A 72089-nucleotide genomic window follows, 5' to 3' on the forward strand; every position below is an offset into this window, starting at 1 on the left:
CAGTATTAAAAAAAGAATACATATAGCCATACCCGGCTATATGTGCACAGCCAAACTATGCAGACTTGGGTGCGAAATGGATTGGAAACCTCATCCGTGAGCAACTCGTCTGCTGTAACACGGGCCAGCTGCAGCCAGACACTTCTCCCAGACTTTGGGTGATGTGCTTGGTATGCATAGTTTAAGGTGAAGCTTAATGAAGCCACATGAATAGTGTGGTGTGTGTGACAACCCGATCATTTACTGTATGACCAGAAATGGAATCATTGGCACCACGGTTGTGAGCCACCCTGATGAAGGCATTGTTGCACATACAGTAGGCCTACTACGTATATGTGTGTATTTTTTATTCGTGCTACGCTAGTATTAAAAGCTGTTTTACGTTTCCAGAAGAATTCTGTGGTTTCATCTTTTTTTAGCATAAGACGTTCATGTTGACACTGTTTGAGCTAAGCTATGTGTAAATAACACAATGTGGATTTTTTTTTTAAACACAATTATGTTTATTGATTTTCTTACTTTTTTTGTACAAAGAAGTATTTTCAAAACAATTTACATATATTCCCCCCCCCCCCACATCCCCATGGCAGCACAAATACAAACAAAATATTATCACAAAATGATTTGACAATAAATACAGAACAAAAATAATAATGACAAAACTAAAAATAAAACGAAAATAAAACACATTACATACAGTTAAACAAAACACATTACATACAGTTAAACAAACAAATGCACAGTACCCTACCCCCACCCCACAACACAATGTGGATTTGAATGTGGAACTGTGTCATTCTGCGTGCTAGTGCTATGAAGATGATGATTAAAATGATCCCTCATAAAACGATGTGTGTGGTCCATGCAAAAATAAAATGTTTAAGAACCGCTAGTAGGCCTACAGTACTAGTGGACTCAAAATGCGCCACAGTGGCATAGTAAAAGTGTCATACTTATTGTGAAGAGAGACTCCACATTCTGTAATTGTGTCTTTATAATCGTGTGTAAAAAGGTAAAATCTATATTTGTCGTAACTGTGACAACAGATGCCACAGCCGCACTCCAAATCTCCGGTGTTCACACAAACGTTAATAAACAGCTTACATTTTTTGGGGGGAATGTGAAATACAGGCTTCGTGGCATGTCTGCATATTGCTGTAATGGTCAATGCATGTGTGTAAGTTCAGATCGAATTGCTCAACCCACTGAGGAGAACCATGCAGAACAGACTTTGACTGACTGATTGACTGACCTTTGTGCATAACCTTTATGCACTTTTATGCACATAAGTGTTATGATCTGACCGCCCATGGCTGTGTACTTGTACGTGAATACACAATGTACTTGATATGTATTGTGTACTGACTGAACTGTAAGCATACTTTATAGTTAACTACTGGAGACATTTCAGACAGCAAGGTCAGCTTGCTGCAGCTAGTGATTGTTATGTCTCAGTGTTGTTAGTCACGTCATTAGGATCCAGCAGCTATATATTTCCTGTGTGTGTAATAAACTCTGTGAACCCTTGGCGTGATACTGTCTCGTGTCCCGTTATTTGTTCTCCCGGACCCGTTGACCGCCTCCGTACCAAAGGAATAATTCAACCGGATTGTCACACACCACCCAGCCTGCACACACACTACCGGTCTGCCAGAACCAGACGAGGGTCCAATTAGATTCTACAACAACAACAAAAGTATATTTCGATGACAATACTGTTGTATTGTCATGAGTTCTTCTTCCACAACGGTGTATTTGCCATCTTACATAGTCTCTGCTCTCCACTCCACTCTGGGCGAGTTGGGCATGAGTTGGGCTGAAGCTCCTTTAGCATGTTATTGACTTCTTAGCCTTCTGTGTTATGTGGCATAATTATTGTAATAACTATTACATGACTTGTTGATGGATGTTCTTCTGTGGTGCCAGACCTGTACCTTGAGGAATGCCAGAACTACTCTCTGCACATAAATCATATCAGACTTCAAAGATTTACCACAGTACATAATATTCAGTACAGGCACCAACTGCTCACTTCCTTCGAAAACTATAATTACGAGGTGTACAAAACAGAAATATACACTAGCATTGGATGTAATCAATTCGGCAAATATAGACCTTGACGGATCCATTTGGGATATTTGGACACTCAGTTCAGAGCTCACCATACCAATCACAGCAATTTAAATCATTTATGAAGTAATTAAGGAAGTATGTAAGATTTCTGTAGATAACAAAAATGCACACGCTGCTGTATTTGCTGCTAGTAAAAAGTTAAAGACGTTATGCAAGGCAGCCCTTGTCCACACCAGCCACACTAAATGGCCTTGGCTTTATCTTTCGAAGGAAACTCATTCTAATGTGACGGAGCAGTCATTCAGCAGACACACATTAGAGTAGGCACAGTGTAAACACTGCAATCAGGCTGTATATCATATGGGCTGGTGGGTGTTTATAACCACGGGAACACGCCCAAATCACACATGCAGACCCAAGCAAGCTGGTACACGAAGATATTGTACATTGTACTTTCTACTGTAGGCATTGTGTATGTCTCCATAGGAAAGTGTGGCGGAGTTATAGTATTTGGAATATTCATTAGTTCATCCAGGTATTATGAGGAAATAGATTTTTAGAGGCTGAAAAGTGTAGGATGAAAATGCATGACATATTACTGTATGATGGTGGAAAAATTAAACAAACATCACAATGTTTTGTTTTTATTTAGTTTTCACTTTTCAGGGCTTTTAAACTTTAGTTTCTATAAAATAATTCCCTTTAAGTTTTAGTCAAAAACACTGTGTATAACAGTATAGATAGAAGAAGAGAAGAGAAGAGAAGCTCAACCACACATCAAACCACCCACAAATCCCACACCTGACACCAGACACACCCAGTTGTTGGTAAACTGCATGTGAGCAGCCCTGCAGTACTCAGATCAAACCATGATAAGTACCGAGCAGCGCCTAGCTTGACACAGGCTCTTAAACTCTCAAACAATACCAATCTTTTCTCTGTGGCTGGAGGCCACTAACATACCTGTATCATATCACCATCTTGCACACAGTGGTGATATACTGATACCTGCCTTTCTAACATAAGCAATGATTCTAAAGCTTTTATTTTTTTATGATTTTATATGAATCTTTGATATGCATATGCCAATGGACTCCTGTTTGATAAGATTTATATCTCTGGGCTGTCAATCTAAACTGTACAATCCACTGTTAACCACCTTAAACCTTGTATCCCTATTGGCATGTCGTAATAGTTGACCATTAGCCAAAACTAGCTGTAAAAGTATATACTTTACAAAGTAAGTGTACAAATGACATCCATAGGCTTATATGAGTGAAATGGAATCGTAAAGGTCTTTGCAGACTGGATGCGCTTTTCAGAAAAACTGCGGACAAATTCCACGCAACACAGCAGTGTGCAGGGACCTGTGCATTTGGATCCATTTGTAGCCTACTATCTCTGAGTTACAGACCCCCAAAGGTCCATTTGGTTATACACTCTCAGAGTTACAGACCCATTAACTAATCATCTGAGGACACCCTGGAACACGTAGAGAACCAGTGTATTACACTGATCCATCCCTTACTACCTTTATATCATGAGCACAAGATCAGCATGTTGGTTTCCTTCGTGAACGGACAGGATCGAGCCACCAGTGGTGGAAAAAGTGCTCACATGTTTTACATAAATAAAAGTATCAATACTGCAATGCAGTGGCGCCGTCGCGATGTAAAAACTGGGGGGACAATTTTATTATTATTACTTTGGGGGGGGGGGGGGGGGGGGGTCATTGCAGCGAGAGGCAAGCATGCAATGGCAGTCAATAAACAGCGACAACAACATGGGAACGGTGCTAGAGAGACCACCAGCCCGGTCAGGAAAAATACATAAATAAATAGACCAGTCCTTCATTCCCCATTCAGACCCAAAGTTCTGACCCCCCCTCTGGCACCTACTGTATGCTGCAATGTAGAAATACTCTGTTACAAGTAAAAGTCCGGAATTCAAAATGTACTTAAGTAAAAGTACAAAAGTATTGGCATCAAAATGTACTTAACGTACCAAAAGTACAAAGTACTCATTATGCAGAATGTCCCATTTCAAGTTTTCAAATGTATAAATCTCTTTTGCAGATCTACAAGGTCACAATGCGTCACATCACAACGCATTGTGTGCTTGTAGATCTGATGTGGCTGATGTGGTTAATGTGTTTTTTTAATAATAATCTAAATCTACAAATGAACTAGTAACTAGTAAGTTTTAAAATAATAGTGTAGTTAAAGTACAATATTTGGATCCGAGATGTAGTGGTGTAGAAGTAAAAGTGTTACTGTATTTGTAAATACTACTGTAAAGTAGTACTGTAAAGTACAAATACTATAAAACTGTACTTAAGTACATGTACTTAAGTAAATATACTTTCCACCACTGGGAGCCACCATGAAACAAAATACCTAAGTGGGATAGCAGAGGAACTCGTGGTTTAAATGAGCATATAAACAAACATAATTACTATTGTAATGTAATAACATAACATGTTCTTGTTCTTGTTTTTGTTTTTTTCTTGTTTCTTTTTTCCCTTTTATTATTTGAATCATTAATAAGGTGGGCATAATAAGCTTCGGCTTCAGCCCAAACCTTTTCAGTCAAACTGTAATTGTAACATTCATTCTGAATGTTCAACTGTATTGTAAGTGACTGAGATAAATAATCTAACTAACTAACATGCACATCTCAATTATTCCAAAAGATTATTTTTAGGAGAACTTCTACATGATCCACAAGTTACAATTTTTTCCTCCTGTGGAAAACTTGACATAATATAGCAGTAAACTATGGACCCCATTACAATTGCTATTTTTAAAGCATGTGTTTTGAACAAACACATGCTTTAGAGTAGAGGAGTGGACCTTTAATCTCATAGAGCAGTGTGACTCAAAGTCATGTCATGGTCATTACGCTTTAAATCCAATATTCAGTGTTAATTTGTCCCTTTGTGACTCTGAGAGTTTGCAAATGAAACAAATCGACCACAACATGCAATTTGGTTTCATTTTTACACTCTCAGAGTTCAGATTTTATGATTATTTTACTGTGCAGCAACTACAGCTGGTTTTGCCCCATTGTCTCTCAAATTCGGCAATGAGGACTGAACCCGGGTCACTGCCGTGGTACGTCTAAAGTCTACGCCACACTGGTGTCCAATAGAAATCATTCTAACAGTCGGTGACTCAACACTGAGTGTGCACGTTTGTGTGCATGTGTGTGTGTGTGTGAGTGTGTGTGTGTGCATGACCACATGTCAGTAGCATTGTGAAATCTTTAAGAACCTATAATCAGAGCCAACATATTTACACATGTGTACGCTTGTAGGGTGTGTTAAATTCCAGTTTATAAATTAGTATGTGAGCATGTGTCGGTCGCATGTGACACCAGTGTACACGCATTCCCTTAGCTATTGCGTTCAATGGCAATGGCACTCAGCCAAGTGTGCATTGAGTGTGTGTGGCGTGAATTCCGTTTGTGTCCGAGCATAGGCATGGCTGAGGCATGGTAACGCCCCGCCTGCCTGTGATTGGTCTACTGACACTGCCCGTCTTGACTGTCCTCCGAGACACGAGGTTACTCCGTGGTGAGATTGAGAAATAAATAATAGGCTACAAGAGAATGACAGCTTGGCACGTGCGACAGAATGCAGCCTTGTAACTAACTTGTACGATTTATTTTTGTAGAAGAGGCAAACTAATATTGTTTATGCCGTTTGCTTTGATTGAATAACACGTATGTTGTACTATGATTTTATTTGGGTGTGTTCTAAATAAAGTGTTAGTGTTGATTATCATGTATTAATCTAATTATAGTAAACTAATACTATTACACTAAAATGGATAAAGATGAAGGGAAAATAGATCTTTTTATAGTACAATAATGTTTCAAGTTTACACAAATTACATAATAATCAACACAAACACACCCAAATCAAATCATATTATGGCGTGCATGTTCAATCAATTATTCCATCAAAGCAAACAACATAAACAATATTAGTTTGCCTCTTCTACAAAAATAAAACGTACAAGTTAGCGTTCTCTTGTATCACACCATACTAATTGTATCATTTCCCACTTGTACCACGGAGTAACCTCGCATCAGACTATCCAGCATATCCACCTCGAAGAACAGTCAAGACAGGCAGTGTCGGTAGGCCAATCACAGGCAGGCGGGGCGTTACCATGCCTATGCTCGGACACAAACTGAATTCACGCGTGTGTGTGTGTGTGGGGGGGGGGGGGGGGGGAGACACACCTTAGCACGCCCAGACAATCTCCCACCTGCGACTGACTGACAAGTCACGATATCTTCCAATAAGAGCCATGAGTCACCTTAACTGCTGGTGTCCTGGTCTAGCTAGACAATAGACATCACAGCTATAAACAGATCAGATCATAGTGTGAACTGTGAACAGTCTCTCATTGCCAGAGTGTCAGAGATCTCCGCCTACTGATACTGTCTGGTGACAACTAAATTCTATGTACGGGATAAATCTGGGTGGAAACAATTCCACCCAAACTATATGCACATTCATTTCATATGCACCTATTCATATTCGCGTGAACAATGAATATACAGTTTGCTCCTACCTTATATTGTTTTCTCTGAAGGTTCTCTAAATCATCGACTGTGACCTTTACCTACATGCACACACACGCACGCACAAGCACGTGCACCAGTCACAAACATTCCCGTATTGGCACCCCCCATCTCCACCCATGTTGTAATTTTTCTGTGACATTAGGATCTGTGTAAGTACTGCGATTTTATCAGTTACACAAGCACTCATTGAGGTAAACATCTTAGAATCATGTACTGTGAGTTCGAACTGCAAACCTTTCCGAGGTGCAATCCAATGTTTTCCTGTTACTTTTTTTGTCCCACCAGTCATCACAGATCCTATAGTGAACGCACATTTGAAACACACTGTGGGTATTGTTCTGGTGAAGTCCTTGGGGGAGGGGGCGGGGTCGTGTTTCCATTTACTATGCTTGGAAGAGTTTGCGCTTATTCTGCCCAAGAACCATATGGTGACGATATAGGATTTACATCACATACTGTAAGCAGTGGGGGTGGGGCAGCAGAACAGAGAGAGAGAGAGAGAGAGAGAGAGGGAGGGAGGGAGAAGGAGAAAGGGAAAAGGAGCGAGAGTCGAGAGAGCAAGAGAGGTCAAAATAAACTATAATTAGAAGTGTATAATACTAACACACATTAACATTACATCCAAATATTTCTTTATATTCTACTTTAATATGAGACTCAAAACCGCCTCCATTCAGGCAGCTACAGAAGTTGCAGAAAGTGATTGAACATTGTGTGTTAGTCAGCCTGTAGTGTGGTGGTTGCATAATGTTGAACTTCCGTTACATGAGCTCCAAGACTCCCCAGAAGCTTTATGTTTTAACATTAAGCTCGCAAGGAAAACTTCCTCAAATAGTTTTCTTGCAGACGTGCAGCATGTCGAGACAGCTCCACACAGCATAATGGTTTACTGCATCCTATCCCCTTGACAGGCCTTGGCCTCAGAACATGTTCAGAACAGCTCTAGAACATGGTTGAATTGAATTGACCTAGAGCATATTTACAGAAACCTCTCTTTGATGCCATTTTTAACCACTCCATATACTTCGTCATACGACAAATAGTCAAAATGAATATAGTAGATCTCACGACACATTGTGAGTTTGTTCTATTTTGCGTTTTCACATTTTTGGACATTTATTTTGTCATTTTTCGCCCACAATATCACAAAATAGGGACGGCAAGTTGAAAGCAGTTTAACGTCAATGTATATGAATTATGAACTCAGCCTTGAAGCCTATATGACTTTGACGCATTCTTGAATATGTTGTTAATGTTATCAACTCACCCATGTCACAAAACATCATTATTGCACCCGAACGATTGAAACGACAATGAAACAATGGAGTTTATTGTAGCCTGGTGGTGTTTAACTTTTGATTGGAAACAGAAAAAAAGCTCACTTTTTGACACAGGGCATTTTCTCCACTTTAGACAAAAACAAAAAAGGTACTGTGTAAGTTGGCTCTACAGAATGGGAAAATAAATATATTCACGTACTTCCTTTTCCTTTCAAAGTCGCTGCCAAGGTTTATTAGCTTTAGCATTGTTCAAAATGCTGTTTGGACTATATCAGGGAGAACTTCCTGTGTCGGAAAAGTGTCAAGAGAACACTGGGTGTTGGTGCGTTCTGTCTCAGTAGACATTATTATGTACCAACTTCCCAAATCTACCTACGCCACTGGTTGTCAACGTTGGGTGCGGGACCACCAGGGGTCCAAAGGGAGCCCTTACACAGGTCTGGAACTCTCAGTTTACACATTGGTTCCGTTTGTACGCTCTCAGAGTTGCATTAACAAAGACGATTTTACAGATTAGATACAAAATAATTGTATTTGTTTGTTAAACTGGGGTGTATACAACTGTGGGTCCTTGAAATGGAAAGGTTTGATAATCACTGATCTACAGTGATGACTATATACTGTATGTTACTATGTTTATAACTTTGCCCTGTTATTATTCCACTAGACGGTTTTAAATGACATTCCACTGCACCGCTGCGAGGATTCCACATATCGTTGCTGTTGGGCAGAAACCTTGTATCTCCAGATTTTAACCTTTTTAATGTTTTTGTTTTGTTTTTTATTGTAATGTAATGGCCCTACTTCATCATACAAGAATGTTGTGCAAAAGTAGCAAAAATTGCTCACAGAAAAAAGCACAAAATAGCTTATAGATCTGCTACTGTATACTTTATACTTTTAACTACTTTCAAAGTGAAAGTCAAAGTGCTTAAGTCTTTCTGTGGGTTTTTATAAATATTCTAGCAATTAAAGGTATATAAACAAGAGCTTGGGACTAAATAACAGTCTTTTTTCCATTTCCTGAAAGGTAACGGTTTTGGTCATACAAGGTTTCCCGCCCGACAGCGTCAATATGTGAGTACTTACACGTTGTGTGGATCAACTTCTCCTTGTATCCATGGCAACCAGCAGCAGCCATAACTGTTCCCATGGCAGCCGTTTCCATACAGTATCTGGCAGAGTCATCACTGCTGCTGTGTGGCAACGCTGTTGCCGTGGCGATGGTGGGTGTGGGGCGTGGGCGTGGCAAGTGACAGGAGGGCGGTGAGCAGCTTTCAAGATCACACCAGGACACACACATGGAAGAAAAGAACATGTGTTCTGTCTGTCTGTCTGTCTGTCTGTCTGTCTGTCTGTCTGTCTGTCTGTCTGTCTGTCTGTCTGTCTGTCTGTCTGTCTGTCTGTCTGTCTGTCTGTCTGTCTGTCTGTCTGTCTGTCTGCGTGCATGCGAGCAAGCGTGTGTGTGTGTGTGTGTGTGTGTGTGTGTGTGTGTGTGTGTGTGTGTGTGCGTGCGTGCGTGCGTGCGTGTGTGTGTGTGTGTGTGTGTGTGTGTGTGTGTGTGTGTGTGTGCGCGTGTGTGTGTGTGTGTGTGTGTGTGTGTGTGAGTCTAAGTGTGTGTGTGTGTGTGTGTGTGTGTGTGTGTGTGTGTGTGTGTGTGTGTGTGTGTGAGAGTCTAAGTGTGTGTAGGTAAAGGTCAGAGTCGATGAGTTCGAGATCTGGCAGAGCAAACAATAAAAGCTATGAGCGTACTGTATGTTTACACGTACACACAGCTTTACATGCAATAAAGAGCCTCTGTTTTATGAAGCAGGAAGGGGAAAGTCTTCAATAGGAGAGAAGAGAGAGAGAGAGAAAAACAGAGACAGAAAGAGAGCCAGCAAGAGAGAAAGAGAGAGAGACACAGAGACAATTAAATAAGAGAGAAAGCAAGTTGAAATAAAGAAGGCAACTATTTTGTGGGTAATGTGGGCGAAGGGCCACTGTGCTGAGTGGGAGCAGATTTTTCCATGGAACAAGTTAGTCCACGCCACCCCCACCCCGAACCAACACCACCCCCTAGCCCCTGCCACCGCCTCCAACTCCTCGCCTTTTCCTTCTGTTTCTCCTTCTGTTTCTTCTTCTTCAACTACACTCTTTACCATGTTGGTTCACAGAGTACAGTTAAGTTGCAAGCGACATTAAGAGATCAGAAATACATGCAGAACGATGTAATGCATTGCTTATTTTTGTGTGTGGCATTCGGCAGAGATGGAAGCCGATTTGTTTAAGTATCTACAGAACAAACTGCTAGACCCTCCAAGTGGTCTGATGCAACTTAATTGGCAAGGTACTTTCTTGCCAAGCTGGGCAGCATAATTGAATAACCAGAAGAACAGGAAGTAGAGTGCTAGAGGAAGTTCTGGTTAGCTCGGAAACATGTAAATGGTAAATGGTGCATTTATATAGCGCCTTTATCCAAGGCGCTTTACAGAGATTGTGCATTACATTCACCCATTCACACACACATTCATACACCGATGGCAGCGGAAACCATGCAAGGCACCAACTAGCACATCGGGAGCAATTAGGGGTTCAGTGTCTTGCTCAAGGACACTTCGACAGTAACTCTGGGGGAGCCCGGGTTCGAACTGGCAACCTTACGGTTGCCATCCAGGCACTCTACCCCTGAGCCACCGTCGCCCCATGTAGCCTTGTGTTTGTGTATAGTTTATTTTCTTTCTTTCATTGGATTGGTAATTGTGGTCAAATGTGCAACTTAATCTGACAGTGCCCTAACAGGTATAGTTGTAGAAAAGGAATTAGAAATGTCAGATATTCGTTGAACAAGGTCTAAATGGGTCACTTCCTGAAGCGCAGGCTTTGCATGTGCTGAGGTAAGATTGAACAAACTCCTAGTTTAACATGTTGGCTAACAGGTAGGCTATAAACCTTTTAACCACATTAACGCTGGTGCCTAGGTCTAGGTTATATGCTTAAACTTTAAAGTATACACTTCGTACACCAGTATTGCACAGTGTAAGAAGATGATCTCCGAGCTCACAATGCATTGACAGGGGACATGTAGATCAGCAAGATCAGCAATTTTCGTGGTCAGTATAGTCAAAGCCTCTCTCAAGCAATTGCACAACAATAGCACAGCAAGGAATAGAGAACTACAGTCTCAACTCTGGTCATCTGAGAATGCAAAGGCTCACTATTTGATCCCTGGCTCCTACTGGCATCGCGACAATGTGTTCTTGAGCAAGACACTGACGCCCCGAAGGCTCCCAACGGTTGGCACTGCCATGTATGGCACCTCTGTCTCTGGTGTGGTGTGTGGGTGAAAGGGAGGCATACAGTATAAGGTGCTTTGAGTGGAGTCATTTACCATCAATATTCACCAATACATACAGTATAATGTTCCCTGAGGTGCCTTGAGTCCCTGCTGATTGTGCTGAACGAGAAGAAAGTGCAGCAAAACAGGTCTTTGCAATGTGAGCTGAAGGGCTGTTTCTCACTGGTTAAGGTTACTGTATGATATTGGCACAAGTGCAACACAATGGGCCTTAATGCACTTTAGGCGACCTCTGTCTTTTGTTGCGTTATTGTTTTCCCCAGGAGGGCTAGGGAAGAGGAACGCTTGTTTTTGTTGTTTCCACGTGAGTGCAGACAGTATAAGGCCTTGATGCTTGTGAGCCGCCATGGGAGCAGTCGACGGCATCGCGTGTTGATGAGCAATATCGCCGTCAGGCTGTTGTAAGCCCAGGCACACTGCATTTTAAAGCTATAGTATAATACATACGTTTTATGATACGAGATTCAAACCCAGGTCTCGCAGACCAAACATCTTAGCTAGAAGACATTTTGTACACTTTTGAGCTTCAGGCTACTTACTTGTCAAGCTGAAGGTATCCTACAATCCTAACGTTACTATAGTAATGGTTGTCACCTTAAGTCCAGAAGTACTGATGTTTTTCACTCCCTTATTGGACTACTAATGTAGACCTGCTGTATACAGAGCAGCAACGCCTATAAGACCACGTGCCACTGCCTAATATCTCCCTTGGCCAAGCCGGGATTTCCCTTTGGATGAGAGGAAGATGTTTGTTTTCCCCCATGGGAAATGCAGATGACTACACTGGCTTCTTGTTCTCCCACAAGGGGTTCAAATCCCGGGTAGAACATAAAAGTTACGGATTACAGATTTAAGCAGCTGGTAGAATTGAACACTAGCAGTAATTTGGGTCCCCAGGGCTAGAGAACCGTAATTCAGACTAGATTGAAACTGGGAAATGAAAGCTGAGTAGAGCTCATCAGATGGCCTCATTTTAGAGAAATGTAAGAGAATCCGCCCCAAATACCAATGAGGCACACTTTATATTGCCACTTTTACAGCTCACAAGACTGACATAAACTCTAAAAGATTTTTTTTGTTTTTCTCTAGATCTTTGAAAGTAGATGTATGATGATTAACATGGAGATATAGCCTCCTCCGTGCATTGTCTTTTATGGCTCACAAGGGGTGAGGGGAATAACATTGACGCACCCTCGCAGTCAAGTGTTTCAGACTCACGCATGCACGCACGCACGCACTCACTCACACACACACACACACACACACACACACACACACACACACACACACACACACACACACACACACACACACACACACACACACACACACACACACACACACACCATTGAACCCATGCTGACTTGTGATACACACAAGCATTCATTCTGCCTATCAACTCTGCCCAGGATCAAAGGGTGATGATGACGCTTGTGTCAAACAGCGGAAACGACTATCAGGGACAATTTATCTCAACACACCTCTGGCTTTGACATTTAACATGACACTGTAAAAAAAAAAAAGTCCTGACTATTAACTGAACTCTGAGTTTACCCTACTATAAATGCGCCACGTCTAATGTAAAGCATGTAACTCGAGAACCGTTCACCCCACCGACTTCAAATTCGACACACGCGTTCCACACCCCTGCAGGGAGTGCAGTGCCCGTTTGTGACTATAGAGTACCCGGAAAGGTGACGCTCGTGCCAGTAATGTCACACTGACGATTGGGGAATGGGCGTCACCGCTGTGTTACCTCTTGAGGGTCAGAAATGTGACTTTTATCACGCCAGTGTTGTCATATGGACGTTACGGTAAATTTGGTAAGACAAAACTAACATAGCCGCAAGCTAGAGGAATGTCATGTGAACTCAGCAGTCTGCAGCTACGTGGAGTTTAGGAAGCTGCACACACACACACACACACACACACACACACACACACACACACACACACACACACACACACACACACACACACACACACACACTGCACACAGTGTACATTGTTTGATGCTGTTGGTGCCTGTAGTGTAGGTAAGAAAATCCCCAACCACTCATTTCAATGAAACTCGCTCACCCAGTGCATACTCCCCCGTAAGTATTTATCTCCTTCGAGTTCAGTTTGAGGTCATAGGTCATGTGCATGTTACATCACCATGCTTGTACACATTCCAATAGTAAAGCTTGCACTTAAAGCGTCGAGTTGGCCACTTGTTAACTTTTGCTTTCAATCATCCCTCCTAGTCCTGGTGGCTTGTGTGTGACGGGTCCCTGTCGGTACTGTTGCATGAGGGGTAGATGTTGGCACTGTTCATGCTGGGTAGATGTTGGTACTTGGTACCAAGACCCCCCAGACTGTAGTGGTCAAAGCTGGTACTTCATGCGGGTGAAATACATGCATCATGAGCAAGAGAGCGCGCCGCTGCATGGGTCTTTGCTTTGTGAACGCGTGAGGTGACATGATGTAGAGGCATATATACTGTAACTCTATGCTTGGTACTGATGGGTGCTGACATCAGGGAGGAACGGTTCCAGGTCTGAACCTCCAGTTGGACACGCCCACAAAATACACACACACACACACACACACACACACACACACACACACACACACACACACACACACATACGCAAGACAATGCACACAATACATACATATGACACAGAGAAGACAATACAGACACACAGTCTGGATGTCACATTAACACATAATTACTGCAGTGTGTTGTTCAGGTGTAGAGTGAAGCTAGCTTGAACCGCTGCAATAACAACAAACTGCTTTGTCCTCGTAAGGCGTTGCACATTCCAGCGCGGTGCGTAATGAGTCTGCTCCAGTCTGTCTGTTGGCAACAACACGGATGATTAACAATCACTCTTGATATCACTCTAATGGACTTATCTCTTCTCTTATCATATACCTTTTAAGAACACTTAGGAGCCCATAATTGCTTCTGAGGTGTTAGGTGGTGTTAGTGTGTGGAAAGCACAAAATGTCAACAGTGACACGCTAACAGTCAAGGATATAGCTGTTGGTTCATGTGCTACAAATGGATGCATCAATAATTTAGCTGGGGACCCCCTGGAACCACCTCAAGGATCTCTGGGGGTCCCCTGACCCCACGTTGAGAACCGGTGGTCTATAGATCCAGTTAAAAATGGGATGTCAGGTTTGGTCTCTAGAACTGTCCCTCAAGCACAAAATATCAGTGAAATATCAGTACTATTGTCCCAATCGGATCGGGTGATCTGAAATCGGGGCCGATCACGTCATTTTCAAATGATTGGAGTCGGATTGGGAGCCAAAAAACGTGATCGTGACATCCATATCATGATATTAGACTGGATATTGTCTGTGATTTGGGATGTTATACTATTGTGATGTGGCATAAATGTGTTCTATAAAATATAAATATCGGATTGGGAAAAATCTGTATCGGCAGATGCTCAAAATCAAATGATCGGAATCGGATCGGGAGCAAAAAAATGTGATCGGGACATCCCTAATCAGTACCATTATAGGTTTCATACTGCAAAGTATTTGTGTGCAAGATCTATCATCAGAATCGTTGAGAAAGAACCATTCTTGCTCACACATCCAGACTGTGTAAACTTCATTCTGTTTCCCCACGAGACCAACAACACCATGGCTTTTAATAAGGAATCAACATGCAATACCCACAATGTTCCAGTTTTACAGTGTTCCGTCCAAGAAAACCCATCTGTATGTTTCATTATCAAAAGGAATTCACCTTTATTTTTAGCACAGTGCGTTGCCACATTCTGTGTCAAACGTAGCGTATCAACATCAGCAGTGAGTCAGTGAGTCAGTGAGTCAGCTTCTGTGCACGGCTCTGCGTCCAACCAGGCCGACGGTGACCATGAGAGGGAGAGAGAGTTGATACTTATTTCCCTACGTTGCCATGACGATAACGACGAGGCTGCTGGCTGGACTGGCGGGAAAAGGCTGTGCGGTGGAGATGGGAAGGGAAGAGACTGGAGGATCGTGGCGGGCGAATTGGTAGTGCCAAGGCCCATGACTCATGCACCCTGGACTTGGACCGGGATGGGACGGGATGGTGGGAGGCGAGCAGAGTGCGTGGGAGGACAGCGAGCAAGGCGAGGTGATTGGAGGAGAAGGAGCTGAGGGTTGTACCTCCATCGCCGTCAGGTAGCAGCATGGTGAGAAACATTATGCCATAGACGGGGATCACAAGAAGTGAGAGTGCTCTTCACGACTGTGATGGGTTTATGTTTGCACTGTAGTAATGTTTACTCAGTGACTTGTTCACCTGGGAAGGCGTACTGTATGCACTGTACAATGACAATCCTAAGTGTTCGTTTAAAGCTGCAATCCGCAACTGATTTTAATGAGCAAAACCACTCTGTATTCTAATAATAAACTTTATTTATATAGCACGTTTCATGTCATAGAATGCAGCGCAAATTTACAGGACGAAAAAGAGAGAAGAGCACAAACGTAAAATAGCATTAAAACGAGCAAATAACACAGTAACATTAAGACTAATACAATAGCAAAGACCATAGAAACGGCAGCAAAACAGGCAGAACATGGTGAGCATTAATAAGAACACACATGAATAAGAACACGCAGGTTTAGAAACTCAACTAAAAGCCAGAGTGAATGGTAATACAATATAGCAGGGGTTTTCAACTGATTATGAACCAGGGACCACCATTCACGCTGACTAATAATCAACCTGGGGACCACCACCCTGACTAAGAATCAACCACTGTTGAGTTGGGTGAGGGGATATTAAAATTAATATAAAATTAAATCAAGCCCTTAACAGTCAGTAATTTAACTGGCATATGTTAGTCGTCCGGAGCTATTCCTTTGCCATGGTTGCCCTTACTCTGTTCTCTTAACCTTCCTATTAAACTCATAGATAGCAGACACATCCGATTGCATGATTATATGGGCACATTTGACATTTCCTAATAGACTCAGTCAATCCGGTTCACTTTCCCTTGAAATTCAAACTCCCTTTCTGTGGAAGTTCTTGACATCCGACTTCCCAGTAACTGACATTGATGTCATCATACATCTGCAGGTCACTTAATGAACTAGTTCGTTTCCCAACTAGTGGTCGATAAAAAACATACTAAATGCATGCCCAGGGACCACATGCAATACCTTCACGGACGGTCCACGGACCACCTGTTGAAAACCCATGCAATATAATACATGTGATCTACAGTGTTTGGAGGTGGTCTTCGTCTCCCTCATCCATTGAGACATGTCCAGTGGTATTGCCTGAAGCTCATAGTAGATGTTTGGTCTCTCAGGCGGAAGGCCCGGGTTAAACTCGCCGGTAGGACACGGGCCTGTTTGGTTCCATTTGCACACTCTAAGGATTAGAAATGGTTACATTAAACATGAAGAATTTTGCAGTGTGTGTGACTCTTTGAGTGCCGGAAAGGTGACACTTGTGCTCGTAATGTCGCGCCGTCAGTTCAGGAATGGGCCTCATCACTGTGTGACTCCTGAGGGTCACAAATGTGACATTTATCACATCGGTGTCATTGGGACCGTCATGGTCATTTACTCTTTTTAAGACAAAGCGTAGTTTCAAGCTAGATTTAAAGGCCTTTTCAAATGGGGAGCGTGTGACGCAGACGTTGTCGCCTGGATCAACGACAGGTCTGCTCCAGGTCAGCTCATGAAGGGTGCGACTCCCGTTGCGTTAAAAAAAAAAGCTCAACACAATCCAGGTCTATAGTCAGTCGCGGGAGTGTGCACGAAACGAGCATGCTCAACTTCTCTGCGTGTACACAAAAAAACTAATTCGCAGGCGAATTACGAATTACCAGGCGTGTCAGTCGGAAGCAGTCGGAACACACACACGCACACACACACGTGCTCACACACACACACGCACACAAACACATCAACACACGCACGCATGCACGCACGCACAAACATACTGCAAGCATCTGTAGACACACATGCAAAAGCATGTGTGTCTACAGATGCTTGCATCAGATGCTTGCATACAGCTGACACTGTATATTAAATGTCAAGTAAATTATCACCAACAATCAGGCTGGTTTGCGCAGTTCATTTCTTTGCATATACACTAGCCCCATATGTGCCCTCTCCCTACGCTCATTCTGTAGCTCCGAGATGAGGTCACACACTGGGCCCCTCCCACCGCGTTTCAGAAACGGCGCAAGTTTCCGCTATGTAAGTTTCTTACCCTGACGCCACGATTAATCCAAACGTGAAGGGGACATGAAGGGTTTACACTAATTCAACCATAACAACGCCCAAGAAAATCCAACTAGAGATTTGAACCGAGCCTTTACGACCCGTATTTTGTCAGTCGCTTCCATGTTTATCAAGGTAGTGTGCGTGTGCGCGTGCATGTCGAGTGAACTGAAGTCAGTTGGAAATTTCGACCAGGGGAGGCGCCGGGGAGGCGCTAAAGCTTTTCAACTTCCTTGATAATCATGGAAGCGACTGACAAAATACGGGACGTAAAGGCTCGGTTCAAATCTCTAGTTGGATTTTCTTGGGCGTTGTTATGGTTGAATTAGTGTAAACCCTTCACGTCCCCTTCACGTTTGGATTAATCGTGGCGTCAGGGTAAGAAACTTACATAGCGGAAACTTGCGCCGTTTCTGAAACGCGGTGGGAGGGGCCCAGTGTGTGACCTCATCTCGGAGCTACAGAATGAGCGTAGGGAGAGGGAACATAGGGGCTACATATACACATAACCTGTATGTGACACGGTGAATAGAAACACATAAGTTAAATTAACAGGTTTATCTCCATGTCACAAGGGGATAAAGCCTGGAATAAACTACTGCCTAAAGTGCCTAACCGGAAGTGCAAGAAGTAGGCCTGTAGGCTACTTTCTGCACTTCTGGTTGTGGTTCATTAATTGTGAGCTTGGAGATTCTATTTAAAAATTATGTGACATTTTGGAAAGTTTTATAGATTTCTATAGACATATAGAAATCTATAGAAATATTTTAGAAATTCTTTCAAATGTTTTTGAACATTTTGGAAACTGTTCACATGTGCTGACTTGCTCAAAATATCTCTCACTCACATTGTGTACTCACACTACAAGTATCAATACCACAATGTAGAAATTAATTATGTAAATGCCCTGTATTCACTTGAACTTGAGTAAACGTACAAAAGTACTGGCATCAACATTTACTTAAAGTACCAAATGCAAAAGTGCTCATTATGCAGAATGTCCCTTTTCACAAGTTTTCAAAATGTATTAAAAGTCTAGGCAGATCTACAAGCTCACAACACGTCGCACCTCAACGCGTTGAGCTTGTAGATAGCCAAACTATATACAGTATAGGGATGAAGTGGTTATGTATGGTTTGTATGTTTTGTAATAATAATAAACATAAACAAAGTAACTTGTAACTAGTTTAGTTTTCAAATAATTGTTGTGGAGTACAACATTTGCCTCTGAGATGTAGTGGATTAGACGTAAAAGTATTGCAAATTGGAAATACTCCAGTAAAGTAAGTAACTCCAAATTGTACTTAAGTTAAGTACAGTACTTGAGTACAAGTACTTATAGTTACTTTCCACCACTGGCATGATGCTTATCTCTTGTCTCTGACAAGAAGACCACCCAATGTATTGCCTGAAGATGCAATGTGTGTAATGTTGTGAAATGAGTGAAACTCACTCTGGAGTCCATTTGAATAATGTAAATTGCATTAGGGGTGGGGTGGGTCAGCTTGTGCAGCAAGCTAATGCAGTTTAGGAAGATTTATTAATTAGAAGGGGAATGAAGCTACGTGAAAGCCCTGATTTAACTTCACATATTCTAACTTTCAAAGACAACCTTAAATAACTGTGTGTCAGCTAATTTGCGAGCGTACCTACAGTATGTTCCCCAGGTTCTATGTTCCCCACCATGCAAAAAAGGTTCTTTGTTCCCCACTTAGAATAAACCTAAACCTAAACCAGAAACCTAACCTAGTAATTTTAGTAATTCTAGTAAGACTAAAAGTATTTTATTAACTTAGTCTTATTACTACTTTTAGTAGCAAATTCTGATTTAAGCTCAGTCTTTGAACAATCCATTGAACTTTAGGCCTGCCTAGGCTACTTAAACTATATAGCCAACTATATAGCCAACTAGAAATGAACACTGGCATAAAATAAAATAAAACTGCTCAGACTCTTCAACAAAGATGGCAAAAACAAACATTATTTTTTCTGTACTATACATACAATTGTATAGTACAAAACACTAAAGTCCTTAAACCAGAAACCTAACGCTTACCCTAAACCCTAAGGTAAGTGGGGATGGTAGAATCTGGGGAACATAGAACCTGGGGAACATAGGGATGACCCCGCTAATTTTAGCAAGGTAAAAAAGATGTCAACCTCACATTATGAAAAAGGCCTGGAGAAATGCATACTACTGTAACAACAGGTCACTGCTCTCTGACACATTCAACTAGCTGAGACATCAAGACACTTGTCTAATTGACAGCCATGATGGGAGCATGGGACGCACGCACGCACGCATGCACGCACACACACACACACACACACACACACACACACACACACACACACACACACACACACACACACATGCGCACGCACACACACGCTGTGCAAGAGCAGCTGCATACCATTTAGAAGAGTAATCCCTAAAGAAAGAGAGGAATTTAGGGAGAAAGAAAGAATGAAAGACAGATAGAAAATTAGAAAGACACTATAACTACGTAACTAACTAACTAAGTAACTAACTAAGTAACTAACTAACTAACTAACTAAAACTAACTAACTAACTTATCTCATTAACACACTCAAACACTCACTAACTTTCTACAAACCTAATTAACTAAGAATCTAACAAACAATGGGAATGATACACGCCCTCCCTGACAATCCAGAAAAAGAACAAGTTTTCCCCGACAGAAAGTCCTCTAGAAAGGCCAGGTAATGGTTTGGAATGACTGGACGATGCGTCATAGAAACCCAGAAGTGTTTAGTTACAGCACCGCCTCTCTCTCCCCCTCCCAGCTGTAGCTGCTGGCCAATCGCAGCTGACTGCAATCCCCTCCCATGACGGCAGGCAGTTAAAAACACTTCACTAACTTGTGCTCTGTCTATCCACTCTGGTCTCTCCCCAGCCATCCAGCCGTCCAGCCTGCCCGCCAGCCTAATCCTTCCTCAGTACAGTCTGAAGCCACTCCAGAACTCACCATGTCAGTGAAGAGGAACGTCACCTACAGTGTCAAGTCGTCCTCCTCGGGGACGGCCCCCAGGAGCTTCAGCAGCATGTCTTACAGCGGACCCAGTGTGGCCTCCCGTCAGAGCTACAGCGTCCGCAGCTCAGGACCCAGCAGGGGCTATGGAGGAGGATCCGGTGGCTCCTACATATCCAGCTCCAGTGCCTACGGAGGCGGCATGGGCCTGGGCATGGGCATGGGTGGCGGTATGGGTATGGGTGGAGGTATGGGTATGGGTGGAGGTATGGGCATGGGTGGAGGTATGGGTATGGGCGGCCATGTCCCTATCCAGGCCGTCACGGTGAACAAGAGCCTGCTGGCCCCACTCAACCTGGAGATCGACCCCAAGATTCAGTCCGTCCGCACCCAGGAAAAGGAACAGATCAAGAGCCTCAACAACCGCTTTGCCTCGTTCATCGACAAGGTCAGTGCTTGTGCTGTACAATAAGAGCATGCAGTGAAACCCTGTGTGTCAATGTAACTCTGAGAGGTCAAAACTGACCCTTACAGGTCCGCCTTGACCTCTCTGAGTTACACTGACCCTCTGGACACTGATGATTTCACTTTGTAGGTGTCTGTGTGTGAACCTTCTCTGTGTCGAGGTTGCCTTGTGCTTGTACAACTTAATTATACACGGGGAGCCCATTTATCCTCCTTCTCTCAGCCATGATGGTTATGCAAGCTGTGTTTGATCAAAGGTTTGATCCATGTGTCTGCAATACTATGCTAATACCTTGGGTTCGACGGCGTGGAGAAAAAGTTGATTTAATCTCCCTTATGGTTTCATCACCTCCCACGGAACGCAGTCAAGACAGAGGAGATAAGAATGTTTGTCTCTAGGGGTTTGGCTTCAGGGCTCATATCTAATGCTTTTCTGGCAGTCCTTTTATAGTGATGGAAAACAGACACGCGGACGAGCGAGGATTCGAGAGCGAGGGGCGAGGAAAGGGAGCGAAGGGTGTGTCCATATGAAGCCCATAGCTAGTGATACGAGTTACCTTGGGAACGGGCCTTCCCTTTGCTGGGGTGTGGCTCTTAATATGTGGCCCTTACGGACACACACACAGACACAAACACACACACACACACATACACATACACCAGTGACACAGAAACCAAGCATATCTACCTAATTGACAATAACAGAAATGTTCACTACAGTGACATGCTAATGACATGACAAAGTAGTGTCCAATGTTATAGCTTTTCATCCATAACGTATTTCCTGACATTGAGCCCATTCTTCTGCTGCTAGGCGTATAGTTAGTCTCTACTCTTACCCAGGCCACAGCAGGTTAATATTTTAGAAGGCCAGTTGGTCTCATGTTCTGGTCAACACTGGCAGATTGGTTACATAACCACTCTTCTCTCGGAGGCCTGCGGACCATCAAACCGAGAGATTATAGGGAAACTGGCTTATCGCTTGATAATTGGTGATAACGGTCTGTTCGGATACGTGCCTCCTCATTTTTAGGACGTCTGTTGCAGCTCAAGAGGCTCTGTCCTCCAGACTTCAGAGCTGCTCTGTGAATAGAATGCAGCAACGAGGTGGGGAGGGGCAAGGTTCAGTCGCTGGCCATCACATACCTGTTGTCACACCCTGTTATTAATGTCCACAAATGTCTCTCTCGCCTCCCCACCCCCACGGTGTTCTCCAGCCCCTCCCACCCCCAATGGAGTGACTCCCCCCCTCTCTCTCAATCTCTCTCTCCCCTCATCGCACCTAGCTCACAGTTAAATATTTACCTTGCTTGTGTGTGTATGTAAACGAAAAAGGTTGCCTAGCTTCATAACCATGCCCTCCCCCCTCCCTCCTCCTCTCATCTGGTCTGGCACCCGTGACAACGGATATCAGTCTCCCTTGCTCTGTGAAAACAGGAAGACACAAAGGGAGGGATGGGGTTAAATACCTCTTTCCTCGTCATCCATTTTTCCAAACGCAAAATGCACACCTCCCTCCACAGTACATGACCTCCTGTCAGGATGCTTGTACAGCGGGCCTTCCTATGGAAAGAGAGACACACGCTGGAATGACCAATGAGCAGCTGGCCCCCGCAGATTAGAACAATAAACACAGTTGATTGTGAATAGCGGCTGAATCCTGCCATTTTGGTTGATGTCCAGGATGTTATCCAAGCTTTTATGTGGCTCTCATGTCAGCGAGCAGCGTTTACATCACCATTACAGGCAATTACAACCTGGCGTCCCTATTATATTGTCCAATAAGAATAGTTACATTTTCATTATTACATTATGATAATGTATCCTTTTTCTAATTTCGAAAATTCATGGGAAATGTTTGCCTATAATGACATGGCTTCATCTTTCTCCATACCAGGTGCGCTTCCTGGAGCAGCAGAACAAGATGCTGGAGACCAAGTGGAACCTGTTGCAGGGGCAGACCACCACACGCTCCAACATCGACAGCATGTTCGAGGCCTACATCACCAACCTGCGCCGGCAGCTGGACGGCCTGGGCAACGACAAGATGAGGCTGGAGGCCGACCTGCACAACATGCAGGGCCTGGTAGAGGACTTCAAGAACAAGTGAGTGTCTGTGAGGCACGAGGACCTGATAGCCAACCCTTAGGTGGTGGGGAAGGGAAGGGAGGAAGAATACAGGAGGAAAGGGTGGGAGGGATAGATCTGGAATTTATTAATTTATTTAAGTCTTTGCATTGGTTCCACAATGCAGTTCCTTTCCCCTAAACTGTTTCCACTCAGTTTTAGAAACAACATTGAATTTAGATGTCACCAGACATAATTTTCAGAGATCCCGGATTATGTGGCTACACATGACTAGAAGATCAGGAGCAAGGGTGTGAAAATAAGCTTAACCCTAAACCACAGAAGGATGGATTATTCCAATGAAGTTGAAGGGAACATGTAGGTGAAAGGATTATTTATGGTCTGTGGACTCATATTTTTTATGGACATGCATGTCTCATCTGTTCTAAATTAAAAAATACACTGACTCGGAACAGTCAAGGCTCAGGGTTCAAACAAGTTCTGAAATTATTAAGTTTCAAGTAATTTGACACCGCTGGAGTTGATCGCTATGTGACCTACTCCCCACATCTGTCTGACCGCAGATCTGCAGGGAATGACAGCACACAATAGGCATGTCCTGAATTATAAAACCCAACACAATACAAAATAATGACTCGAGACATGAACCTTTCACATGAACATGAATGACATAAACAAACACACCCATGCACAGCAGTGCATAGACGATGCAGTGCTGCATAAATCTATTGGCTTCTTATAGACACCTGGAGCATGTTAACTGAAGTCAGAGGGGGCCTGAAGGGAGAAATATGAACACCTGAAACTACTCACAAGTTGCTCTAAATCAACATTTTGCACCGGTGCAGCACCAGGGACAGAGTACTCACGCCTCCTAGTGTTGAAGTAGCATATTATCTTGTATGTCCATGAAAATGGAACATGTGTTTCCATTCCAATGTAATTATTATTCAATCGGTTAAATATTTTATTCATAGAACGTACAGAGAGTCTTAATCACCTTTAAACTGGTATTCTCATTTTGGGAATGCAGGTTTTCAGAATGTTCAACAATCTTTTTTCAAACAAATTAGTAGTAAAGATACAGCACAAGCCCACAACACATCCCATTGTGATGATTTATGCAACTTTTTGAAGTATGGAGACAATGTTTCTGCCCAACAGCGATGATTATGAACATGACTTGATAGAATCGTGTCAAAGCTCTGTCTGTGTGATTTTGTTTTTAATTTTATACTAATGACAATCTCAATAATGTTTGCACTCAGGTACGAGGATGAAATCAACAGGCGTACAGAGTGCGAGAACGACTTTGTGCTCATCAAGAAGGTCAGTATCGAGATTCAATATTTGAAACTGAACATATTTGTTCTCTGTGCTCTGTTGTCCCTGACGGTTTGACAATTCCGTATGTTTCAGGACGTCGATGAAGCCTACATGAATAAGGTCGAGCTGGAGGCCAAACTGGAGAGCCTGACAGATGAGATCAACTTCCTCAGACAGATCTATGAGGAGGTAAGCAATGATTCACTGCCTGACGTCACTCACCCACTGCATCCTGATTGGCTCAGACAAACCCTAGGGCCTCACAAGCACCAGCTGTTTTGGGCCTTGGTTGCACTCACTACTCACAGACTCACTAGAATAAAATCAAAAGAAGTAAAGAGAAGAAATTATAAAATAGAAAACCATCCTTGATTGAATCATAAAGGTTACAGAGTAGAAATGGTAGCAATTCCGTGTACCAAGCATGGCTTATTTTGATTGCAAACAGATGAATTCTGGGTTGCTTTCATCAACATTATTCCGGGTTTAATTAGCGAGCTGTCTTTGTTGAGTTATGGCATGGAACCTATGATATGATGCCATTTTGGTGTGGGTTTTACTTTACTGCATTCATGGGTTTTTACACATCTGTTTAGCATCTTGACGAGATGTTTGCCCTACCTCTGGAACTGAAGGAGATGGTTGAATTAACTTGGGTTGAATTGAGAGGATTGAGGATTTTAATTTATACAATGTTGAAGGACCATGTTGATCCTTGTAAATGACTTTTCTAAATATATAAAAAGCTTCAATCCATAACTTGTAGTGAATACAATACTTAATTTAAATAAATCTGTATCATGTATGGTAGAGTATGTTGTTAATACACTATAAATAAGAACAACATAACTGCAGTGGTTAGAGGTGGTCTCCCTGCTCTTCTATTGAGACATGTAGATGCTGTGTACAGGTAGGACCACTAGTGGTTAACTAGAGGTATTACATTACAGTAAAACGTTCTGCACTCGTCTTGCACGAGCGACCTGGGTTCATATCGCGGGGAGGACACGGAAGTTGTGGACTGCAGCTTTAAACAGCCTCAGAATTTGTTTCTGCCTGGTGTTTTAATCCCATGTCTGTCATGGTTCTTCCTCCAGGAACTGCGTGAACTACAGGCACAGATCAAGGACACCTCAGTCATCGTGGAGATGGACAACAGCCGCACCTTGGACATGGACGCCATTGTGGCCGAAGTGCGCGCTCAGTACGAGGCCGTAGCCAACCGCAGTCGCCAAGAGGCCGAGACGTGGTATAAGTCCAAGGTGAGGTCCAATTCCGATGCACTCACACGCTGACACGTGTAGCTCTCATCATGTAGAATAAAGCCAAAGGCAAAACGTAGTTGTGCACCTGTGTGCATACGCTTGAAAATAGCTGATCTGCATGTTCACAACGTGTCACAGTGCGGCCTGCTGTGAGCTTGTAGATCCGCCAAAAAAGTATAACAACGCTATAACGCAAATTTAATCTCTTACATTGGCACCTAACAATGACATTTGAAATCACAATGTTAACATTTCTCTGCACATTATCAATACTGATTGGTTGTTTTTCTGATGTCTGTTTAGTACGAGGAGATGCAGACATCTGCCAGCAGATACGGAGATGACCTGAGGAACACTAAGACAGAGATCTCAGACCTGAACCGCATGATCCAGAGACTGACAGCAGAGATCGATGGCGTCAAGGGACAGGTAAAACATTATGTAGCTCAGAGTAGACTTCTGTAGTTGCCATCATTGTTTTCTTATTTTGGACCAATGCAACGTAATTTAGTCATTTTAATTGCCATACGACATTAGTCTTTGAGAATCATAAAGATATTGTTCCAGCATTTTTGTTCTTACTGTCATGTGACCAGGAATGGCGCAGTAGATGTGCAAAAACACTTTAACTGAAATCAAAACCATTTGTTTTTAACATTTTAGCTTCGCCAGTTTTAACTGAGAATAACACAATTTATTTTCTGAACTTTTTGACATTGACACATTTGTAGTATAGTATTGTGGCGAAAGCTTCCACAGAAAACAACAGATCGGCAAGCTGACAACACACCAGCACAGAGCCCTGAGGGACTTCACTCAACCATACAAGTGGTTAATGTCTTCTGTTCTCTGTCTTCCATCAGCGGGCCAACCTGGAGGCCCAGATTGCTGAGGCTGAGGAGCGGGGAGAGATGGCCGTGAGGGACGCTAAGGAACGCATCAAGGACCTGGAGGACGCTCTGCAGAGAGCCAAGCAGGACATGGCCCGCCAGATCAGAGAGTACCAGGACCTGATGAACGTCAAGCTGGCCCTGGACATCGAGATCGCCACCTACAGGAAATTGCTGGAGGGAGAGGAGGACAGGCTGTCCACTGGCATCCAGTCAATCAACATTTCCCAACAGAGCTGTGAGTTTCGAGTTTGCCGTTATTTCCTTGTAATAACTGCAGCTAGGTTATTATTGTTTCCCATGATTATACCCTGGTGTTGTATTCGTTTTCCTATAGGCTTTAAAAGCAATCCCTTCATTCGCAAACAAACAGAAAGATGCCATCTCTGGCTAACATTTGCATGACTCTCCTCGTACAATATTAAAGGATGTAGCCTACAATATGAAGATAAAACATAAGGCTACACATTTCAAAAGTATGTACAAATGAAAACTGTGTAAAACAAAAAGTGTAAAACATCTCTAGATGGTCAATGATTTGATAGATTTCCCAATTGCCCATTTTCATTCTTGTCCTCGTCCCCTCTCAACAGCGAGCTACGGCGGCGGTTATGGTGGTGGCATGGACAGTCAGCTGAAGAGCAGCTACTCTAGCGGCAACTACAGCAGTTACGGCGGCGGTTACAGCAGTGGCGGCTACGGCAGCAGTGGCGGCTACGGAAGCAGCAGTGGCGGCTACGGAAGCAGCAGTGCCGGCTACGGAAGCAGTAGCGGCGGCTACGGGTTCAGCTCCGGCAGCAGCGGCGGCTACGGCGGCAGCGGGAGCGGGAGCAGCGTTGTCCAGAACAAGAAGAGTGTCGTCATCAAGATGATCGAGACCAAGGACGGCAAAGTGGTGTCGGAGTCCTCCGAGGTGGTGGAGGATTGAGCAGTTCAGCTGAGAGCGTCCGTCGCGGCCTGCTAGGATCTTCTCCTGTTAGTCTTAGTAGTTTTATACTCACAGCTCACTTCCCCCAAACCGTTAGTCTCTCAAGCCATGACTCTCTCTTCCACAATCTTTGAATGCTACAGAGTGTGCAATTCCGCCTGGTAAAAGTTGAGAACAGGAAGCTGTCATCTGCTCTTCAGACTGGAAGGGTATTATTCGACCTATCACAATGCAGTGTTCACGAAAATGAAGTACAGACTGTCAGGCGGCATTTGAGAATTGTGGGAGCCTAACACGTCTGTCTCGAGAGACTAAACCGCTGTCTAACAACCCAGTCTGAAGCAATTCCTCGCCATTCCTTCTACAGTACCATAGGCCTTCCATGTGTCCGCTAAAAGAAGCAATAGTCCTGACCCGAAAAGAAAAAAAGATCTGAAAGGGACCAAAGAATCTATTTTTGTCAGTCACATTTTGTATGTCTTGAAGATGAATGTTTGTTTTTACTAAACCAGTTGTTTGAAGTTTTTGTCTCACAAGCAACAAAAAAAGAGAAAAAGGATCGATGGGCAAATTGCAACTATGTAATAGTTGAAAAACAAAAACAAAACAAAAAGCAACATACAACACATTCCCTCCAATCTATGCAACTTTACTATTCCACACTACAAGGGCTATTCCCTTAAAGAATAAATAAATACAGGTTGCATGAAATGTGTAAAGTAGTATTGTGAATGTACTTAAACAGTGCGGAGGTGTTTTTGGTCAACTAATGTCTTAAAAATGTCTGCTACAGTAGGTAGTGCATGTCACCCCTATGTGTGTGTCCTGTAACGGTCGACCCCTTAGGAGACTGCCCACACAATACTGTTGTCCTGAGGTGCTGTTTTTGCTACCAAACCAAATAAAACAGTGTTTACTGAAATCTCCACGTTGTGATGAATTTATCCTTCATTCAAATGAAAGTATGAATAAATGAATTAGCAAATTATGGTTTAAAGTTTTGAATGAATGAATGAATGAATGAATGAAGCAGTTGAGACGAATAAGCAGTCTAAGTCCCTAATTTATTCTGACTCCTCCCCGAAAAGGCCTAGCTGTGTTGACCCCATATCCATCATTTATACATTATGGATAATTATTGTGGACTTAGACTGTTATTTGTCTCAACTGCTCAATTAATGAATGAATGAACAAATGAGAGAAACCGGAATAAAATACATCTAATCCTTATTATTTATTTATACTATGTGCTATTAATGAACGCAGCATGCAATTAAAATGACTGCTAGCATTTACAGTTGTTTATCAAGAACGAGAAATTGCTTTAGAAGAAGCTTTATAACAAGCGCCCCTGTTCCTAGACTGCAAAAGACAAGCCATTTCACATTTGTGTAGTGGGTTGAGCTTTTCCAATCATGTGACACCCTAATTGTCTCCACCAGGCCGAAGGCATGGGGAGAGAGTATGTTTTGCACTCCGTCCGTCCGTCCGTGTGTCCGTGTGTCCGTGAACAGCTAATCTCGGCCACCGTTAACCCGGTCGATGCCATATTTTGCACACACACTCCCTGGATGCCAACCATGAACCTCTGCCCCAAACTTTCCAGAACGGCCTGTTATAGCGCCACCAGGAGGCCGCTTTGTGCAAAACAAGTTTTTCAATGCCATATTTTGCACACACACTCCCTGGATGCCAACCATGAACCTCTGCCCCAAACTTTCCAGAACGGCCTGTTATAGCGCCACCAGGAGGCCGCTTTGTGCAAAACACGTTTTTGCACAGTACACCTACAGATTTTGTCCAAACATCACGCAAATTGCTACACAGTCTCTCTAGAGCCATTCAACGAAACGGGTCTTTCAGATTTATCAGACTCCATCCTGATTGGTTAAGATTGGCTTCCAAAGTTCACAGGAGTGCTCAGTTTCAAACAAAATGCTGCAAATCATGAACACATCGCGTGATTTCCGTGAAATTGTGCACCCACATTCCCACTAGGCCGAGGACGAAATGCCACATGAACAATTTCAACTCAGCCTCAAGGTGGCGCTATAACTGGCCAAAAAGTGTTTTTACCTCTAACTGCACGGATCTGTGGATAACCTGGTGGAGACCTGTGCCCGGAAGGGCACTTTTTCTAGTTACCCATATTCAGGACAGCTGATAGACCTGGCTGCTCACTGAATAAGAGGGAGCCACACCCAGCGATCAGAGAGAGTAGCTTGCTGGCCTTGTTGTTTGCCTGGTGGTGTGTTGGGGTCGCATGTGCAAGAGAATGTCATTGACGGTATGTAAGGTCTCCCTGTGTTTGTGTAATTGTAAAGTTATGAGCAAAATCTAAGTGTCTTATTCTACAGGCATCTGACAGTGGGAATCCCACCCTGGGATAGGCTGCTGTGGGTTGGTAGCCTACAGTTGGTACTGTTCAACCAAGGCTTAGAGCTGTCCCCCCCTGTCATCTCATCTGCCCTCGTTTGCCTCGCAAGCGGAGGCATTGTCCTGTGCTGTGGGCACGTCTGCCCAATATGTGTTTGAACCGTTTAACCGAGGTAAGGCAGTTCTGCTATACTAGACTATAGTTTGAAATCAGTTAATCATGTCCAGGTATTAATGGTATCTTTTTGTTTGTATTAGGAGAACCCAATCCAGTCTGCCTTGCCTCTGCTGTTTTTGTCCTCTTTAATTTGTTTATGATTTCGTTTTTTGTTTTACTTTGTTTGGTGCAAACCGATAGACTTGATGCTCCCCTTGATGCTTGAACATAACGGGTACTAATGTAATATTGGGCTCTGCCTATCAATCTATATAGTAGTGCCAGTAGATGAGGGTGCTGTAGCTGTAGTCCTGACAGGTGGTGGGTCACGTGGTCCTGTAGGCTGTCTTGGTTTAGTTATAGTGCATGCTATTTGTTTAATGTGAGATCAGTGCTGTGTGTGTAATTCTATTCTCTTTTTCTTGCAGTGTTTTGATGTGAAGTGTGCGCTATTTTGGTGGCGGTGACCTTTCCCCTCCTTCCCCTCACTCCCTGCCTTCCTGTCAGTAAGGACACCTTGGTACCCCCTGGCTACTAGTATATAGTTTTAAGCTTTGTAGGCTATTGCCAGTTTTTAGATCATTTTAGATATCGACCCTTTTGATTAAAATCATGTTTTAAATAACATTTTGTAGTAAACATAATAAAACATATTTCCACTGGAATTACACGTCTCTGCTCCCCTTCTTATCATTGCCCAGTGGGCTATTGTACATATATTCTCTGGGTGAAATTCCCATTGTGGCGTAGTCTGGTTCTGTTTCCGGGCCTTAGTGCCCAGGTTACATTTGTATAGCTTAATTAGCAGTTAGCACAGGCCTGTTAGCCCAGGGCTTATACTGTACATCTACTCTACTTGTTGTTAGTGCTGGGTTTGCCTTAGTTTCACACATCACTTTCATTCACTTTGGAATGTGGGATATCCCATAAACCCTGCAATGAAGCAATTTACTGTAGGCATGTTGCAAGGTTTTCCCTGACTTTTCATGTCCTCCCCCAAAACACTGAGGTTAAGATCACTGAGGTTAAGATCACTAATGTAATTGTAATGTGTTGAACTTGTGAGGAACAAAAGCAACAGAGCTTTATTTGTTCAACCAAATATCTTGCTTGATCATGTTACTAGCTTAGTAGCTTGTTAGTGTTGGAACAGTTTTTAAACCCCAGACTCTGATTTTGAAGTGTGAATTTACTATAGGATTTACTATAGGCTAGGCTAGGTGTAGGCTAATGTGAGTTGAGGTTAACTTGGGCTTTCATTCATATAATTAGGTGCCACATGTGGAGTGCACACCTCAAGCCTTACCCCCTCAAACCACCCCAACCTCATGAGATTCTCAACCATAATTATGGACTCAATAAAAATGTTAGGATTGAAAACAAAGGCTATGGTATAGGCCAATAACTTGAAATGGTTAGCAGGCTGTATGAAATATAAAGTTAATGGACACCATATAAGGCTTGTGTTGGCGCTCCTCCGTGTGTAATATGTCAGCATTACATGCAGTTAATTTCCACATGATACTTTGATTTTGACAATCAGTTTTAATTTGTCACATCACAGTCTTACAGGTGTAAAGCAGTCAGTGAAATTATTTTTATTTTGTGCACGCACCATCGTTTTGTAGTATTCCTATAGTCTATAGGCCTATATCTTTATTTGTTCTATTTAACCCTCTAAATATAAGGTAGGCCTATCTGCTTTCACATTACACTATCTTTATTCTTTATTCGGATCCACATTAGCTTCCACTGCTGCGGTCGCTATAGTCTTCCTGGGGTCCACACAAAACATCACAACATAAAAACAACATACAATACCATATACATACAAACAACAAATGACACTTGTCTGTCTAAATCTAAGTTCAATTACATTAGAATGCCAAAGATATAGGCCTATAGATAATGTAGGTTGTACAAAAGCACATCAGTCCAATTGTGTGACGTCTCCCAATGTATTTACTTTTGATTTGTTTTATGTTAACAGATAATGAGTTCCACTGTTGGGTGGCTCTATAAATAACAGATTTTTAAGTGTTTCTGTCTTTGGTATTGGAAGTTCCAAATACCCTGAGCTTACCTGTCTAGTTTGATATTTATGCTTTAGACCTGAACTAAATAATTGATCTCTGTAGAAATCTGGCTTTCCCTCAATGATTGCATTTCTGGTAAATTTGATAAGACTAGCAGTTAATTTAGCCTCTACAGTTAACCATACTAAACTGTGGTGCATCCTAGCAACATTGGTTTTAAAAGAGCAGTTCAGCACTAATCTTGAAGCTCTATTTTGTGCTAGCTGGAGTTTTGTATATCTCCTTTCTAATTAATGGTGTAACAGAGCATCTGCGTGTAACCGCAATACCCTTCCAACAACAATATCCTTCTACCCTAATAGACAGGGGGTACACGAGCACGGCCGTTTATCCGTGCTCTATCTCCTACCGAACCCCACTATTAGCACACATCTCTCCATGCAAAAAAAAAAATTCTGCACGCTCCCAGAATCCAGCTGCGCTACATTGCATTCACCCAACTGTCATATTTACTGTACAAATATTATATATAATATAATATTATTTTGTCAAACACGCTGTTATTGCAGTATTGCGCAAGATCAACAGCCTACGTCAAAATCGTCATGTTTGCCGACTACTTACGCCAACTGCGTTCACTTAATGGGGCCAGTCCTTCACAGTGACATGCGTTACATGAACCACGCGACCGGGATGATTTCTTACCCCTCAATGTCATGAATTTGCTGCCCCTGAACTCATCTTCTCCTCCTACAGTGCGTGTCAACCACATTAATCCCCATAGCCGACACTGGCATGGCCCTTCTCAGCTTCAATTATGTTTTTCATACCAATCGTTGCATAGAAGCAGCATGTTTTTGTTATGCGTACACACCCATGGTACTGTGCCAAGAGAACTCACAAATCAAGACAAACGCACGCACACGCAGTCAAGTTGTCTACCGATGTTAACCATCTCAAACCCTCACCCTAACCTAACCTCCCACGGGACAGCACACCTAAACCTAACCTAACCCTTAACGCACCCCTCACCAACCTTATGTCTAACCAAAGGATGCCTCCCGAGCCACTTCCAATGTGATTGAACTAGCCATTTTGTTTCTTAACTTTGTGTCTTATATCTCTATGGGTCCAAGCCGTGTCGGTCTGTCTCTGCCCCAAAAAGCAAGAATTTCAAACCCACAAAACGTATATTTGTCTCTTTCCTTTCGTTATTTTAATCCATTGGATGATATGCCCCAATCTCTTAACTTCATGTTTTCGTTAACGGACATGGAGAAAACGAATTAGAAAGTAAATAATAAACTTCATTAATTAATTTAAAATTCATCCACCGCAGAGGAGCTGTCATTGGTCAAAAGCCAGTGCACCTCACGGGGCCAGAGGGCTGAGCAGAGCCTTCTATAGGCTCTGGGGCTGACAAATATTAGCCCCAATGTTGAGTAAATCAACAAAGGTGTGGCAGCACCAGGAGAGAGTGTTGGAATATGATCTATATTATGTATATATATATGCTTTTATTCTGAAGTGCCCGGAGTGCTACCCGGAAGTGCCCATTAACGTGAGTGTATATATTGGCTAAATAAACGCCTCTCGTCAGTGTTCTGTTGTGTGTCAACAAGCTGACGAGGGGATGATGTGAACTGACGCTGCTGCCTACTCGTGTCTTATTTATTTCTTATTATGTCCGACTAGCTCCCAGGCTATATCTCTCCTCCTATCGCTGTAATGGCAGCTCTGCCAACAGGTTATGGGCCCAGCAGGACGGAGGATAATGGAAGCCGGTGGAGTCGGATTTGCTTTGATGGAGATGAACGCAACTTTGAATTATGGTTAGTAAAATTCCTCGGGCACCTACGGCTGAAAGGGTTGAAATACACTATACTGAACGAGCCTGCTATCGACGACGAAGACGTGCTCGATGGGGACGAAGCAGCCACAAGAGACGCCGAAGCTGAAGCAAGAGCCGCTGAGGACGCCGAGAAAAATGAGGACGCATACGCTGAGCTAATTCAAGTACTTGACGATAAAAGTTTGTCTTTGATTATGCGTGATGCAGCAGACGATGGGAGGAAGGCGTTACAAATTTTGAAGGATCACTATGCTGGCAATGGGAAACCAAGAGTGATTAGTTTGTACACAGAGCTTACTTCGCTCCAGAAGGCTGCTAATGAAACAATTACAGACTATATTATTCGAGCTGAAGCTTCCATCACGGCACTGAGGAATGCGGAAGAGACTTTGAGTGACGGCTTACTGACAGCTATGATTCTGAAGGGGCTCCCAGAATCATATAAGCCATTTTCCATCCACATTGCACAAAGTGACGACAACATCACCTTCGCCGAGTTTAAATCCAAACTTAGGAGTTACGAGATCACTGAAAAGTTCAGTAGCAATTCCGGGGCTGACAGCGTGATGATAATAAGAGGCAAGGACAAAGACGTGAGACTGTGCTGTTACAACTGCGGCCAGAGGGGGCATAAAGCTTTCGAGTGTGAAGGTGCTGCCGGTCAGAGAGAACAGAGACAGTGGTGCAGTCTTTGCAAAAATCCCACGCACAACGATGCCAACTGCAGGCGGAGAAGACGGAGAGACAACGTCAACGTGACGCAGGATGAAGAGGCGCGCACGTTCACCTTTAAGGTGGGCCAGGTGAACTGCGACTTGGACGGCACCGGGAGACCGAAGCAGAGACTATGTCAGGGCATTGCTCTGAGCATTGGGCTGATGGTCGACACCGGGGCTACGTCACACATTGTGACCGACGTGAAGAAGTTCCGAAACTTCGACGAGAGTTTCGAGCCACGGAAGCATGTTCTGGAGATGGCTGATGGAGTGAGGGCCTCTGGCATAGCGCTGAAGAGAGGTGCTGCAATAGTTTACCTGAGAGATGACAAGGGTCGAGAGGTGGAAACGATGCTGAAGGGGGCGCTGTATGTTCCATCCTTTCCCCAAGACATTTTCTCAGTCAACGCAGCGATATCCAACGGAGCCACAGTCTTCTTCAAAGAGAGACAGAACAAGCTCATCCAAAATGATGGTACGACATTCGACATTAAGGTACATGACAGGATGTTTTACTTAAACACTGTTGATAAGATTACTAATGTTGATGAATGTCATGGGTGTTATGATATCAAAACGTGGCATGAAATTCTAGGACATTGCAACTACGAAGATGTGTTGAAATTGCAGAATGTAGCCTAACTGAGGGTATGGACATTAAAGGCAAGGTTGATATTTCCAAATTGTCATGTGAAGTGTGCACAAAAGGTAAATTTGCTCAGAGCCGAAACAGAGAGCCAGACCAAAGGGCTAAAGCTGTGCTAGAACTTGTACACACTGATTTATTTGGACCAATCGATCCAACGGCTAAAGATGGATTCAAATATACTCTAGCATTTACTGATGACTATTCAGGAGCAATTTTTGTTTATTTCTTGAAATCTAAGAGTGACGCAGTCAAAGCTACAGAAAAATACATTGCTGATGTTTCACCTTATGGGAAAATTAAGTGTATTCGATCAGATAATTGTACCGTGTATGCTTCTGGTCTATTTCAAGCATTGCTAAGCAAAAATGCCATCAGACATGAGATCTCAGCTCAGAATGGGACAGCTGAAATAAATAGGAGAACACTGTTTGAAATGGCCAAATGCATGCTGATTGAAAGCAGTTTACCAAAAGAATTGTGGACTTATGCAGTAATGACTGCTGCTGTTATTCGAAACAGGTGTTTAAACAAGCGTGTAGGACAGACCCCATATTATATGTTGACAGGAAAGAAGCCAAACCTTTCGAGAATGAGAACATTTGGGTCACCATGCTATGCATACAAGCAAGACAAGACAAAGTTGGATTCACGATGTGAAGGAGGTATTTTCGTAGGCTATGACAAAAACAGCCCAGCTTATTTGGTGTTTTATCCTGACACAGGGAAAGTACTTGTAGCTAAACACAGATTGGTAAAGTTCATTCAAAAGAGTGTCATTGCGAGTCAGACACAAACCGAGCAAGAAATGGAGGAGGATGATGGTTGCAGTATAAGGGGGGCTGTAAACTATCTACCTAAAGTTAAGGAAACCATTGTAATCCCAAAAGAGACACAAAAACAAGAGGCAGAGGCAGAGATGAGTGATCTGGTTGCCATTCAGGCAGGTGAAGGTAGCCAGAGTACAGAGATGAGTGATCTGGTTGACATTCAGGCAGGTGAAGGTAGCCAGAGTACAACTTATCCAAAAAGAGAAAGGAGACCACCTCAATATTTAAAGGATTACGAGTGTCAAGCAAAATCTGATGACCAGGGAAATGTAACCTTTGATTATTGTTATGGAGTGATGAGAGAAAATGATAAATTTACCCTGACTATACTGCCAGAGGGCAAGAATGCAGTGGGGGGTGAAAACAAAAACAGGGTGATGATGCATTATTGTCACAACACAGTAAAACAAAAGAGAAGGAAAAATAAGTGTTTATTTGTGTTTGGGTGATCTGATTGTGATTTATTTAATCTGCTTTTTTGAGTATTTGGAAAGTATTGTATTTGAGAAATGACATGAGTATTTGAAGTTTTATTATTGCAACCAGTAATTTGATGACATAACATGATGACAGATGTAAAAGAGATGCTTACATTTTGCACATATTTATTGAAATGGATTATTTATTTTATGTGAAGATTGTGTAAAATAAGTTGAGATTTAAGGTTTAACATTATTAAGTTTAATGCATTTTATTGTTTACCAATATGCGATCAAGTGGGGGTGTTGGAATATGATCTATATTATGTATATATATATGCTTTTATTCTGAAGTGCCCGGAGTGCTACCCGGAAGTGCCCATTAACGTGAGTGTATATATTGGCTAAATAAACGCCTCTCGTCAGTGTTCTGTTGTGTGTCAACAAGCTGACGAGGGGATGATGTGAACTGACGCTGCTGCCTACTCGTGTCTTATTTATTTCTTATTATGTCCGACTAGCTCCCAGGCTATATCTCTCCTCCTATCGCTGTAATGGCAGCTCTGCCAACAGAGAGTGACCCAACTTAATGTGTTTTAAGAGTCTGTTTAATTATTTAATAATTTTGTTTTATGAAGGTTTACAATTAATACTGTGAATTAATTGCACTAGCAAAGTGTAACATGCAGTGAGGACGGAACGTTTGTTAGCTCTATATAAGGAGCGCAGCTTCGGTTCCCCTCAGTTACATTCTGGAAAGAAAAGCAACACGCATTGCTCAGTCTTTATCCCTGTTTATAGAGCGTCGCAGTCCCTCCCCCTTTCAGAAAAACGAGTGGCCCAGGAAATGAAAACCCAAATGCATTCTTCCATAGGCATTTCCAGTGTTGGGGAAGTTACTTTGAAAGCGTAGCTTGTAAAGCTACAAGTAGCTCACCATGGCAGTAGCTTGATCAAGCTACATAGCTACCCCTGGATAAATGTAGCTTGTAAAGCTACAGCTACATAGGAAAAAGTAGCTCAGCTACTTTTTATTTTTCAGCGTTAAATTGAGAATGTACATGCGGGAGACCCCTCCTCCCCTCTGGGAGACCCCTCCTCCCCTCTGGGAGACCCCTGCTCCCCTCTGGGAGACCCCTCCCACCCTGCTCCCCTCTGGGAGACCCCTCCTCCCCCTGCTCCTCTCTGGGAGACCCCTCCCACCCTGCTCCCCCCCTCCCACCCTGCTCCCCTCTGGGAGACCCCTCCTCCCCCTGCTCCCCTCTGGGAGACCCCTCCTCACCCTGCTCCCCTCTGGGAGACCCCTCCTCCCACCCTGCTCCCCTCTGGGAGACCCCTCCTACCACCCTGCTCCCCTCTGGGAGACCCCTCCTCACCTTGCTCCCCTCTGGGAGACCCCTCCCCACCCTGCTCCCCTCTGGAAGACCCCTCCCACCCTGCTCCCCTCTGGGAGACCCCTCCCACCCTGCTCCCCTCTGGGAGACCCCTCCTCACTCTGCTCTCCTCTGGGAGACCCCCCCACCCTGCTCCCCTCTGGGAGACCCCTCCTCCCCTCTGGGAGACCCCTCCTCACCCTGCTCCCCTCTGGGAGACCCCCCACCCTGCTCCCCTCTGGGAGACCCCTCCTCCCCCTGCTCCCCTCTGGGAGACCCCTCCTCCCCCTGCTCCCCTCTGGGAGACCCCATCTCCCCTCTGGCAGACCCCTGCTCCCCAAAATTGTAGCTTGTAACTTGAGTAGCTAAGCTACAAAAAATGACCCAAAAAGTAGCTGAGCTACTTGACGAGGTACACAAATATGAATGTAGCTAAAATACCACAAGCTACAGCAAAATGTAGCTAAGCTACGTAGCTCAGCTACATGTAGCTTAATACTCCCCAACACTGGGCATTTCTTATTTAATTTATTTAAAGACCTTTTAAGCGCCGTACGAACTCTTGTCGTGACAAATCATGACAACACACACAATTTTTCGGGCCAAACAAATAATTACAAAGAAGAAAAACAACAAAACAAGTGTTGTAACCTGCCGTTTTTTTCTACTTTCTAATTCTTTGTTTGGCCCGAAAACTTTTGTGTGTTGTCATGATTTGTCACGACAAGAGTTGGCTTCGTACGGCGCTTAAAAGGTCTTTAAATAAATTAAATAAGAAATGCCTATGGGAGAATGCATTGGGTTTTCATTTCCTGGGCCACTCGTTTTTCTGAAAGGGGGAGAGACTGCGACGCTCTATTCAGGTTCAGTTTTATTAATGAGGTACTCAGCAGCCTTGAGACCCGTAACAAAGGCTTGTCATGTCAGCTGTCAATCACTCAACTCAATGAAGGCCAATGGAAGACGATTTATTGGGCTGTAAAACAATATGCCCATTTTGACCTATTTTGTTTTTCTTGCAAATTATTTGATGCTGCTGCTTTAGATTCTACCAGCAGAGGCCCACAGCAGAGCATACCCTGTTCTACGCAGGGTATGGCAGCATCCTGGGTTCTAAGGCCTTCAGGAGGCTGAAACCCTGTACTGGCATAAGCCAGTTGGATGGCCTCCTGCACAATCCACCGGGAAAGCCATACTTTAGTAATAGGGTTTCCTTTAGCTCTGATACCCCATGTCACAAATACCCATAACCTTCCTGAAGGGAGATGTCTTGGTCATATACAGTCTGAATATTTCATATCTTTTGTCAGGTGTGCGCTGTGAACAACAAGTGTGACTCAGCCTTTTTACACATTACCACATTTAACCAGACAAGGAAGGTAAAATATATATACAAGGAACAAGGAACAAGGAACTGAAAAATTATACTCTGGGAAATCGAAACAATAAAGTTCCTTTAAGGACAGTTCCGTGAGTGCTGGTATTCTCTTGTTTAACTGGTTCTTCCCAGACCCAAGACATTAAGATGAATTGCAGTCGTGACTGCTTCCTTGATTTAGATGCGTGGTGAGACGAGAAAAAAGGACGAGACGAGAAAAAAAAAGCGACAAGAAATAAAAGACGAGGCCCAGGCCGTAGCGTAACGGTCTGGGCACCGGACTGGTAATCCAGTCGCAGTGTGCCGCGGGTTCGACTCCCGGACCCGACACGGCATTTACTGCATGTCATCCCCCCATCTCTCTCCCGTTTCCTGTCAGCCTACTGTCTGTCCCTTCAAAAATCAATAAAAGGCGTAAGCCGCAAAAACATATCTTTAAAAAAAAAAGAAATAAAAGACGAGATGAGAGAAAAAAGACGAGACGAAACGAGACGAAACGAGACGAGAAAAATAAGACGAGACGAGAAAAAAGATGAGGAGAAAAAAAGACGAGACGAAAAAAACTAAAGTTGTCCTTTAAGATGTAGTGTACCTTAGTGTTTTTCCCATGGTTGTCTCATCACTGGGTTTGATCAAGCTAGAATTTTTGGAATTTGTTTCCTGAGCTACTAAAACAATGCAGCACTATCTTCTGTGGCAGGTATAAACATGACATCCATGGACAATTATAGTTAGATCACATTACACACAGAGTATTTCTTTCTTCATATTTGATGTGTGAGTGTGTGTGCGTGCGTGCGTGTGTGTGTGATTTAAGTACTCTGGTTTATAATAAATACATTTTATTATTATTATTATTATTATTATTATTAGCAGCAGCAGCTCAAAAAGACAAAGACAGAGTCGTACTGGTCGACCCCAGTCATGATGGTGGTGACAGTGAGGAGGTGGTTGACTTGGAGGAGGAGGAGGTGGTCTTGGATGAGGAGGAGAACGGTGCAGCATTTGTATTATATTGCTTTCTTTTAGTTATTGTGTTAGAATGTAGCACAATGTTACTTGTAGTACAGTATCCGAGTGTGAACTGTGCAAAAAGTGAAATATAACCAATATTTGATTGAACTAATCATACTTGTTTTCACCTTAAGATGGAGTGATTTTCCCATGGTTGTCTCAATACTTGGTTTGATCAAGCTAGAATTTCTGGACTTTGTGTCCTGAGCGACTAAATTTTTTTTGTGAAAAACAATGCAGGACTGTCTTCTGTGGCAGGTATAAACATGACATCCATGGACAGTGATTTTAGGTCACTGTAGGACCTAAAGTTACCTAAAGTGGTCCATGGACAACTGGTGGTCCGTGAAGGTATTGCATGTGGTCTCTGACCATGAATTTAGTATTGTAGCAAAGTGAAGATTTTGTATTTTCTTCCACGGAACAATGCACTACTCTTGGCGGACGAGGAAGTGCATAAATGTTATCAGTTACTGGGAAGTCTGAGGTTAAGAAATTCCACAGAAAAGGGAGTTCTCAAGAAGGGTGCAGTCTACCAGCTTACCTGATTGAGTCATCATTATTAGGAAATGTGCCCATTTGTCTGCTCTATCAGTACTGTATCAGTTAACCTGAGTTTAATGGGAGGATGGATAAAGTAAGAGAAGTGTAACCATGGGATAGGAATAGATCAGTGGTTCTCAAAAGATATATCTTTTGGCTCTGGACCACTCGTATATTTCAGTTAAATAATGCCTTGGCTTGATACAATTTGTTGCACGTAGTATCGTGCAATGAATGAAATCAAGCCCTTAACAGTCATGATTTAATTTTAATCTTTATATTAGCTATCAATTCAAATATTTTCTTACATTTGATGTTTAATTTCAATCTTTTTTATTAACTATCGATTCAAATATTTTCTTACATTTGATGGACTTTTGAAACACTGTATTATTTAAACATTTAAATACATCTAACAAAGACATTTTATTTATATTTTAAAACATTTTCCCATGGACCACCTGGCACCTGCAGGCCTATTATGCCATGGACCACTAGTAGTCCGTGGACCATCTGTTAAGAAACAGTGGTATGTATATATTGTAATGTAGTAATGCAATAATTTCACATTGTATACAAAGATGTCCTTGTGTTCCTGTCTGTCTGTCTGTCAAAAAAAAAAGGACTGGTTTACACCTTGGACGTCATGTTGAAAAGTGGGCTGTTCCTCTTAGAGGTGGGTGAGTATAAAACGTCTGCACGCTGTGTGTAGTATTAGTATCACTATAGTCACTGCCTGTCAGGATGTGTGAGGCTGGGACCAACTTTCACTTTGAGCTGAGCATCGACCACCATGAGAACCCAGAAGAACATGAGAACCCAGAAGAACATGAGAACCCAGGACCAGTGAGGATCACCACTCCAGATCCACATGGTAGGGATGATCCAGGCACTTTAATATTTGTGCAAAACTCCATGTAACCACGTAACCCATTTGTGTTTTGTAATTACTCTTTACTCTTTACTCTTACTAGTCATTAAGGACAAAAAAATGCCCCTGAGAAACAAGGACTATGATGAGCTTCTACAGATCTTGATAAATGGTCTTCCAAAGACAAAGGATCCTAAGAAGATCATTATAGTGGGAGCTGGAATGGCCGGCCTCACTGCAGCCAAGTTACTGGGTGATGCTGGGTATTTGGTAGGTGAACCTTGTTATGATGTTATTGTATCATTGTGTTACCTTGCGTTGCGCAGTGGTGGAAAGTAACTAAGTACATTTTCAGTACAATTTTGAGGTATTTGTACTTTAATTATATTATAATATATTCAGGTTCAGGTTCAGGTTTATTTGTCATGTGTATAGATACAGAGTATAAATACAAATACAATGAAAATGATTTTGCTCAGAGCACTCTCAGTCTTACATACACAGGACATAAACAACATCTATAGTGCAAGAAGAAGACAAAAAACAGGAAAAGAAGTGCAAGTGAAGTGACAAAACAGTGCATTACAGTTCAAGGTCAGCTGTTCAGCAGCCTGACTGCCTGGGGGTAGAAACTGTTACTGAGACGGGTGGTACGAGATTTGATGCTCTGGTAGCGTTTTTTGGAAGGGAGTAGTTTGAACAGGGTATTTGCGGGGTGGCTGGTGTCTTCCATGATGTGGGCTTTTTTCATACAGCGAGTGGTGTAGATGTTATGGAGACTGGGTAATTCTGTGCTGCCGATGATTTTAGCTGCTGTTTAAACAGTCCTCTGCAACCTATTGCAGTCCTGTATTATTACAATACAATACAATACAATTTTCCACTACATCTAATGATCCAAATTTGGACTTTTATTCTATTGCTCCATTTATTTGAATACTTTAGTTACTAGTTCCTTGTAGTTTTTGATTATTATTACAAAACATACATTAACCACTTAAACCCTATACACATTCAGCCATTTGAAAATAGCTGATCCACAAGCTCACAATGTGCCATGATGTGAACTTGTAGATCTGCTATTTTCAAAAAGATTTTCATACATTTGAATACTTGAAATGGGACATTCTGCATAATCTACTTTTACTTTTGGTAGCCTACTTGAAGTATACATTTAGATGCAAATACTTTTGTACATTTTGAATTCCAAACTTTTACTTGTAAAAGAGTATTTCTATATTGCAGTATTGATACTTTCATAAATAAATCTTAAGTAAAAACATGTGAGAAAGTCTTTCACCACTTGCGTTGTATTGCGTACCGTTGCGTTGCTAAATGACCACTTTAACACAGGTCCTCAATAATATCTAATAATAATAATAAATATAGCTGCAAGCAGCGATAAGGCGGGACCAAGAAAGAAGACAATACGCAATAAGAACAATATGCACAAAGAAGAATCACAGGCTGAGTTGTCACTACCTGGATTTGAACCAGTGACCCTGTGGTCCAAAGGTGAGAGCTCTACCGACTGAGCTATGCAACACAGTGAGTTGACTCATTCTAAACAGTAACATCATTCAGTATTCATATAGGTATTAGGTGCAGAAGAAGAAGTTTCACAAAACAGCAATATTCATTGGCTCATAAAAACTTAATTTTTCCACTTAACAAAAATGTACCACGATTATTTGTCCGTATAGGTCCAAAGTTCATTTTGATCAAAGATTCTGGGAGGAGATACATTTTAAATGTTTTTCATATAATTCAAAATGGCGGGTGATCTAAAGGTCAGAGGTCAAAAGTCAGAACACGAAAGTTGTTCGGCATGAGGAGACACATATGTGTATCAAAGTGTCATTGCCAACGGTCAAACGGTTTATGAGCTATGCATGTTCAAAGTTAGCTTTTTCAATTGAGTGCTATAGCGCCACCATTTGGCCAATCGTCATGGGCTTCGCATAGTCACCGTTTGGCATGGCCCTCTACCAGACTACCGCGTTTCTCGAAAACCGACTGCATGGTTCAGTCAGAACAGCTATTAACAGGAAGGAGAAGGAGAAGAAGAAAAAAAACACACAAAAACAATAAGTGACCAAAGTCACTACGTGACTTCTTGGTCCCTTAATAATAATAATACGGTAATTTAATTGTATTATATTATCCAAAGCCCTTTACATAGATTGTGCTTTACATTCACCCATTCACACACACACACACACACACACACACACACACACACACACACACACACACACACACACACACACACACACACACACACACACACACATTCATACACCGATGGAAGATGAAACCATGCAAGTCACCAACTTGCACATCGGGAGCAATTAGGCGGGGTACAGAGTCTTGCTCAAGAACCCCTCATCATTAACTCTGGGGGAGCCAGGATCAATCCGGCCACTCTACCCATGGTCCACTGCCACCTCATAATAGACAACAATGATAACGCCTGTGAAGAGATATTAAAGATACATGGGTGAAGTGCTCCTTTAATTGCGTTGTGGCAGTCCTTTGGCAGGGGTTGGTCACTGGTAAATGTAGACCCTGTAAACGTCATGTTCAGCTGTACTCACTGTCAATAATTGAAAAGATGAAAGAGAACGAAACGACAGAAACAAAACAAAACAAATCAATGAAAAATATGTTTTGCTGTGTTGTTCAAGGTAACGGTACTGGAGGCTAGTGATCGTGTTGGAGGACGTGTGCAAACTCACAGAAGTGAAGACGGCTGGTATGCAGATCTAGGACCAATGAGAATCCCCAGTTTCCAGAAGTGAGTTTATTGGATAGCTAGAAGACTAGTCATGAAATGCAGTGTTCCAAAGTACCGTCCACAAATACCATACAAATACTGTATTACAAACATATAGTTGAAGCACATTGACTCACTCAATCATGAATATATATATATATATATATATATATATATATAATATATATATATATATATATATATATATAGTATAAGGTTGGGTCAAAAATGATGCCAAGGTTGCGGATGCGGGTGGAGGGTGTAACAGTGGATCCGTCAATGTTTAATGAAAAATCTTAAATATAATAATCTTAAATACACAGATATAGGCTAATATTGTTATAATAATCTTCTTCACCAGAATTATGTTGGAGCTTATCAACCAAATGGATGTGAAATTGAACACATTTCATGAGACGGATAACAACACATTCTACCTGGTTAATGGAAGGAAACACAAAACTTCCGATGTCATTCAAGACCCAAACATCCTGAATTACACTCTTCGGGATGATGAGAGAGGAAAGTCAGCTGATCGACTCCTTGGAGAGGCTCTGAAGAAGGTCTGTAGAGACTCATACTGTATAAAGAATAATCACATTATCAGCTATAGGGCCACAAGATATAGTAATTTCCACTACTTAAAATTATTTGGGTTGTTGCAGGTTTCGGACGAAGTGGACCATCATGGTCTCCAAGCCACGATAAAGAAGTATGACCAGTACTCTGTAAAGGTAAATATAACTGTACTCAAGTATGCACACCAGCTAATGATTGATTACTAAGCTACAGTATCAACTAATCTAAAAATAATTTCATTAATCAAAATATCTAATTGAATTGATCATTTTCATCCATTTAAGTTTATTGAGTAAAATAGTTTAGACAACCATTTTTGTACTTTTGCACTGAGTAGTACTGTAATAAATCGCTAATGGGGTAATAGCTGACAGGACGTAATATTTCAAATATCAATATTCATAATTCATGATTTTTTTTCATAAGGCAGCAACACATCGCTCTTCCATGGGCTATAGACCGTAAAGCTTGAAGTAATATAGAACTCGGCATAACGGGCAACGGATATGGGATCTCTTAAATGCAATGGCACGTGGACGGGTGATTGGTTCAATTATTGTAACGCCCAAACCAACGGGTAACGGAGGTGTTTTAGGGATTTAGACAGGTAACTTTAGTGAGGGAACACCCCTTCCCCACTGCTAAATCCCCAAACAGCGTATTTAGAAAGATCAAACAAAAATGGAGCCCATAGCCCCAAAGGTGCAAGCTTATTTTATGGCATTTCAGCTCATTCAGCACCATGGAGAGGGCACCTTTTAAGTCCAGTGGACCATTAGAACAATGGGGAAATTTTTTGAATAACGAACCGTCGGTTTAATAGTATTTCAGTGAGACGTTTTTCGGATTACTGGGGTTTCTGAATAATGGGCTCCGGAATAACGGGCTGTTGGACCAATGGCAAGCAACCACTATTTAGATTTTAGAGAGTGAAATGGGATTAAGATGCACCTAATCAATTGCATTTTTATAGCGCTTTATAGTGCTCAAAGCGCTTTACAATGGTTCATTCATTCATATACATTGGGAGGTGAAGTGGCAAACAGTCGATGCCAGCGTCCTCACTTCCCACATTCAGACACCAATGGTGGCCTGCTCACACCGACCAACTCATTGGAGGCAATGTAGGGTTCAGTATCTTGCCCAAGGACACTTTGACATGTGGACAGGAGGAGCCGGGATTCTAACCGCCGAGTCGACCCAGGGATCATTGGATGACCTGCTCTACCTCCTGAGCCACAGCCGCCCTAGGTGGGATCACAATGTGTGCACACTGAGGGCAATCAAAACCCCCACATATTACACATATGGTGTGGCTCAGGTGGTAGACACTTGGGAATTGGTATAGGTTTTCAGTACAGTCCCCATCTCCACCCTTGTTTAGTCGTTTGTCAATGTATTCTTGATAGCTGGCGGCACACTTTTTGGCTTTGGCTTTTAGTTTTTTAATTTGGGCGTGGTGTTAGTAATGGGTATAAGGTTTTCAAAAAGCTGTGCAAACGTGTTGGGTGCGCCCCCAAAAAACTAGTCTCCAAAAGCCAAATCTTGGTGATTTCTTACATTTTCCCCCCTATGAGCACAATGAGCAGGTTGGTGCCTTGCGTGGTTGCCTCTGCCGTCTGTGTGTGTGTGTGTGTGTGTGTGTGTGTGTGTGTGTGTGTGTGTGTGTGTGTGTGTGTGTGTGTGTGTGTGTGTGTGTGTGTGTGTGTATGTGTATGGATGGATGGATGGAGTTATTTTCATAAAGGCACTAATAAATGCAGCATTTACTATTTATACCTTGAACAGGACTATCTTGTGACTGAAGGAGGGTTGAGTCTAGGTGCCATAAAGATGATTGGGGACATCCTGGATGAGGCTTCTCTCTTCTACACAGCGCTGACGGAAATGCTATATGATCAAAGCGATATCAATGACGATACTACGTAAGAATCTAGTTCCAAATCCTAATGTGCAGTCAGTCAAGAACTTTAACTGAACTTGACAAGTCACAAGATTACATAAGAGAAGACGAAGAGAGTATTGGTACTTAGAACCAACTTAACAATGATTCCAAGTCAAACTACCGGTACACTATATTAGCATTCTCATATTGTGGTATAGCTGCATGAGCAGTCGTCTGTAGGGTCTGTAAGGTCCTAGGTTTTAATCCAGCTGGGGACGCTGTGAGCGCTGGAGGCGTGTCTGTTCTCTCCTCCGCTTCATCAGCGCCCATATCCTAGGTGGAGTTGGCAAAACGGCATTACTGTGTGGAGTTTGCATGTTCTCCCCGTGTCCCCTAGTGTAGGTACCCTACAATAAACATGTAATACGTCCTACTGGGGAAACTCCCCCCTGTTGGGTGATAAGAAGCAGCCTGCTCACTCCTCATGCATTGAAGGAAGCATGAGCTCAGTTCGGCCTCTCCAGGTGGGCAGAGATTAGGCAATTAGCCCTTGGCTAAACCCCACCCCAAAAGCGATTGTCTAATGCCAATCCAAATAGTTTAGCAACTGACACTGTTGCTATAGGGTGGGCAAGATTTTGTCACCTTAGCCACCATAGCTGTCAATGCAATTTTGGATGGCTGTGTTATTGAACACATAATGAACACAGCTTAATGTCGGGAAAGTTACACAACTGACCCATGGTGATGGCAATAATACTAATCACCATAGTCTTACCGTACATTAGATGAAAACTCCTGTTGGACAGTTGAATGAGTTGGATACTGTTTCTACTCCTAACATTTCCTCATAAAGCTGCATTATGTGACGTTCCTGTTCTACCATACTCAATCTCCTAGGGCTGACATTTTAACCAATACGTCTGTGCTATTAGCCTATTACCCTGCCTGAATGTGGAGGAACTGAATTTTGACCTTCAGTTAAAAATGATTGGCAAACCAGAAACAGGATTGTGCCAAAAGTTGTGTCTAACCTAGACAAACAAGATCTAAATGTTTCGATAGAAGAGCAATTGTATAACTAAATAAAATACACAATAGAGAGGCTCTTAGACAAACAATGCAGAGAAGAGCACTTATCTTGGCCAAAAACAATTGTGTTCATTTATGACACAGCAACGCAGTATTACTTGTGACATTACCATTACCATGACTGGTGAAAGTAATAATATTACATAGACTTACAGGAGAGTTGAAGGAGAAGGAGGATGTCTAATCAAATTTATCTGAAAATCTTCGTAGTTAAACACAAATTTAGTAATCAAGTGCTTATCTTATTTAGCAAATAATGCCAAGAAATAAAGTAAGGTTTAGTCCTCCTTTAGCCTGTTTAACCAAATTAAAATAAGTTAACCATTACGTCATTATGATTCCCACAAAGATATTTGAATAACCATCTGTACGTTAGTTCATCATCATCATCATCATCACCTTTATTTATACTCGGAAATACAGTTGAGGGCAAGCCCTCATTGTCTCCACCAGGCCGAAGGCATGGGGGGAGAGTATGTTTTGCACTCCGTCCGTCCTTCCGTGTGTCCGTCCGTCCTTCCGTCCGTTACCAGCTAATCTCCCGATCCATGCCAACGACGAACCTCTGGCCCAAATATTCCTCAACGGCCTATTATAGCGCCACCATGATGCCGATTTAGGCAAAACACATGTCCGTTATCAGCTAATCTCCGGCACCGTTGGCCTGATCCATGCCAAACTTTGCACACACACTCCCTGGATGCCAACGACGAACCTCTGCCCCAAATATTCCTCAACGGCCTGTTATAGCGCCACCAGGAGGCCACAACCTGACCTGCCCTGGTGGAGACCTGTGCTGATTGGCACTTTATCTAGTTTTCAATGTGGCCGAGTTTACAATACACAAAATACAGTAAAAAAAACAATACATCAAACACAACATTATAAATCAGGATAAATTACAATGGAACTTTATACAGAACAACCATCAGTAAAATAAATCAATTGAAGCAGGAGCAATCACTGTGAAAAATGTTCTGGAGCTCAGTTTTAAATAATTTTGGAGTTCATTCCATTAAGTTGGGCCATTGACAGAAAAAGCTGTCTTTCCCAACTCTGTCTGGGCCTTACCTGAGGAACCTTGAGCCTTAAGAAATCACTAGAGCGGGTCTGATAGGTGCTATAGTTGATGCGTTCTGTCAAATATCACAGTGGTTCTATTTTAAAAAGTTATGTACGTAATGCAATGATTTTAAGTGGATTATTTTTACAAGATTGAAGAGGTTCACTAAGTGACTTTTTATCTGTTTTGTTTTCCTTTTTAACTAGATACTATGAAGTGACAGGAGGGTTCGACCTCCTTCCAAAGGCCCTACACGAAGAAGTCAACGCTTCTGTTCTTCTCAAAACCACAGTCAAGCGCATTGATTATTCGAACGGTGGCGTCAATGTGCTCGCTGACAATGGCACATGTCAACAGGTATTACAGGCAGACTTTGTCCTAGTAACTGCCACTGCCAAGGCCACCCGCTTCATTGACTTCCAGCCTCCTTTGCCTCTCAAGAAGACGTACGCCATGCGTCAGGTTCACTATGACAGCGCCACCAAGATTTTCCTCATCTTCAGTAAGAAGTTCTGGGAGAAGGATGGAATCCACGGTGGAAGGAGCATCACTGACCTGCCGATTCGCTTCATCTACTACCCCAGTCATAGTTTTGAGAACAAGGAGATCGGTGTCCTCCTGGCTTCTTACACCTGGTCCGATGCCTCATACCTCTTCCTGGGGAAGAGTGACGAAGACCTGAAAGAAATGGCTCTGAGTTCTTTGATGAAGATCCATGGAAATGAAATCAAAGATCTGTGCACAGGCGTGGTGGTGAAGAAGTGGAGTCAAGACCAATACAGCCTGGGTGCTTTCGCTCTCTTCACCCCCTACCAGCACGAAGAGTTTTCTGCTGAGCTGTTCGCCAACGTGGGCAGGGTGCACTTTGCTGGAGAACATACAGCGCTGCCTCACGCCTGGATAGAAACAGCCGTGAAATCAGCCATAAGAGCCGCCAGAAACATCACTAAAGCAGTGGTAGGTTTAATGGTGTATTACAGGGGTCTTCAAAAGGGGTTCGGGTCTTCAGAGTTACTGGGGGCAAATCTTTGTTTGATAGGATTATACATAAGAATGTATAACTCAAAACAATGCAATTACTGAAGAAAATGCCAGTAGGCAGTACTATATTCAGTCTCTGTTTGTTACAGGATACGTCCATTTATTATTATTATTATTACCCCCATTATTATTATTATTATTATTATTATTATTAAGGAGTGGACCAGAGCTATGAGTTTACTGTCAAACACAATCCACTGGCTGAGTCTGAGACGTTTTACCTTACATGGTTTTTGTTGTCTGCTGTTGCATTAATCATCGCAATGGAGATTGTGCCTGGACTCCCTGGAGGCTGGTCGCAACCGTGGAAGGCAGATCTAGCTGTTCAGCACATTTGTGACGTTGTGAGTATAGATACAATATGACAGGATCAACTGTTATTTCATTGTTAGAATGACATGATCGCCAAATGAGACTGGGCTACAAAACGGTTTTTGACCAGGTGTATTGTTTAATCATATCATTCGTATGTACAGATGAAGCGGGAAACGGGGAAGAACTACACAGTTTTCCAAGCCATTTTCTACAGGACCCAGATTGTAGCTGGAAGAAACTATCTCATCAAGGTAATGAACAATAGCCTTTAAACTAAATACATTGGGGGGAAACTCAGAATCAGAGTAAATTCCAGTGGTGGAAAAAGTACTCATACAGTATCTTTTACTTAAATAAAAGTACTGCAATGTAAAAGTAACTTAAGTAAAAAGTAAACATTTATTACAGTATTGGCATTAAAATATACTTAAAGTAACAAAAGTAAAAGTATGCAGAATGTCCCATTTGGCATTTCACAAGGTATCATACAGTAGCCTAATATAAAATAAAATAGCAGATCTACAAGCTCACAATTCATTGATGCCTTGTGACTTGTAGATCAGCTATTTGTTTTTAAATAATTATTAAAGTAAAGCTAAACTAAATATTTGCCTCTGATAGTAGTGGAGTAGAAGTAAACGTATTTCAGGCAGACAACTCACAAATAGATTTACCAATATTTATTACAGAATGAGTAACAAGTGTGCATATGATATTTGACTTGGCGTTCGGCTCTGCTGGATTTCTCCCTGCTCGGCACGATTAAGCAACAACATAAAACATAAAGAGCAGGGAGATAGATATACAATAACCCCCCCATGGGGAGCATAAATAGCAGAGCCCACAGGTGGTGCTGGGGTGGTGGTGGTGGTGGGAGAAAACATCACATACAACCGGGAACCATGAGCAGAGGAAGTCAGGAAGAGCATGGAGTCTAGTGAGCCTGCCCAATTGGTCAGCTGACTGCAGCATCGGCGAATGACGTATGAGACTTGCACACACTTATACGCCCACATAGTAATGCAGCATGTTAACCCCTTGAGTATAGAATGCGCCTTTGAGCATAGCATGAACCCCCTTGAGGTTGTCTGCCTGAACTAACTACGCAAGCTTCGTCTCATTACATTGGAAACACTCAAGTACAATTTTTTGATTTACTGAAGTAAAGTAATGGAGTAAATGTACTTACTTTCCACCACTGTGTAATTCTCTAGTTGAGAATATAATAGAATATCATTATTTTATTAGTCATGTCCATTCATGTTGAATTTCCCATGGACATTTGATTTCCTTACATGATGGAGAATACACAAGTCAAAGAGCTGGAGCAACAGCATAATATTGATTGATTGATTGATTGATTGATTGAATAATTTATTGACTTGGTCCAATTATTATTACTACTATTACCGAAATAAGTCCTTGCGGTCGTGGTGGGGTAGTCACTTGACTAAGGGGAGGAGCGTTCATTTCCTCTCCCTTTGTTCTATACAGGGACACATTGTTAATACAAATTGTATTGTATCTTCTTATCTCTCCTGTAGGTTCATGTTGGTGGAGCAGATTACGTTCACATCCTTGTGTTTGAAGCGCTCCTGTGTAATGGAGGAAAACTGAGCCTGGAAGGTGTCCAGACGGGCAAGACCCGTTACGACCCCTTGGAACCTTTTCCCTAAAATTGCATATAAGCACTCCAGTGATTATATGAATCACTTCTCATATTCCTCTATATCTGGATCTTTCTGCTACATTATTCAGCCATGTTAACTTTGAATCTCTTTACATACAAGGTTTTACTGTCACTGATGAAAATATATGTCTATATCATATCATAGTAGGATAAACTGTTTTGTTATAAAGCATCCTATAAGAACAATGTGTCATTGATGGTTCTAATTTAACCATTTTAATGGGAGTACTTTTGATCAATAACTAAATAATGTAAGTCCGGACCAAAACCCTTAAAACTATAATATATCCAGACAACCAGAACAATTTATACTATAGTTATTATATAACCCCAAAGACATAATCGTAATAGTTTAGTATTATAGAAATATAGGACTGTCAGTCAAATGATCAAATGAATCAGTGTGTTTGTGTGTATATATATATATATATATATATAAATATATATATCGGGTCAGTGACGTGACACCCCAAAAAAGTGTTTTTTTAAAACCTTTAAATAACAGGAATACAAATGATTTACTTTTGTTCTACTCACTCTCATCTTTATGGAAACATATTTTGTTTTTAGATATTTTATTGGAATCAGAATTTATTCAGCATTTTGTTGTACTTGTGCCTAAAATCGTCATATGGTGTGACATGACAATAATTGTTTATAAAATGAAAATGGAGTACAACTTTCTTAAGTTGCTCACTTTATCAAAGTCCTTTATCATAACTAACCTGTGATCCACTATAGTTTTGTGAAAATGTATTAAATCTGTATATTATTTTCGTAATCAACACTCAATGTGAGGCCCATGTTATCGGTCTTTCAATATATTTTGCATTTATTGTGACAAAACTTTCTCTAAAATTACACAAATATTTGTGACTCTTCCTTAGACTATTTGCTATGTAATCCATAAACATTAATGGTTTCATCATTAATAAAGGTATGCTTTTTTCACTATTTGGAACGTCACACCAAATTATTTAGTGTCACACCGTATGATCATATCTTCATTTTTCAAAGCAAACTGTGTTTTAACCTACTTATTAGTGAGTACTGAACTTTACAGATTGATTAAACAATTACTCAGGAAAAACAGCAACAGGAAAATTGCTTTAACATTGAATAACATGGCAATGACTGAATAAAACGAAATTAAACACAATTTATTGTGGATAGTTGCAGATTTTAGGTGAAAATGTTTAAAACAAATGATTAAATGGACAAAAGAAACATGGGACTTTGTTATTTATTGCTATATCTGTAGGAAATTACAGTTTGTATCATATGGTGTGACAAAAAAGTAATATGGCGTGACAGGAAAACAGTCACACCATTATGATAAAGTGTCACACCATATTACGTTTTCTGCACTTAACATAACCTTGAGGCTACTAGCTACACATTAGCATGCTAACAACATGCTAGCTATAACAAAGCAACATAGATTTACATGTAATTATGACCAAAAAATCTAATACCTTAAGCTTTTTTAATGAAAAAGGTGTCACACCCACAGACACTTGGAAGAGTCGCATTTGTCAGCGTTCCAACAAGATCGTATTTTATGAAAATGTTAAAATGATAATTCACCACAGACACCTGTCATGCTATTGTAATGCAAGTGCTGAACAGCCTTACTGAAGAAGTACCTCTCTATCCCAATGGGTGTGTAAACAATTGCCTGTTGAAATTTCCCAAAATGGTGTCACACAATATGATTTTGGTTTGGGGGACAAAATATTTTTTATCAGAAATGACTGAAAACATTATGCTTGGACTTTGAAAAGATTAGGCTCACAAATAGACATCTATATTATATTTATGGATTTTTTAAAATAATTTTAGCATTTTTATCCTTAGTTTTATTTAAGTTCCTACTTTGAGAAACAAGGCCAGGACAGTCGCACCATATGAGTTTTGCTGTGTTTGGTTGACAATTCTGAAGAAATGAGGAATGAAATGTTTTAATCTTGAGTATGTTCACATGGACCATAATGTCCTGCACAATATTCAGAAGGTTTTTGACAAATATAATTCTTATTTATACATGAGTGACACTAAGGACAGCCAGGGACACCATGTCACGTCACCCACCCATACCCTCCTGTCCATCCCCTTGCCCCCCCCGCCTCTTCGCCACCCATCCCTTCCCTCCTCTCCCTCGCCCTTCCGCCACGCTGCCATCCCATTTTGTAACCCATTTTTCACCCCTGTGTCAATTATCTAATGTGATCCTGGGCTCTACACACCCTCCGCCAACCTGGAGAGAGCAACAAACTTGAACTCATGCTTCCTTCATGCATGAGTGTCCAAGTCACTCCTTTACACCTGACAGGGGGGAGTTTCCCTGGTTGGACGTAGCGCGTGGAAGGAACACGTTATTCCAACCAGTTCCTTTCCCCTCCATCAGGTGCCCCGGCTGGCCAGGGGGAGGCAGTTTTACTTCTATATTGTTAACACTTCTTTTTCACCATGTACCGTAGGAGTGTTTGGTGTCAGTGTTTGGTGTCATGACTCATGACCGCAGCCTACAGTGGACAAATGTTACTGTTTTGCCACTGAGACCCCTTTTCCACCAGTTGGATCCCAATGGGAACAAGTTCAGTTCTTTTTGGTTCGTAGTCCATGAGCCAGGCAGAGCTCCAAAATTGGAACGTTAATTATGAATTGAGTTGATTACTTACACGAGGGCAATGATTTATTGGATTTTACATTTATTTTCTTTAAATATGCAAATGAGGTATTATATAGGAAAATATGCAAAAAATAGAAAATATGAAAGCTGCTATTGTGGAAGGGTTATCATATATCAATTTACTTATACCGCTTGCCATGCAGCTCTTTATTCCCCAGTCCCCCTCAGCCAGTCACCTACTCTCTCTCCCTTCTACCTGAGTCCAAGATTCTGATTGCCCATAGTGCAGTCACCTGTGAGGAGTGATGGGTGATAAGCTCCTAAGACGAGACTGTGTGTTTCTGTGTTCGTGCTGGTTCATAAGTGTAGTCAGCTAGGTTCTCTGTTACATTTTCCAGTGATTTGTTATGAGTTCCGTTTGCATTTTTACTAGAGCGTTTTAAATTGTTTCATTGTTACTTTGTATTAGTAAATGTAGTTTTTGATTATCATCTCCTTTGTTTGTCTGAGTTCCTGCATTTGGGTCCTACAACACCTGCAAACCGTGACAGTTTGGTAAATTGTTGTTCGGTCCTTATTCTTATATTTTTCTAGTTAGATAAGTTAGGTTAGTGTTCAAACATAAGATGCTCACAAGTATGCTTCTTTGTACCAGAACCACAGTAGGTCGATCAATGATCGATTTTGAAATCTATCAGCTGATGTGAGGCTGTATGTTCTGGACACTCGGGTGAAGAGAGGGGCTGAACTGTCTGTGTCAACTGATCACCTTCTTGTGGTGAGTTGATTCAGATGGCAGGGAAACATCTCGCAAACAAGCGGGTAGTGCGGGTGAACTGAGAACGTTTGGAGGAGACCTCTGTCCAGAAGGAATTCAACTCCCTCTCCGGCGGGACTTCTCTGGCATCCCTGTGGAGGTTGGAGACATTGCTGAAGCTGTGGCTGTGAGCTGTGGTCAGAAGGTCTTAGGTGCCTCAATTTACAATTCAGGCAATAGCAGACGCTCTTGGGCGATGACCTTCGAACACCCTGGTAATATATGTAGTCATCTACATATATTTTTTAATACATTTTTATTTCATTTTAAGATGAAAGGGACAGGTACAGGCATACAAAGAATGCACATAAAACTTAATTCAGATTCTTTGCCAACTACAGTAACTGGCTTGCCCCCTTGCCTCATTTTTAAAAGCCTACCCCCAGACCCCAGCACCAACCACCATTGACAAAAAAGGGACAAATATAGTAATAATAATTATAATGATAACAATTAAATACAACATAAAACTAGATTTTTTAAAATTAACAACAAATTGTAAATAATAAATAATCCCTCCCAACCCACCCTGTGAAGAGCCTGAAAGGAAGAAAAAAAATAGCAAATATTTCAACAGTCATCTACATATTTGACAAATTTGAGCATACAACATAGACAGAGGACAGATAAAATGTTATTTCTGGGGGTTTTCAGCTACAAACCGTAAAATGTCCAAACTGATCAAAAGTTTGAGTTTGTTCAAGTTAGAGTGTGAAGTGATGCAGAGGGTACCTGTTAAATTAACATTGCATGATTGCACCCATAACATTGCAACATGTAACACCCTGAAATATCCACTGCCGAGTACTGATCATTTCATATAACTTGTAATGTGAAGCATTTTCCAGCAGGTAGCAGCATCACATTATAATGCATCTCAGTATTGACATGTATGCCACTGTTCCCATGTTTACCCTGCAGAGGGAGTACGCATCCTTAATATTGTCAAACAGGCAATTGACTTGTGAAAATAAGTTATTTTTCTATATGATAAAATGGGAAGGTAAAATACTGAACTTGTCTAATAAGGAAGGAAGGAAGGAAGGAAGGAAAGAACTTGGCCCACCATGAGCCACCAGAACAGCTTCAAAATATCTGTGGAGACCACTCTTTCAGGGTAGAAGTGTTGCATCATAAACACTTTGTATTTATTTGCAGTGATTCTTCCCTCTGAGAAGACAAGTAGTGGACCCAAACCATGCCAGGGAAATTACAGCATACCAGAAACACTGGAATCCTCACTGCTGGGGTCAAGGCATGTTCTATTAAGGTGTACCTGTATATCAAACATCCTTAGAATATGATGAAGGATGATGACTCACCCAGTCTGATCATGTCATTGAGATTCTCAATGAGGAAGAGTTGTTTTTCCTTACATAACACTACTAATGGATGAGCAACATGGCCATTGAATGTGTGCAGGTGTCACTTTTGTCACTGTGAGTTCTGTAGTCTTTGTGACTGACGTGACTTTTCTCATGCCATTTTGATCCAAAGTCAATTAAGTCAACTAACTTGGCCCAATTATGCCATAGAAAAAATATATACATCGTACTGTACACTGTACAGTACACCTGTGTGGAAGCATTCACATCCATATTGGACAACAGTTACTAATAGTACAGTAATGATTCAAGTAGTTAACTTTTCTTTTGGCATTTTTGTGTAGTTAACTAAACAATATAACGTTTGGCCATACTTTTTTGTATTTTACTATTTCTACTGTACTTGAACCCCCTTTGACCAGCCTCGCCTCCTTCTCTTTCATTATCATTGTGAAGACATGCCCAGAGACGCCATTTCTCAGGTTAGTATCGTATTATCTGTTAATGATCAAAGCAGTTGTTGCATCATGCCATTTGAGAGGTCTGGCTAACCAAGGCTTTGTGAGCTGGATAAGAGCATGAGGGAAGAAGCCAGAGGTTGCAATAGTTAACAATGTATTTTACATAAAAATAGACTAAATACATGCCAATGCAACATAACTCAGCTAGACAATTGGTCTTCCTCGATACAATGCAATATTTACATAAGTACACCATCAAAGAACAGATATTTATTTAACCACACAAGAGTAGGGAATATGTAGTTTCACTACACAATAAATCATTTATTGTATCCTTTATTGTGACAGAGGTTTGTTGAATTATAGATGTATGACACCTCCACCCAGCTGTGCATTGCTGTGCAAAACCTGAGATCAAGAGAGATTCACAGCAGAGCTTGCACGTCGCATTACAATCAGTGTGCATGTGTTTACGTAGTTATTTGCATAATGGTTCTAAAATAGTTGCTTGTGCTACTGACTGAGGGGCAAGATTATTATGTCACTGGGCAATTCTAGTTTTATTAGTACACGTTGTAGAACAGATATTTTCACTATTCCTTGTACAACAAAGTATAGGGCTTAATTGAGTATACTGTATGTAGGGCTTAAGTACACTATTGTAAGAACACTAGCCCTTACCCTAGTATTGTATGTTTACAACTGCCACTGCTGGCAGCAATAACCCTAATATTGCACATACTGCAGCTTTGCACACATTTTGTGTCGTATACTTTCTTTCTTTCTTTCTTTCTTTCTTTCTTTCTTTCTTTCTTTCTTTAACGTTTATGCAGCACACTGCTGGAGATTTGCTCCACAGAATTCCACTATTCTCTGCATTGGAATGGCATTTACAATCTATCATTGTGCTCCACTTGAACCCAAGCTTGAACATGATCAATCACTCGTACCTGCAGTGTCAGCAACTTCTCAGCGAAGGAGATTATATAACAAACTGAAAGGGCCTCGGAGCGATTGGGGCTGGGGCTCCATAGGGGGAGGAGAAAAACACACTATAGCGCAGAGCGTTCATTGTTGATTTTAATTAAAGTGCCTTTCACTCTTCCACCACTGCCTGATGGGCATTTTACTGACGGGCGCCTATGGGTAAGGCTTGGTAGTGGTACTGTCAGTGGCAGGCTCAGACAACGCACCCTCACCTAACCTGAAATAAGGATGGTTGGAAAATGATCTTGGCTCTGGAGGGGTTTGGGGTGGCCGTACAGTACAGTAGGTGCTGTTGGAACCTGTATGCTTGTAAATATAGGTGTGTCATTAAAGGACAGCTTTAGTTTCTTTCAACCAAGGTTCATGTTTTAGGTTGTTATTAGAGAAACTAAAAGGTGAGTGTTAATTTTCTTTCATTTGCTGCTTTCTTTCGTTTTAGGGATTTTAGCAGTTTTTGACAGGGGGGCGGGGGCATTCGAGCATGGGGCTAAATATGTATTTTTTAACACAATTTTATGGTGATTTATTTTGTATGGTTTACTATAGTCCTAATAAACGCCAGGAAATTACATCTGTCCACAAAAGATCACGGGATCTATTGAATGACAAACTGACATATTGAGCCTATACACACAGTATAAGCCTTCTCCCAGTAGGCTACCTTCACATTCAGTAGATCCTGTGATCTTTTGTGGCCAGATGTAATTTCCTGGCGTTTATTAGGACTATAGTAAACCATACAAAAAGAAATCACCATAGAATTGTGTTAAAAAATGCATATTTAGCCCCATGCTCGAATGCCCCCGCCCCCCTGTCAAAAACAGCTAAAATCCCTAAAACGAAAGAAAGCAGCAAATGAAAAAAGATTAACACTCATCTTTTAGTTTCTCTAATAACAACCTAAAACATGAACCTTGGTTGAAAAAAACTAAAGTTGTCCTTTAAGGTGAGACATGGTAGGTGAATAGGGGAAAAAAGTTAACTAATAGCTATCACAATGTAACTTCTCCAGTTGATTATTTATATTAAAACTAAGATTTTTTGTATTACAAGTTTTCTGAAATAATATGTTTAAATATGCAAATTAGGCATTATATGCGCTAATTTGCATACATTTCGGGACGATAAATCTGAAGATCGGATAAAGCCAGGTTCAAAATTATTGTTTCATTTTGTTGACATATTTGAGACAAAGAAAAGGGGATTTTTAATTATTAATTGCAGTAGTAAAAGTTTCCACCTGCTTGCAAACCTCTCCTCACAGCTTGCTGCTGCGCTGCCAGTCAGCGGGGACGTTTTGCCTTGCCAGCACCACACAGACATCCCTCCTCCAGGACACCTGCCAGGCCTCTTCGTGGCCACACACTGTAACCGGGGGGACTCACAGACCCAGACTAACATGGTAGGGGATCTCCAAGCCTCCAGAAGTGCAGCATGGACATTTCCTGGTGTCAGCCAACCACTGCACTGAAAAGTTGTAGGTTAGTCTGAGAAGACATACTGTAAAGGGAGAGAGCATCCTGACTAAAAAGCAATGAGACAGCAGGGTGTGCAATGTGGATACTAACAGAGAAACCAGCAGCTGCCTGCAGCTAGGGAGGGTGCTGTTTATAATGGGCCCTCCACTGGAAACACAGTCACGGGGTGTTAAGCTGTGCCACTTTAGCCCTCCACTGCTGCTGATGATGATGACAGGTGTGCGTTATGTAAGCTAACCACATTTGAACAATGATGGATTAAAAAATGCATTTATGTATGTACATATCTGTACATGGTAGCAAGCAAAGGGACAAAACACAATAAAGCTTGAGAGCTTACTTACATTGAGGTCTGTTTAGTGCAAATGTGTGTGCAAACTGAGGGGGGGGGGGGGGGTAGCAGAGACAAGGACAATAATCAAATCAATGCATTCATACAATTTCCAACTATAACATAGCACAAAATACACCATAGCTACTGTAAATGGAACATGCTACAAATCAACAAATGGTATGGTTACAGCCATCTCTTTATGGGGGACTGAAGCTACCAATAGAATTAATCAACTAGACGTGTATGATGATCAATAGGGGGAGGGCTGAGCTAAAGAGAGGAATGGGGCGAGGTTCGAGGTGTATCACGGCCTGCGGGAGTTAACATATTTTGCTGGTATAGTAGGGCCAGGTTAGTGGCCTGGGGGGCAGTCACGGCAGGTAGAGTAGACACAAGAGCTGTCATAAATCAATCAACAAAATGCTAATGTAAAGGGATGAGATATATAGTATGAAAAGTGTTGACATAAATGTCATAAAGCGTGAATGTCCTAAAGCAAGCGTTGTCATTTGAAGGATGTAGCCTACCATTTGGTGTGGCCACACTATGGCAGTCACTCGTGCACACTCGAGCACACTCGTGAGTCGTTACACACCACTGCTTATTTTCCAACGGGAATAAATTATTTCTGAACAGCAGTTCAGTTGCATGAGCGCTTCTGGATTAATCCCACTGTACTATAATGACCGAAACCTTTCTTGATGTTAAGGTCAGCATCAAGACTGAACATGCACAGTTAGGTAGTCTTATAGTTAATTAATATTCGGAGAAGTGCAAGATAAACACAAAAGTATTCAAACTTGTAAAGCAAAAGGTTGTCATTCGAAGGATGTACCGTGGCAGTGTGCTTATGTGGAATGCACACTCGTTACACACCACAACTTGTTTTCAATGTTTTCCAACGGGAATAAATGATTTATGATTTATGAACAGCATCTGTTGCACAATCGCGTCTAGATTAATCCCACAATTGTAGCTGTACTATAATGACCGAAACCTTTCTTGATGTTAAGGTCAGCATCAAGACTGAACATGTGCAAGATAAGTGCAAGATAAACACAAAAGTATTCAAATGAACTCGCAAAGAAAAAGGTTGTCATTTGAAGGATGTACAGTTTGGTGTGACCACATTTAGCACAGTTTGTGCTTACGAAAATGTCAACATGATCTACATACAGTATATGGAATGCACACTTTTATCTCACAACACACCATAACTTGTTTTCACGCTGGCTTAAATGACTACTTAATGATATCTTTTACGTATGAACACCACAATTGTAGCTGTACTATAATGATCGAAACCTTACCTAAATTTAAGGTCAGCATCAAGACTGAACATGCACATGCTCTTTTGAAAAGTCAAAGATGCGCAGGATAGCATAAGTGTGTGAACGAACGTGTAACGTGACATTTAAACCTGCTTGTTGGCATTATGCCCAACGATTTGTGCTTATGCCAACTTCTTTTGAAGCAATTTAAGGTCTGATGGCTTGATGGTATGGTGCAGTCATATTGGCTGTGTTTCTCGAACAAATGTGGTGTAAGACTTGTAGTGCTGCAGATGCTCAGTTGCTCCTCTAGGCCGCACACAGAAGCCTGTGAACATAGACATTTTGTGCATAGATGTGCCATGTAGGCCTCAGGCCTCAAGCCTCAAGCCTCAGGCCTGAGGCCTGGTATGGTAGGCTTCAGGCCTCAGGTCTACCATTCTGAAATTTAATATAATAATATTTGGACTGCTGGACAGCTGACAGTATAGGCTCTCTTTACTCTTATATATATATATATATATATATATATATATATAATATTTATGTATATATTTATTTTTAAGAGTAAAGAGAGCCTACTGTCAGTTGTCCAGCAGTCCAAATATTATTAAATTTAATTTCAGAATGGTAGACCTGAGGCCTACCATACCAGGCCTCAAGCCTGAGGCCTGAGGCCTATACCAGGCCTGAGGCCTACCATTGCGTGACACATCTATGCAGGAAATGTCTATGTTCACAGGCTTCTGTGTGCGGCCTAGCAACTGAGCATGTGCAGAACCACTTCTTACACCATGGTGTAAGAAGTGTTGTTTGGGAAACCCAGCCATTGAGTGAACTATAGTATGATGAAATCATATATTAAAAAAAAACAATCTCATAAATTACAAAAGCTAAATAACAGTCTACCACGACTTTGACACAGTTGGGAATCTTGTTAGCCAGGCGGTTTCTCTCTTTATATACGAATAAATAATTGACTCATGAGTTATGATTGCCTGTTTTCAAGGATAATTGCTCTTTTATTGCAGAGGCCATGCAGGCGTCATTTTGGGTGGCACATAAGCCAGTACATGGGAACATGCCTCCCTACTGATTATGCCTTACAGGAATGAGTATACTCCTGTTATGCTTTTGAGCCCAGCCTAGTATCACACTTGCACTATATCTACTGTGAAGTCTTTGCCAAAAGCAGCAACAAGCTGAAGTTGCAGAAGCAGGAGCACAACAAAGGCAGACGGTTTGCATCCGTGAGAATTGTTGAAGGGGAGACTCAAACTCAGGGCTGCAATTTTCCACTATTTTAGAAAATAATAAAAAAATGTTTAAAATAAATAACACAAAGAAATTTTTTAAATGGGTTGAAAAAATAATCTAAATAGGGATACCAGGTTGAAACTTAATGTACAGTAGGCTGACTGACATAGAGCGACGCAGTCCCGCCCCCTTTCATGACAACGCCAGACCCAGGAAATAATTCCCCATTCATTTTCCCCAGAAATGTCATAAAGTATTTATTTAAATATCTGTAAGCCTCGAACAAAGCCAACTCAGATCGTGACAAATCATGACAAAATTTTTTTTGGGACGAACACATAATTAGAAAGAAGAAGAAAAGGGCAGGTTCCAACACTTTTTTTTAAAGTGGTGCAACCACTTCTACATCCAGCAATGTCCGTGTACATGTGTACCTGTTTGTGATGTGTGTACCTGTGTGAGCACGAGTGGTGTGCGCATGCGTGAAATTGGAACGAGAGAAGTATGTGACATGGCTGCCACCTGCTGGACGCAAACGATACAGAGAAGAAATTGGAACGATACAGAGAAGAAATTGGAATGATACAAATTAACAGAGAACCAATAGACGGGAGTTGCACCACTTGGTTCACACTGGTGTGATTTTTGTTGAGTAGAGAGCTTCCTGTATTTATGCCAGTTGGTATGTGCTCGTTTGGTGAATAAACATACCATTGGTTAACCTTTACCAATGCCTCTGTACGACTGCACTGTTTCTCCAACCACTAACACGGCCATTCTTAAAATTGGTGGCAGTGGTGCGATCCCGTGAACAGTACAGAGGCCAAGAGTTGCAAGGAAGAAAGACAAGCAGGTGCCACCAGAGGCCGGAGTAGGTCATTAGCTGACCCAGGGGCCATGGCAATGTTGAATCCAGAGGGAAGGCTGGAGGAGTGGGCTGAGAGGTGGAGGTCTGTTGTCCGGACACAGGCAGCCAGAGACCAGCCCTTGGAGAAAGAGCCAGCCAGAGAACAGCCCATGGAAGAAGAGCTCTCATGTTGGCAGTACCAGCTCCAGCAGCGCCACCTGGAAAGACTGACGGGGAGGCCAGGGTGAGCAGACCCCAGAGTGAGCCACAAGCTGCTCCAACTGTCTCCATGTGTTTTAATCGACATGAATAACTATGAACTACAAGTGAATGCAATTAACTACAACTAAATTAACTACAGTGAAATGAGAACTACAACAGTGTGTGTGCGAGGAGTCCCCAGTAGCCTCTACCAAGTGCCAGAAGATTGAGGACCTTGGAGAGGAGGGGTGAAATGTTGCGAGGAGTCCCCAGTAGCCTCTACCAGGTGCCAGAAGATTGAGGACCTTGGAGAGGAGGGGTGAAATGTTACGAGGAGTCCCCAGCCTCTACCAGGTGCCAGAAGATTGAGGAACTTGGAGGAGGGGGGGGGGGGGGGGGGGGGGAATGTTGTGAAGAAGAGTCCTATTCCAAGTACACAGAGGATTGAGGGGCTTGGAGAGGAGGAGGGTAATGTGACAGAGTGGTCCTCTGTTACTTATGTTGCACAGCCTATTGGCACTTTATTAACTTCCACAGTTGTATTTTGCAGTCATGATTTTATTGTTTAATACTGTTTCCTGCATGTTTATCTGAGATGGCCAAGCTCAGCCAACGAGTTCCACCTGGCGAAATGCTTGGTGATTTACCGTGATTAACAAACATCAGGGGCAAGTGCAATGTGGGTTATAGTATAGATGCAATATGTTTGGGAAGTGCAATAATGTGTTGAGTTCTATTGTTGAGCTTTGATTGAATGCCTAACAATTGCCTGTGATGTGTTTCAGTAAGGATTGGGCTGGACCATATGTCAGGATAGCAGGGGGGGTTAAGATGTGATTGCTTATTTATGTTGTAGTGTGAAGGACTTATTATATATTGTATAGTTCATGTAGTTCACAGAAACTTGTAACATTTGTATGGTTTAAGGTTCTTTATTTATTTATTTATTTATATGTATTTATTGTATGCTTACTTACTTACTTACGATATGACTATCGCTCCTTTTCATGGAGCATAGGCCGTTGACTACAGTTCGCCAGAGTCCTCTATCCTGGGCCTTCTTTTCCAGCTGTTTCCATGTCAGTCCACACTGCTTGATGTCAGTCTCAAGGTCCCTGTGCCAGGTGTTCTTCGGCCTCCCTCTCTTTCTTGTGCCTTGCGGTCTTGTCTTGTCTTGTGATGCTGGTATTGGGCTGGTATTGTATGCTTATTTATGGTATATTCTCATTTGAAGACACCCCTGTAAATGGTATAGTCCATTCTCATTATCTCCAGCTGGGTATAAAAGGCTGCCATTTTGCCAGTGAACTGAAGTCTGTGCTGGGAGTAGAGAGCTTCCTGTATTTATGCCAGTTGGTATGTGCTCGTTTGGTGAATAAACATACCATTGGTTAACCTTTACCAATGCCTCTGTACTGTTTCTCCAGCCACTAACATGGCCATTCTTACAATTGATTCTTACAATTGATCTTACAAATCTTGAAATTAATACTTTTTGAAATGTCTATGGGGAGAATGCATGGGGAATTATTTCCTGGGCCTGTCGTCGGGGGCGGGACTGCGACGCTCTATATACTTTGACTTGAGTGTTCTCTCGTTCCCGAATGAATTCTATTCAGTGTGTGGTCTGAGACAACCACTTCACTGCTGTCAACTTTGCCTCACACATGGCCACACTCATGGTGATGTAACACTTTATATGAAGTTGTGTGCAAAATATTGGCATGCCACTGTCAAAACATGACACGTCATGACAACTGAACATGACAATGCTTCATGAATGTTTGTTACTTTCAATATCGTTGACATTTTTGGGATGTCTCTTTACATTTTTGGGATGTCTAACAACTCTGAACAGCTTGGAATTTAGCTTTGATACTTTGATCAAAGTTATAGCTCTGTGACAGCCAAAGAAAAGATCAACTAACGCAAGGCTGTAGGAGGTACATTAGGGTGGGAGCTATAGGGTGCATAGTGTGGAAATGCAAGAAAACAAGAGTGATCATAAATCAATGGAAAGCGATGACAACTCATAAACTAAAGGTTGACATATGAAGGTACAGTGTACAGTTTGGTGTGGCCACATCAAGCCGGTTTGGGTTGACTAAGATGTTATCATGCATGTATGGAATTTCTGCAATTAGCAGAACATCTATTCAGACAGTAGACTATAGGCATGCATTCAGCAGTGTAAGTGTTTCTCATGTAGATAGTGCAACTCAGTACACACATGCACAGTGCACACACATACTATTCATGCACTGTAACTGCCAAAAAATGTAAATGGGTGTGGCGGCAGTATGTTAAAAACCTACACATGTAAATCTCTACTACACTATTGTTGGTCTATCCAGGATATTTTTAGTTGTCTTACCTTAAAGAGACCTGACAATTTGTAACACCACTCACACAGCACACACATGCACAAGCCTTGCACACATACATTGGTTTTGCAAAGCTTTGGAGACTAAAACATAACAATAATGTGACAATGTGAGTATGTAACCATGATGAGAGAGAACAAATAACTTTTGGGTCGGCCTCCAGATTGGCGTTGGACAGCTGACTTCAATATCGAGAGCCGGTTGTTTCCATTACCGGGCATCAAAGGCCTAGGGACCACCTCATCAAACCCTGTACACTCAAGACACTGCCCCGGCCGCCACCCTTAGATCTCCATATGTTGATCTGACCTCATCAAACCAAGACACTGCCCCAGCTGCGGCTGGGGCAGTGTCTTGGTTTGATGATCTGACCTCATCAAACCCTGTACACTCAAGACCCGCTCCATACAGTATATGGCCAGTACAGAATTCATTCCATATGTTGATCTGACCCCCCCATGCCAAAGCGCCTGCGCTCGCCCAGCAGTCTGCTGTCACCCAGGTGGACGCGTGCACACTCCCTAAAGGGCGAGGTCGCTTCTCGCAAGACATCTTACTGGTTATTATTATTGTTTATTTATTTTTTACAAATTGAACCCTGAGAGTTTGTCAACACACTCTCTAGTCTGGGTAACATATGACAAACCTGGAGAAAGTCACTAGAGCACACGGATCCTCTTTTTAAAACTATTGAATGTGCATGTGTGAATGTGAACAAGCAGACCAATGTTTTCATGCTGTCAGAGTCAAATGTCATCCAGGTTATTGCTTGAGCATAACAACAACAACAATAATAATAATATAGATTAATTAATTCATGAAAACAAATAGTATAACAATGTATCAATTAACCGTAAGTAGGCATGTAACGATATATCGTATATCGATATATATCGATATTAATCCCGAAGATTATGAATCGATTCATTGAAATAAAGAAATCGATTAAAAGAAAAAAGAAAAAAAAACGTTTTTTTTTTTTTTTTTTTTTTTTTTAAGGGGGGCTAGTGTGTGATGTGAAATGTGAGCTTTAGTCATATTCCATTATATTCAGGTGCTTTTGGAGAGAAATGATAGTCACTTTCAGTAGTAGAGCACTGTAGAGGGGAGCTGTGTGTGTCTGTGACTGTGCCCAGGTGATGATGGTCGTTGATGCTCATCAAGGAAGGCAATTATGTTTCTGCACTGTCAAAAGTAATGCTACTTCTTTTGCAATGTAGTTAAATAAGAAATCTCAGGGGGGAAGATAAATTATATAAAATAAAAAAATCTGTTTTGTGGGAAACAGCCCTGGAGAGACAGGTCTATATATAGGGCCTTGTCCAAACAGAAGGTTTCATGTGTGATTCTGCAGGTGCAGCTTAAAAAAAACACTATTATATAACGGTGCAGTTGCCAGGCATGATTACACATGCTCTCTGAGAGTTACCGTACTGTAAGTTGAACAGTGACAGCACATATACTGTAGGTTGACAGGTCTCCTTGTTATCAACATACGGGCAGGGGGCCCCCGCCGGGGGCCCATGATTTATACATACACATATTTATGCAAAACCCTTTCATGACTTAAAGCAATGTTGAACTTTGATAGAACCTAATGTTATAAGTCTGTTGTTTTAATCCTGTACCAGTAAGACAGGACTAGGCGACCTCGCCATAAAGGGCGAGATTGCGTGCACGCATCCGCCTGTGTGACGGCAGACTGCTGGGCGAGTGCTGTCGCTTTGGCATGGGGGGTCAGATCAAAATATGGAATGAATTCTGTACTGGCCATATATGGAGCGTGTCTTGAGTGTACAGGGTTTGATGAGGTCAGATCAACAAGAGTTGCTGACCGGCTCCATATGCAGATGTAGGTGATGATCCAGTCTTCTCCATGTATGTTATCCAGGGTTATATGAGGTCAGTGTCATGATCTTCATATATGGAGATGGCCGGCGTGACGAGTCATGATGTCATGAGGCGTGACCATTATAGATGTGGCGTTAAGGATCTCCTTGATGTCACGTGATGTCACAAGGTCAGATGCATATATGGAGATCGTGATGTCACAAGGCATGATGGATTAATTGGCAACCATGCAGATTATTTTTTAATAATACTTGTGTGGCCCAGGCGGTGGAGTAACCGTCTGGGCACCCGACTGGTAATCCAGTCGCAGGGTGTCGCGGGTTCGACTCCCGAGCCCGACACGGCCTTTACTGCATGTCATCCCCCCATCTCTCTCCTGTTTCCTGTCAGCCTACTGTCTGTCCCTTCAAAAACCAATAAAAGGCGTAAGCCGCAAAAAAAGAAAAAAGAAAATTGACTTGTGTGAATAGGGCCACCCATTGTGGCTGCCAAATGACGTCACTGCTTATTAAAAAGTCCATTGCACATAAATGAAGTCCAAGCCCCACATTGAATTGGATCCACATTATATCCTGCTGTTCTAATGTGGATCCCAAGAGCCACATGATTCTACATTCAACGTGTTGCTCGCATTACACCAATATTGGTGACCTATTGTTCCATCAAGGGTGATATTTAATACAGCCATTTAACGTCACCAAACCTAAATACTGTACCAGCACGTCTTGTTGTATTCAATGATTAACGGCTAGATATAGGTAGTAGTACTGTCACAGGCTCACAGCACGACTTTTGCTGTAATTAATGGATTTCTCTTCTGTTCTTGTTCCCTTTTTGGTTTGTGTTTACCGTTTTACGGTTTGTGTCATGTTTCTAGTTTGTTGATTCCCCTGGTGTTTCTTGTGCTTCTTATTTTGTAGTATTATTCTGGTACGTGTTTTCCTGTCTGCCCTTGTATCTATTATACCTGCCTTGTCTCACCATCCTGATTATTGTTTTCTGTTACCTGCCAGGGTCCCCTAGCGGCTAGGGGACCCTGGCAGGTAACAGAAAACACTACAATCAGCACAGGCATAGGCTAGGGCCTAGCCTATGCCTGTGCTGATTGTAGTTACGTTCACCTGTGTTTAGTTAGTCCATGTCTAGATCTTTTTCAGATTCTCATGCTATGCAGTATGTTAGTGTGAGCATGTGTTTTGGTATAATGCCCAAAAATTTACAGGACTTTTAAGTAACATCCAGTGCCGAAATATTGTCCTATAGGCAGCTGAAGTAGCACTACAGCAGTGCAGTGCACCCACTAGCACCCATCACCTTGCTAGTGAAGCAAACATTTTCATCAGTGCCTTACGATGTGTTGTGAGCTTGTAGATTGGCAATTTGCTTTAATATTGACATAAATGGCCACAGATCCAGTCCAAACCCAGCATTTTTTATCCTATACACAGGTTTAATGTTTGACTTTAGTTCAATGTTTGTGTTGTAAACGCCATTGACAATGAAGGGAAAATGTACGTCATAATGTGCCATTTTATTTACGTCAGTCTCTTTATAGTACTGCGACAATGGCCCCCAGAAGTCGGCATACCCCTCCCGGAGTTAGGACCAAACACAACATAGTTTTTCCTCATCTCTAAGGCCTCCCATACATGAAATGGATTCTTGTATAAAAAATATTTTACTGCAAAAGTGGTGAAATTGTTATTTAAAGTTATACACCTCAAACTAAAAATAAAGCCTGTCCGTCTGGTGGTTGAGGCACTTAAAGGCATGTAGATTCACAATGGAAGCTCTGAGAGGTTCAAAACTTGGCATACTTGAAGCCAGAACATACCTCTACATTCTAGAAAAGACTGAATGTCAATATCTGAATGTCAATATAGTCATTTTAACACATATAGTCATTTTAACACATACTTACAGTAGGCGGAATTGTACATCTATGTAGATGTCTTCTCTACTTTGTAGTGACTCTGGAATGGATTGTCATAGCAACACATATGATGGCTTGTAGGAAAGGTGAGGTTCTACTGAATCCAGCAATACCAATTGTGTAAATGTAGCTTGCATAATCGTGGAGTTATGGCACAAAACATATATGGTGTCCCAAACGGGGGGAAATAAAACTAATGAAATCTACAGTATCACATTAGTTTTATTTTTACTTCACTTATCAAGGGTGGGAAAACATAAACAAATCACTTGAGTAGAAGTCCCTAAAATGTATGAAATGTCTCAAACTTGAGAAATGAGAAATTGTGAACAAATAGATGCCGCTTCAATAGAGAAATATGCAAGCCTAGATTGGAACTACTAACTATTATTATGTTGCAGCACATGACCTGGATGTTCCCTCATCAAGCTCAAATCTCAATATTATCCTCATAAATATAAATAATCAAGTTATTCATTTCTGTTATTTGAGTTATTTGGTTACAGTCAAGTTATACTACACTACAGTATTTGGCTCCACCTGCATCTTATTGCCTACAGTATGTGGCTTTCTTCATAAAATGACAGGTAAAATCATTTCACATATTTTGGAATGTGAAAAGATGAGATGAACCTTGTCAAATCAAGTAGCTATTTAGCTGACTGGAGTGGAGAGTGACCTAGCATTTAGTTATCTTTAGTGTAACAGAGCCTACTGCCTGTCCCGTAGTCTACACTGACAATAGCAGAACCCTGCCCTGACACTGTTTCACCAGAATGGAAAATAGACTTAATTAGTATCACTTGTAATATGGTTACTGCACATACTATAGCCTAAAAATAGTGCGCGCAATGCACAACATAGATACTGTACAAATTCTGAAGTGTATCTTTAAACTTTTACCAAAATGGAATATTGGATCCAAATCTTTGTATCATCTTTGCTAAACAGTTGGAAAAAGGCACGAAACAAGACCCATAATGTATAAAGACCACGGCAGAAGACCTTCAACACTAACTGTTGTTCAACAGAGAGATGATGTTCATAAAACCCTGGCAAACCCAAATTCAATATACTCTCCTCTCCTCATCATATACTGTATCATGTTGAGAAAACTACTCCAGTAAGACCAGAGTGAGAGCATGCCGTCTCGTCAAGAAGACTGAACAGGGTACAACATTGTTGAATAGGATACAACACTGTTTAACATACAAATATATTGTTTCATTTGTGGGAAGGCCAGCACAATTGATTGATTGATTGATGGATTTAATAGTTTATTAAACATAAATGTAAAAACAGCAACAGAGTACAGTCATACAATTAGTCCAAAAGGGATAGCACAAAAAAGTCCTCGCGGTCCTTGTTGCAATCAGTTCATAGACAAAACCAGGACTACTGGTCAGAGTACCAGAGACAGGGCCTTCACATGGTCACTGGTCAGAGTACCAGAGACAGGGCCTTCACATGGTCACTGGTCAGAGTACCAGAGACAGGGCCTTCACATGGTCACTGGTCAGAGTACCAGAGACAGGGCCTTCACATGGTCACTGGTCAGAGTACCAGAGACAGGGCCTTCACATGGTCACTGGTCAGAGTACCAGAGACAGGGCCTTCACATGGTCACTGGTCAGAGTACCAGAGACAGGGCCTTCACATGGTCACTGGTCAGAGTACCAGAGACAGGGCCTTCACATGCAGCATCAGAAAGATTGATGAAGTTGTACATCGGCTGCTCTCGTACCCAGATCTCTTTGCATATGATGACAAATATCATAAATGCTACCTAAAACACTAAATATCTAAACAAAATATAGCAGCTATAAAACAAAGAATTAGAACAGCAGACCAGTATCTATGTCAAAGCTTTTATTAATCTCACTGAAATAGTTAACATGTTTCTTTAAATAAATGAAAGTGATGACAAGTCATCACTTTCAATAAATAAGAGTTATGACATACTGAAGACACTGGTCCATGGTTTTCTTCATCGATATATCTGCAGGTCTATGTAGTAGTTCTGGATTTTCTTGGATATTTGCATCTTCTCTCATTGTGCCCATTTCCCATGGGCACACTTTTAGAGCATGCAACATCAGACTTTCCATGTTCTACAAATTATAATGCTGTATGTTTCCAGGGTTTGTATTTAGACAATATCATCTTCTTCCTCAGAGTCAGTGTCTT

At 41.9% G+C, this 72089-nt stretch overlaps 2 protein-coding genes across 2 annotated transcripts; both read left to right on the forward strand.

Moving 5' to 3' along the window:
• Positions 1–20406: 20406 nt before the first annotated feature.
• Positions 20407–28398, forward strand: LOC310861657 (intermediate filament protein ON3-like). Its single transcript, XM_083769204.1, has 8 exons — positions 20407–20958; positions 22873–23081; positions 24332–24392; positions 24483–24578; positions 25487–25651; positions 25958–26083; positions 26518–26782; positions 27138–28398. The coding sequence occupies exons 1-8, from the start codon at positions 20509–20511 to the stop codon at positions 27470–27472; spliced, it is 1707 nt and encodes a 568-aa protein (XP_083625330.1). The 5' UTR covers positions 20407–20508; the 3' UTR covers positions 27473–28398.
• A 13158-nt stretch (positions 28399–41556) lies between these two features.
• Positions 41557–50532, forward strand: LOC310862065 (L-amino-acid oxidase-like; the record flags this gene model as incomplete). The annotated part of the gene is made up of 8 exons (XM_083769802.1): positions 41557–41686; positions 41787–41953; positions 44371–44480; positions 44821–45022; positions 45125–45193; positions 46827–46963; positions 49285–50035; positions 50512–50532. The coding sequence occupies 8 exons, from the start codon at positions 41557–41559 to the stop codon at positions 50530–50532; spliced, it is 1587 nt and encodes a 528-aa protein (XP_083625928.1).
• Between the last annotated feature and the right edge of the window lie 21557 nt (positions 50533–72089).

This window comes from Protomyctophum parallelum (genome assembly GCF_964188405.1).
Source record: "Protomyctophum parallelum genome assembly, chromosome: 7".
NCBI lineage: Eukaryota > Metazoa > Chordata > Actinopteri > Myctophiformes > Myctophidae > Protomyctophum > Protomyctophum parallelum.

Bases quoted from the DNA above. Each gene is read 5' to 3' on its own strand.
- LOC310861657 (XM_083769204.1), top strand. From the start codon at position 20,509: ATGTCAGTGAAGAGGAACGTCACCTACAGTGTCAAGTCGTCCTCCTCG. The intron at 20,959-22,872 runs GTCAGTGCTTGT...TCTCCATACCAG, and splicing joins TTGCCTCGTTCATCGACAAG to GTGCGCTTCCTGGAGCAGCA. The intron at 26,783-27,137 runs GTGAGTTTCGAG...CCCTCTCAACAG, and splicing joins CAACATTTCCCAACAGAGCT to CGAGCTACGGCGGCGGTTAT.